Raw genomic sequence first — 70,470 nt, forward strand, 5'->3', positions numbered from 1 at the left:
TGGTGGCTCAACGGTAATATGGCAAGCACACACAAGAGCTATTTATGAACAACAGTATTTTCTTAATTTATGGCGTACCGCAACAACAACAAAGAAAGGCTCAAGAGTCTGCAGGATAAAAGTAATCCAAATGTTAAATAAGTAATGATTCTGTCATCACTAAAGACTTTTTTAGCACTACAACAGTTGAAAATGAAGCTCTGTTTTCCAAACTCTGTGGCTTGTGACGATTCAAAGTAAAGTAATGTTTTTTAACGACCCTTTGTCATCAGTCGTATGTGTCAACCCTAACCCTAACCCTTTCTCGGGCTTCATTTGAATGACGTTTGGAGGCCTGTAGGTGTAAAACTTTCCAATATTTCAGAAAACAAGACTAGAAGTCTACAGCTACGCTAATGCCTCTCCACGTCTGCATATAGCTTTCTGCTTTGAGCTAAATGCTAACATGCTGAGGTTTAGCAGGTAGAATGCGTAGACTGTGGAGAGTGGACGTCGTCATCGTGACCCATGGGCCCTAAAACATACCCTCCTTTATGGTTTAAAAGGACCATAACGTACTAAATGAACATCATGCTGTATTGAAGAAGACTTGAAACTAGAGATTGAGACCATAAACTCATGTTTACAATGTTTACTGAGGGAATAAATCAAGAGAGAAGTAGAGTCATTTTAAACTAGACTTCTATACAACCAGAGGAGTCGCCCCCTGATGGACACTAGAGAGAATGCAAGTTTATCAGACCTGGAGGTTGCTGCCTGGTACAATGTTTACCATGTTCACCATCTTAGTTCAGTGTGTTAACATGCTAACATTAGCACTAAAGGTATAGCTGGGGCTGATTAGTTTTGCGTGTATTTGGTCATAAAGCAAAAATAATGGACAAATTAAATCTATGTCCTGATGATGGCACTATGAGGAAAAACCCATTTCTCCTCATCCTGAGTACAACCAAAGTTCATGGTAATATACATCCAATAGTCGAAAGAAGATCAGGCGATGAGTCGTTCATCCTTTGGGGACCATGAATATCTGAACGTTTCATGAAGATCTAGCTGTTGAGATGTTTCAGGCTGGACCAAAGTGGTGAACGATCAACATTCCCAACCCACTCTTAACTCAGATCCACTAATTAGCTTCAGAGAAGACACAGGCACATGGTCTTTCATGTAGTTCCCATTTAAGACAATAGAAACCCATCAAAGACGGCTTAGATTAGCACACAGTCTCAGTGGCCTTGTTGCCTCGTCTTCCTGTTCAGAGCGGTGAGCAAGCAGTCACTCTGGAGGAAGGGCAGGAGATCGTGGGAACCCGGCGTGTCACCGCGGCCTCGGACAGGTCCAGAAAGAAAGCTCCTTCCAGAGAACATCATGAGAAACTAAGGGGGCGGGGGGGGGGACCGGACCAGAGAGGAAACTGTAGAACAATGAAGAAATGAATGTGACACCACTCACTCGGCTATTGGTCTGGGTGGGAACCCAAACGTCTGTTGTGCTGGAGTCTCAAACTCATTGACAAAAACACGAGGCCCAGTTCCCACGGTGACCTTTCCCACGCTGCTGCTCATATTGTATATTTATGCCTCTCTTGTCAAACTGTTTCCCCTCTGATTTTGTACGCCGCATGTTTACGTTTCCTTATCTTGGTGGACGTGCTCCGGCTCTTGTTATGTTGAACTTGATCCCGGCTCTTTTTTTTTTCGGGCCTTTCAACTGCGGAGGCTTCTGTTTTGTTGTCGGTCGTTGAGGTTCTGCTGGGCCCTCGCAGTCAAAGACGCTTTCATGTCCTTCCAAAGAAACCTGTTTGACCTGCTTACTGGTATTGAAATTTGTTTCTTACTCCTGGTTTTTCCCCATTATTTCAAACATCACATGTTTTTGGAAGTCATTGTCTCCAAAGGCCCAGGACAAAACGAACAATGAATTGATCCAATTATTGCTAACTCGTGAAAAAAAAAAAAAAAATTGCAAAAGCCCCAAGAAGCCCAGTGAGCTCCATCAGGAATATGAAAACACCAAGACTCTGGAGCTCGAAATCCTTCCAAGCACAGTAGCTGAGCAGGAGTGACAACGTCAGACTTCCTCTGCAGAGGTTGGAAGCTGCCAGAAGGACATTAATCTGTCTGCAGCACTCCACCACTCAGGTCTTTGCTTTAAAGAGAGAGAGCGAGAGAGAGAGAGAGAGAGAGAGAGAGAGAGAGAGAGAGAGAGAGAGAGAGAGAGGCTATGAGGAACAGGAGCTCACGTGATGAAGATTCAAATTCCAGCACAACAACGATGCAACACACAAAGTAAAACAACACTGGAGTCTCTGTGCACCCTGTGACCTAACATTTGTAGCAACATGGCAGTTCATACAATAGACGCTCCAAATTTTAGAAATGGGATGAAATATCCAAATCTACCAGCCCGTTGATTTGTACATGTCCTTATTTTAACTTTTATATATCTGCAAACATGAATAAAGATACTTTCTTTGGAGCAACTTAACTGACTGGAAGTCATACACACTTTTGACATATTATGGCCTCATAAAGTTGCTAGCAAACAGCTATTTGGCTGGTTACCCATCCAGCAGATATGAAGCAACATCAGCATCAATGTGGAGCGGTGTTTGTGTCCGATCGTCACTCTCATTTTAGCTCCGCAAAGTGTGATGTGCTGCCTCAAGTGATGTCACACCCAAATCTCAGACCGAACTGTCAGCTGTCGAGTTGCATTGTGGGTATTTACGGAGTCCAAATAGGAAGAAATGTGTGGAATAAGAGAGACGGTGTCTCTCTAGTGATCCTCTTTGAGTTTGACAGTGTCAGAAGAGTGCAATGCTAAATCAGTGGAGCATTGTTCTGAGAGCAACGACAAGGAGCTAAAAGATGCTACATCGCTCTGGAGACCCTGTGGGTTTTGTAGATGTTTGACCTTCTGTCAATACGAAGCTTTAAGTCAACAGAAGTGGTCTGACTGCTTTCTGAAGGCCTATTCTGCTGCACCTGCACCTGCTTCCGCATCGGCTGAATTGCAGAACTTTCAGAGCGCGGAACATCACGACGCGTTTCACCGGTCACCGACGGGAGCGTGACAGAAAACCTCCACGCTCCGTGTTGTGATCCTCTCCACTGTTCTTTTAAGCTCGTTGACAAAGCCTCTCGCAGGAAGCTATGCCAGATATGTCCGGCTTTTCCAGCGAAGCCAGTAAGTGAAGAATAACAAGTGTTTCACCGGACATTCCCCAATCGCCACAAACAAGGCCAAACCGAACAACAGAGGGTTTAACCAAGACCACGGTTGTGCCTACTCCGGGGAATTCTTGCCATATTTTCCTTCTGGTGAGTCACTCCACGCCGGAGTGAATCTGGGCAAAACAACGACCGCCGGACGCAAACAGGTTTTCTGCATCTCGTCAAAAAAGTAGTTTTGCTTGGCTGCATAGTTGATAAGCATATTTCCCCTCAATTAATTTAAAAAAAACAAAAAAAAAACATGCATTACAAATAATAATACAGACAAATGTAACGTTGTAAAACCCTTGAGGCACAAAAAAAAAATCCATTTTGGCAACTTGCATCAAAGCTCATAAAAAGCCAAAGTGGACGATATAGTTTCATACATCTGGTGCGATAATCTTTTCCAAATGATACTCTGATCACTCAGCAACGTCTACAGACTCCTCTGTAATTATGGGACTTCACGCAAACCCACGTCTGGAAATAAAGACGGACTTTCCCAGTGGTGAAGTGTTTTCAGTCGGGGTGTGTGCACCTGCAGGATTACAGGACCACAATGTGTCCAAAAAAAAAAAAAACATCACTTCATGTCTGAATCAGATGTGTACATTTGTGTTTTTGATGAATGAGGTTCATTTTAATGACCGTGTTCTAACTTCCAGAGCTGTTTTTGTAAAGGAACAGGAAGCCAGCAGCATGCATATATATATATATATATATATATATATATATATATATATATATATATATATATATATATATATATATATATATATACACACACACACACACACACACACACACATATGCTGCATACAAATATATCCTACTTTCCATAAACCTAAATGTTATATGGTAATTCTCATTTAATTCACCTTCAGTGTAATCCAGAATCAGTCCAAATAGAATGATGTTCTTATGGCTCCGTTTGATCCCTATTGTTTCATTCTGGGTGAGAGGAGAGCCTCGTCTCCCCACCATTACAGTTGGTCTGGGTCAATTCTGAGGCCCGACAGTCTGCTAAAGTTAGTGGGCCGCCTAATACAAAACAGCCTGGGAGTGAAATCCAGAATTACAGAGACGTCCGTGGATTTTTCCTCCGGTTATTACCAAAACATTTGCATTAAAAAACCCCTTCAGATCTCTAACAACCGGTATCGCCTCTGATCTCGAGTAGAAACACTTTGAACAGAGTCCAGTGAAAATCACTTTAAAGTGACTGAGGATTAAAAAAAAAATCCTCTATTTCTGTCTATTTACATCTCCGGAAAAAGAACCGGACAGACAACAAAACAAACAGATCCGTGATTAACGCCGCTTGAGTTTGAGACGTGAAAGAGGAAACACATTTCAGACTCCAGTCCGTCCTGAGGTCAGTGATGTTTAGGAATGCCGTTCCCTCACCCGGCGCTGTTCCCACGACCTCTCCATGTTTCCACACACTGCCTCTAAAAATGGCAGCAAATCACACGATATTACAATTCTATCAGTGCTCAGGGGCAGCCGAAGAATGTGGCTATAACATCATGTAAACATGATTTATATGACGTAAGAGCCCAAAATATGTGGCCGTCTAACGTTTTTTTTAAAAAAATTTTTATCATTTATTCCCATAGTATATGCTATCATAAAGGCATTTAATGCAATGCTTACACACAATAATAAACTCTGTATTTATGCACTCCTCTCTTGTCAGTCTCTAATATGTTGCTGTATGAATACAAACCAGGTGAATAGTCACTTTAATCCTTAATCTACAGCCAGTTATAACTCAGAAACTAGCAGGACGTTCTGTACAGACCGGACAGTGTTTTTGTTTGAAACATGCTTGAAGCTCCAGATGGGAGCGGTTTTGCCTCGTGAGCGTCAGGAAGATGAGACAATCGCAGGAAGGTTGCGTCTAACGTCTCCGTCTCTTTCCTGACCCACTGTTGTCCTGGTGCAGTGAGACACAGTGAGACGCAGTGAGACGCAGTGAGACGCGGTCGAAGAGAGAAAGAGAAGCGAACCCTGGAGATTCTGCTGTGAACGACTCCAGAGAGACTGTGTGGAACAAAGCGAGCGGAGAGCCACGATCGCACTGAGATCGCGCGTGAAGCATCAGAACACGGAGCTCCCGTGTCCTGATGCGTGGTGAGAGGGAGCCCTCTGCAGCTCAGACCGACTCTTTAACGCGGTCTAGTCCAGAGGAGTCACTCGGTGAGCGTCCTCTGCTCAGTAAAGGAGACGAAATAAACGAATGAAAATGATCGTGAGTTATAGAAGATAAATAAGAAATGAGTAGCAACTGTTGAGGAAAGTAACTACGTACATCAAGTACTGTACAATTTTGAGGTTCTTGTACTTTACCGGAGTACTTTTTACTTCACTGCATTTATCTGGCGGCTGAGGTTATTGATCACTTTACAGATTCAGATACAAAAAGCTAAATATTTAGATCACTTTATGGAATATATACAGAGCTATAGATCAAACTATCCACATACATTAGTTCAGAACATAAAGTAGTTTTAACGGTATATAAAGTAGCTCAAGTGTCCTTCACCTTATCCATATCAATCCATCCATAGATCCATATATATATATATATATATATACGTATATATATATATATATATATATATATATATATATACGTATATATATATATACGTATATATATATACGTATATATATATACGTATATATATATACGTATATATATATATATATATGTATATATACGTATATATATATATATATATATATATATATACGTATATATATATATATATACGTATATATATACGTATATATATATATATATACGTATATATATATATACGTATATATATATATATATATATATACGTATATATATATATATATATATACGTATATATATATATATACGTATATATATATATATACGTATATATATATACGTATATATATGTATATATGTATATATATATATATATATATATATATATATATACATATATATATATATATATATATATGTATATATATATACGTATATATATGTATATATGTATATATATATATACGTATATATATATATATATATATACGTATATATATATGTATGTATATATATATATATATATATATATATGTATGTATATATATATATACGTATATATATATATATATATATATATATATACACACACACACACACACACTATTTCTACAGACAACTGAGTAGTATTACTACAATATTCAAACAAATACTATAATGCTATTGGTAAAGGTCCTGCATTCAAAATGTAATTGTGCAAAAATGTATACTTAAAAGTACCAAAAGTAAAACAGTACATATTTAACAATAATGGCATTAATATTTGTATCACTTATGTGTCACAACGGTGAGGATAATATTAATCATTGTGTATTCTGCCAGGTCATGTATTTCACATTAATACATTAAAATGTATGTTTTGATTACATTTTGTAATGGTCTAAATGAAATAAGCTTTTAAATAATTGTATATTTGTCACTGAATTGTAGCCAAGAAATAGATGAAATACCTCAACGTTGTACTGGAGCACATTAGTTTCTGGTAAACGCACTTCGTTACTTTCCGCATCTGGTCATAGTAGTCAATAATAGCCTTTGAGTTCTACATGGCTTCCTACTTTTTGAAGAAATCTGTACAAAAATAGATTGTTTAACAAAATAGGAAGATATCTGAGCAAACAGCTCCCCCTAGTGGCCACAAGAAGAATTAAAGAGAGTGTGTGTGTGGATGAAGAGTCATTTGAGGGTTCTCAGTGCATTAACAGTAAACACCCACATAATGAATGAATCACTATATCTGCAACACTGGATTGACAGAAAGATCACTTTGATACTTTACTTACAAAACAATGAAGCGCAACTTCTCAGATTTAAATCTAGAGAATATGAAAATGTAATAAATGCTCTTCCTCGAGGAATCCTTCAGCCGACAATGACAGTCTAGAGGCAAGAGTTACAGAAACCTACCTTCATCTCGTTAACAGAATACATATTAAAAGTCACCAATAAAAAAATATTTTGTCTGCAAAACAAAAACAAATAGTATTTCTAGTATTGATTGGGAAACAACATGGATTCCTCCGTATAAATTAGTTATCCCAACAAATAGATATAAATATAAGAAATAGATTTCAAATGACAGTATAATACTTATCCCACCAACAAATTCATCTCAAGATTTGTGGTATTTTCTTCACTATATATTAGTCTTATGATGCCGTAATGTTTTGTCTTCATGTCACATGTAAGCGGTGACTTCTCCAATTCATTCATTCATCTTCGTCCGCTTCTCCGGGATCGGGTCGCAGGGCAACAGCTCCAGCAGGGGACCCCAAACTTCCCTTTCCCGGTGCCACATCAGCTCAGCTCTGACTGGGGGGGGATCCCGAGGCGCCCCCGGGACCAGTTTGGAGATATAGTCCCTCCACCTGGTCCTGGGCCTCCCTCGGGGTCTCCTCCCAGCTGGTCGTGCCTGGGACACCTCCCTAGGGAGGCGCCCAGGTGGCATCCTCACCAGATGCCCGAAAACCACCTCAACTGACTTCAACAATAAAGAGTAAAAACACTTTTTTTCTGTCTTAATACGTCAAACGTCTCTGTAGTGATGCTGACACTCGGTAGGTGTAATGAACTTCACTCCGCAGTTTAACAAAAAATTGAAACCTTTATTTCAGATCCCTTTCTTTTTTTTTTTTTTTTTTACAAAACCAACAAGGAACAGTTAAGTGCACCTCGGAATGCTCGTTGGAAATGGACCCATTGTGTCGTCATGATTTGCTCGTCTGGTGCTTTAAGATGGAAGCCACTGACGCAGAGTGACCCACAAGCCCTTTCTCCGGGATCACAGGGCTGTTAGTGATAAAACAAGGTGGCCTGCACGATTCTCCCCCCCTCTCCCCCAGTCCTGCCCCCCCCCCCCCCCAGTAGCACTTCACTACTCCTTGGCCACCGCGAACGGCTTGTCCACCTCGATCTTGCCGCAGTCGTGGATGACGACGTCTTTAAGAGGCTTATCGCGACCATCTGTCTTTGTGTTTTCGATCATCTGCACGACATCCTTGAAGATAAAAAGAAAAAAAAAGGGAAGTCATCAGACTGGTTGGTTGCGTTCAAAACCTCATTTGAAAAGTTGTGAATTGTAATAATTAAACCTCAGACAACCACACAGTATTCTATTTGGCTTATTCTAGCCTCTGTGTTCTTCAGTAAAAGCAGAAAAACAACGCAAGAATACTCAGCAGAATGGTTCCTTTTACTGTTGTATTATTATACATCATAGTGTTGGATTATTAATATTATTGCCGCATTAATAAACAGGCTTCATTGTATTGATGTAGCTGGTCAGAGTGGAGCTAATTTAAACCATTTTACTGTTGGGTAACAAAAAGCAGAATATGCAGACGCATTTACAAAAGTGGCAAAGTAGCAACATGTTAATTAAAGCTAACCGGTCTGCATCTCTAGAGGACGTTTACTAGAGGGTGCGTTTTAGTCTGAAAGTCAACCTGCCATTTAACCATTTCAACACAAACGCCGTAGGAACGTCTAAAAAAAATAATAAAAAAATAATAATAATTTTAAATTTTTTTTAATAAAAATTTATAAAAAAAAAATATCGGTAAAGACGCTCACCATCCCCTCCAGAATTTTCCCAAAGACGACGTGTTTGCCGTCCAGCCACGGAGTCTGAACCGTGGTGATGAAGAACTGGGAGCCGTTAGTGTCTTTGCCGGCGTTCGCCATGCTGAGCCAGCCAGGGGCGTAGTGCTTCAGCCTGAAGTTCTCATCGGCGAAGCGGTCTCCGTAGATGCTCTTGCCTTGGTTTAAAAAAAAAGAAAAAAAAGAAATCCGTTTCATTCAAGTCTGTGCAAGACAAGTAGTCGATCTTTTGGATTCTCTCCCTGTAGCGACCTTTGCTTCTCACTTGGATGACTCGGATTGCAGCCAAATGTCTATCTCTCACTTTATCCGATGACCTTTTTTCCCTTATTCAGAGTCATCCTGAACGAGGGCGTCTGCCAAATGTCACATGTACCCACGTGACTATTGTGAAATGCCTCTCGGCACAAAGTTATAGAGAACTTTCGGTGCTTATCAAAATACAGGAGGACGTCTCTGTCCTCGTGTCATAACGTCTCTAAACAATGGAATGAATCTTCAATTCATTAAAGCATTAAAACACAGGAGATCATAGCAAATCTGTTCCCCAAATTATAAGGAAACAAGGAAAAAGATGTCATCCTCCTGCCTGTTTGCACAGTTTAACTGCTGCGTGTAAAAACTAAAAAGAGACCGAAGTGTGAAACAACCCTGGAGTCAACAGAAGGCTCAGGACGGCATCGGTGCAGAACGCCGTGAACATCAAAGCCGCGCTGCAGGTGTCGGCGGTGGCCGGTCTTACCTCCGGTGCCGTCTCCGCTGGTGAAGTCTCCACCCTGAATCATGAACTCCTTGATGACGCGGTGGAACTTGCTGCCCTTGTAACCGAATCCTTTCTGTTTTCGTTAGAATAAAGAGAACAACTCTTCAGAAAAGGGGAAAATCAGCTGCCAGTATTTGAGACGAATGAGAGTGAAATGATTTATTTAAAGTGAGTTTCTAGGATATGGTTGTTTGTGGTTTGGGGAAAGCAAACAAGGTTGTCACCTCTCCCGTCGCCAGGGCGATAAAGTTGTCGGCCGTCTTGGGAACGGTTTTCCCAAACACCCCGATGACGATTCTCCCAACTTCTTCATCTCCAATTTTCATGTCAAAGAAAACCTGAGGAAGAGGATGATGGAAAAACCATTTATATTTACCATTCACAATAACAATAACTACAATTATTAGTAATAATAATGAATCTTATAGGCAGATAAACAGTTTTGTATAATTTCAGTGATACAATTAACGCTTTAAATGATGGTAGTACAAGATGTAAACAAGACTTCTCGCCATTGTTTTACCAATTGCTCACATCATAGTCTTAATGTTTAGGTTGATCACTCCGTACAATTTCATTTTTCAACCACTGCAATTACATCTCCCTTTGTTGAAGAGATTGCCTGCAGCCAGTCGTATTTTAAAGAAATATTCAGTCTGTGACAAATTACATTTATTGTGCACAGTCTTAGTTTCTCTTGGGTGCTCTATTTTCAAAAATTATAAAATTATAGGCACAACTTCAACATAACTTAGCTTCAAATCAAAGTTGCACACCTTCAATGTACACAACAGCCTCTTCCTACCTGACTCTCGTTTTGTGGCACAAGGCCGGTTTTTAATAGACATGCATCTATAGAAAGAGATATTTGGTTCGGGTTTATCGTCTTTCACAGTAATATTGAATGAATAACTGTGTGTTTTGCATTGAGGATTATTTGAGGAACAAAGAGCCCGTGGGGTCAGGCGTTGATAACTGTAGACGTGGACAAATCTGATGCCCCCAGACATAACGAGGCCAGACAAAATAACACCTCACTGAGCTGCGGCCGAGAGGGCCAGTCAGAGACGGAACTCATCCGTAACTCAAACCTGAAACTATGAGCGAAGCTTAAATGGATGTACGGCCATAAAAACGTTGAGTTAGCGACAGTTTAAGTCGAACTAACGTTAGCTAGCTCGAGCTAATGTTAGCTAGCTCGAGCTAACGTTAGCTAACTCGAGCTAACGTTAGCTAGCTCGAGCTAACGTTAGCTTGCTCGGCTGAGATTAGCCAGGAGTAAAGGAATGCACATTTCATAGCTGCATGCTAACCAGGTTTCATGCACCAACTAATACGCCTGTGAATGTCCTGAATTACTGCACTAACGTTAGCAATAATGCCCCACATTAGCCTCCGAGCTAAATACCATAAATCCCGGTTTGTAGCATAAATAAATTAACATTTACAGGCAAATCTTCGTGTGACGTGGCTCATCAGTCTGTAGCTAGCGATCTGCATTAGCGTCAGATTTGATTTTTCTGCACGATCCGCTAGCTAGCCAACTAGCGGGTCGAGTTAACACACAACCTACCTTCGCAGTCACTTTGGGGCCTTTCTTCTTCTCGTCAGCGGATGAGCCATTTGGGAAAGCGAGGAAAATCAGGGATCCCACAATGATCGTAACAGCCACAAGGAACTTCATCCTTCTCTCGCAGAGTCTAACCATCAACAAGAAAAATGAACAGCCGGGGATCGGCCTGTCGGTCCTGCTAGCTTTATATATACGAGCCGGGTAAGGAGCGTGGTATCCGGGGAGGAGACTGCCGCGGTGGCCGCTCGAGGCTGCGCTGCTGTCGCGGCCTCCTCAAACGCGGCGCACAGACGCACGGGCTTCTGATTGGTTCACGTAGCGGAACGGTTTTAGCCAATCAGGTACAGCCGCGTAACACCGCTCTGTCAGAGATCCAGCATTCCTCAGCAATGTAACGCTCATGACTAGGTACAATTCTGAGATGTTTTGTACTTTACTTAAGCCTTTTCTTTTCATGCCACTCCCTACTTCTACCTCACTACATCTCAGGAGGAAATGTTCGCACAAAAAACATATGAGGAGTTTGACTTTTTTTTGTGTGTGTAGTTTTACTTTGTACTTTTAAAAGTTTCTTCCTGATTATACTTTTTACTTAAGTAACAATTCCAATGCAGAACTATGCCACACATTTATAATAAAAGGTGGGGTTGTTCAGGAGCAGTTCATTGTCCATTAAAAGGTGTTTAATGAAACCCAGAACCTGACTCTGATCTGTTTATTAACTACGATGTATTTTGCATTTTAAATGACTATGTAGCATGAAACCTGCTTTGACACATGCATTGGGGGACATGCAGCATACTGAGGTCATAGAACCAACCAGTGCAATGTATCTGTGTAGCTTAGACTGAATCAATTAAATGTCCTTTAACAATGATTAGACTTAATAATAGATGACAAATGAGTTTGAAATAAAGTTTTAAGATGGAAAGGAGCTGATTTGCTGCCCTGAAATCCCTGTTACCATGCCAACGGGCAGCAGGCGCAGGTAGAAAACATCTGTAATTAAAAGTGAAGCAATTTGAAAAGTACTTTACTAAAAACTAAACTATTTTGAACTAAAACTATACTGAAAATATATCTTAAATATACTCTTTTAAATGCTTGTTAATAGATGTGATTTGGACACAAAGTGGCAATCTGCTCAAAATTATAGATATTTTATGTATGTTTATGCACTTGTCATTTATTAAATATTATTATTTTTAAAACCTACTTACCTTTCACCTGGTGTGTGTGTGTGTGTGTGTGTGTGTGTGTGTGTGTGTGTGTGTGTGTGTGTGTGTGTCTCATCATGGCAAGCTGTGGTCCTGGAGAACACTACTGTAGCAGGAACGACTAACGAGGTTGAAAAACATACTTTGCCAAGTGTTTATATTTAATCCCCGCTGTCGTGTCTCAACTGCACAAGATGCAGTCACGCAACTTTACAGGTGTGTAGCGGAGATCAAAATGAAGGTCCAGGTGGAGGCTGGGCGTGGCCATTGGCCCCTCCCACTTCATGCCTCTGTCCCGATTTAACATCGCAGCTGGTGTGATCCTATTGCAAGGGGCGTGGCCATTGGCCCCTCCCACTTCATGCCTCTGCCCCGATTTAACATCGCAGCCGGTGTGATCCTATTGCAAGATGGTCTCTTTCTTTTTCTTTTTTTTTATTACCAATTCATCTGTTTATCTTTCAATGAATTGCTTAAGAGAAAATAGTATTAAAAAAACCCCACTATTTCTCAAAGTACAAGAGGACATCTTCAGACGTCTTGATTTGTTGAACCCGCAGTCTAAAACCCAAACGTTTTCGCTTCACAATGATATAAAAACAGAGAAAGTAAAGTAAAGAAACTGGATCAGAGAACGATTAGAATTCATTCTTGACAAATACTTCTAAAATTGCTGCTGATGAATGTAAAGGTCGACCGACATTATCGAAAATTCAACTAATCATTTAAGCACTAATTTGAAATTCTTTCAGAATAATCTGCAGCGCCACAATAAAAAGCTTCTACTCTCCGTACATATATATTTTAATGACAAACTAAATGGGTCGACAGTTACAACTGTTAAAAAACATGAGACACAGACTATCAGATGAGTGAAGTGGAATAGATTGTACTTGCTAAAGATAAAGGGGGGGGGGGCGGGGCTTCGGAGGTTACATTCACCTGCCACTTTGTACTAGTGCAAAGAATTTATTCTGCTCAACAAAATGCCACACATCGCTTTTGTTGCACGTTTGCGTTAAGACTCCATTATTGCAGGCCTTCAGCGGCCGTGTGAGGTATACAAACACATTGTTCCGACAGCTACGTACCGTTGGCAGCGCTCCCAAGTAAGCTCAGAAAACAACAAAAACGCATAAATGTAGCCAAACACAAGAGCTAGGAAGCGTTCCCTGGAGTGCGTTACACCGGCCAGCTTCTTAAGAGGTTCCAGCCAATCAGGTCACACAGTCACATTTTACACTTTAACTGAAAAAAAGGAAGTACAACGGAAGAGTAAACAAAAGAAACTAGTACCGTAACCCAGAGAGCATAGGCGCATTAAGAAATTATATTTGACCTTGAGCTTACTTTAATGACAACAGAACTTGTACGTGAATCACCCGACCCGCTTGCAAACCCTGCTTAACTGCATAAAGAAGGATCCCCTTCAAAAGCCAGGTTTTGCATTTATAAGTGTATAATTTCATTATTTGACAAAAAAAAGAACTATTTTACGGACGCTGCATCGGCGATTTATATATATATATATATACGCAACAGAGATGACAAGTTTACAAACATCTTGAGAGCGGGAGTGCTTAGGTTCAAAAGCTGAGAAAACACAAAAAGAAAAAAAAACAACGTCGTCACACTTTTCATCCTCTCGGGACGAATAACGAAAAAATGTCAAGTATATCTAGTTAACAGTTTTTACTCGTAAAGAGCTCGAGCTTTCAAGTGACCTAGTGACTTTGACGTGAACGCCACCAAAAAAAAAAAAAAGGTTGAAGATACACAGAACATCAAAAAATACCACTTAAGATTCTACGATATAGAAAGACGCTCATCGGTTTCCAGTCGAACAGAATTGTTTCTACGTGTGTGAATTCATGTCTAGCTCAGAAACGTACGATGCAACGCTTAGTTTTAAGTTTGGTTGGCTCTGAAATATGAAATTCTCTTATTTTTTCCCCCAAGGCACAGCATACTTAAGATACGCAGGTCGAAGTAAATTAGGTGAGCCAACAAAACCCTTTGGAGCTTGTGAAGATGGCTTCGTCAGGCCGACCTCGCGGCCCGGTCACACGTCAGGTTCTGCCTCAGCTTCTGAGTCTGCTGGAGGACTCGAGGAGGGAGAACCGAGGAGACCGGAGCCGGCTGGAGGATCGCCTTCGATTCACATTCTTAAAACTCAAGTTTGGAGCTTCGGGAAGGAAGACACAAGAAACCGGTTCAGGGCACGGGAGGCCCGAACGGGCATAGAACTCCAAAACCCAACAACCGCGGCCTTCCACACAAACGGAGTGTCCCGATTGGAGCGAGCCCCTTTAGAAGGGCTGCTGGGCCGTGAGCTCGGAGTACACCAGTCCCTCTGCTGAGATGGCGTCCCCGAGCCCCACTGTCCGGAGAGGCTGCTTGCAGACCAGCACGACCGTCAGGTGGAAGGTGACGTTTCCTCGGCGCCACACGGCGACGGGCTCGGCGGGGTTCAGCCGCAGCGTCTCCCGCGGCTCGCCGTGCGAGCTGTGGAACTCCAGCGGGGCCTTGAGCTCCACTTTGCCGGCGTCGACCGCCTGGAGGCCGCAGGCCTGACTGCTGGCCACGCGCGCTCCGGCCATCACCGCCGCCGCCTGGTTCCCCCAGTATCCGTCCACCGTGGCCAGGATGTGGTAGGCCAGCGTGTGGAAGTGAATGCGAGTCAGGTCGGCTTCGGACGACGGCTCGCTGCGGCCGTGCTGCTCCAGGATCCAGAGGAGGATGTCGCTGACCCGGCCCACGTCCGGAACGTCTTTCCAGGCAGCCAGGTGCGAGTGAGGCCCCTCGCCGGCCTGAGAGAGGAAGAGCAGCTCCTGCTCGTTCAGCCCAATGGAGCTGACAATGGGCATAACCTGCTAACAGGGAAACAAGAGAAAGGAAAAAAGACTTCAATGAAATCCACAGAACCCTTTCGGGATTTGTGGGTTTTGAGCACACTCTCTTTGTGAGGTTCACCACATGAAAAAGACTCTCAAGACGCGACCCGTTTTTTTGCACACGTACCTCTTGCATGATGCTGTTCATGTAGTCTTTGTCCGTCATGCTCGCCAGCTCCAAGTGGATGGGAATGTCGTGACGGATGTCAGATATGGCTGACACAGCCTGCGGAGAGGAAGCAAGTGAAAGATGTGAGACGAGCTGCTGCACCGAAATGTTTTGATATGAATAACTAATACAATCTCTAGCTCTGTGCCTTAACTAATCCATGTGATGCGACATTAAATGTACTTCTTGTTTCAAGTTTATTTGATGGTTCTGGATCAAAGAATCGCCTAAAATAAAAAATAGGCACATTTAAAAAAAAAAAAAAAAGGAGCACAGAGTTTTTGCATGTTAACGGGCAAAAACACGCAAACAGCAGCTCTGCTGATTTAAAACTGCTTTCAGCCACTGACCTCCTTCAGTCGCTCCTCCCACAGCTCTCTGCCCTGACCCTCCATCATGTGGAGCCCCGACAGGACGACCAGGTCGGGCTCGAACTCGTCCAGGCTCGCCACGAACGTCTCCAGGGAGCTCATCTCCCCGTTGGACACGTCGTGAGAGAAGATGAAGCGGTTGGCCTGAGGTGCCTGAGTCGAACCCCACCGTTCACCTGGAAACGGAAGAAGAAGAAGAAGAAGAAGAAGAAGAAGAAGAAGAAGAAGAAGAAGAAGAAGAAGGAGCAAAACACAACTGCTGCGTCAACAGAATGAAGCGAGAGGTCCGGTAGAAGCTGCAGCTCGTTCGCCTCTTTACCCGCTTTGTACTCCAGGATGAGGTGAAATTCGTCCGTCTCCTGCAGAGAGTCTGGGGGAACGACGATCTGCTCATCCAGCATCTCGTGAAGTTTAGGACCAACCGGCCCGCATAACAAGACCTGTGGCGTAATACAGTCGTTTTTAGAGGCCGGGGGGGTTTCTGAATTACACGGCAATACCGTGTTTTTAACGGGCTGCCAAAACACTTTCCCTACTTTAAAAAAAAAACACGTGAAAATGTGAAGAACGTGTTTTTACATGTTTTTACTGTTTCTTTCGTCCAATTTTCTACAGATTTCTGCAAAGTGAAGCACCCAAAACACTACTGAACTAGATTTCACTGAGCAGCTTGAAGCTTCTGTGTTCAGAAGTTCTTTGAGTCTAAGAGTCTAGAACAGAAGTAGAAACGCGCTGTTGTACCGTTAGATCAGGGTAGGTGGCGAGCTTCTGACCAATGAGAGCAGCATTCCCTCCCACATACAGCTGGAAGAAAGAAGAACATTTATTTAAAAAAAAAAAACAGACTTAAAAAGAAGAAGAAGAAGAAGACGTTTGGGGAGTGAGGTCGCCTTGCCTTCGCACCGGGGTACTCTGCCGCCGCGCGGGCGATCCTCTGAAAGGCCTCGTGGTCGCTGAAGAAGCGCTCGGCGGCGGCGCCTCGCTCCATGTAGTGGATGAAGGCTTCCTTCAAGTCCTCTTTGGAGCGCAGCACCTCGTGATCCAGGCCGGCGCCCGGATCCACCGCCATAGCCTGCAGCAGTCCCACTCCTGAGACGACCACGTCCACACAGGCGTTCACCCTTAAAATGAGAGGAGAGAAAGAGTATTTGATTTAAGTTAATCATTTAATTGTCGTCTGGCTTTTACTGAAAAATAATCCAGAGGATATTAAGATATACCTTCAGGTGATCCCTCACCCCCCCCTCTCTACTTCTCTACTGGTAGAAACTATCTGTCCATCCCTCTAGTAGGCAGTCCTACAAGTCCAGCCAATCACCACCTTCCACCTTGATCCATCTGCTATGCTGTCGGGCTATTCTAAAGCATCCTAAAAGGCTTTAGGCTCGGCCATAGAACCAAGCCCTCTGAGTTGGGACTCCTGACAGCACATTCCTTCACACCAGCCGAGCCGATTACCGCCTCTAAACATGCCGCCGAGAGCAGCAGATCAACTTCAGGTGCCAGAAGGTGAGGCGTCTACGTCTCACGGTCCAACCCTCCAAAACTCACCCTACTGCCACTTTGCTCCACCGGCGCGTCGGCAGAACTATCAGAGTCTCCCAGGCGCTGGAGATCACCTGCTCCAGGCTGTTCTGACTCTGAGACGACGGGCGGAAGTCCGGCTGGCCGATGTACTGCAGGATCTGCTCCGGCAGGTCCGGGCTGCCGTGGTAGAAGTAGCCGACGGCTAACGCCAGCAGGGCCGCCGCTGAAGCCTTCCTCCACATGATGCTCCCACACAGTCCTGCAGCAGAAAGGAAAAACGCCGTCACTTTCTCTCATTTCAACCGTTCAAAGGGTGATTGTTGTGTGTTGAGCTGCATACCGACGCTCAGCGTTCAAAGACATGAGAAGAAATATGTAAATACTCGTCAAACTTGCATGTGAGAAAGAAAACCTTTTGTCTTGAATGACAGTTTGCTTCAAACAATTACATAACATATGATTGAGTGAAAAATTGACAAACAATAATACTGAAAAAAATAATACTGTGTTTGAATAAGAGCGGAAACAATAAGTTAATCAGCAGCTATTTTGATAATCAAATTTGTATTTTTTTTTTTTTTTTTAAATAAAAATGTCAAACATTTGATAGTTGCAGGTTCTCAAACGTGAGAATTTGCTACTTTTCTTAACATTACATTATTTAAAATTGAATATTTACTGTCAGTTTGAAAAAAAGTCAAGTCATCCAGTGTTTTTTTTTTTTTTTTTTTTTTTAAACTGTCCAAAACCTCCAAATAATAAATGTATTTCCACGAAGACAAAGAAAAGCAACAAATTCTCCCATCTGAGAATCTAAAACCATCAAATGTTTGACATTCGTGCTTGAAAAATAACTCACTGAGACAACTCTATAATATATTTATATGTATATTAGAGAATATAGATGTATAAAGACAATGGAAAGACAGTGCTTCTTATTCTTTAACTCAGTTGATGAGCTCCACATTTACACCTTGATGACAGCGCAGGTCCAACACTCGTGTTCCCAGATGTTACTGCTCAGTACTGGGACAACCACTGAGAAACATTCTACTTTAAGCTGCGACTATGCCAGTGTGTACTTTATGGTACATACCACAGGGGTTAAGTTACTGCCAACACACACGCACGCACGCACGCACGCACACACACACACACACACACACACACACACACACACACACACACACAGAGAATGTGTTAGCTAGCATGCTAGCCCCAGCACACAGGGTGAATCTTTATGCTTCAGTTAATCAAAGCTAATCTGACAGTAGCAATTAGCTTGTAGCACAGCTTAGCGGGCAATCTCATTTAGAGTCGGAGAGCAAAAAGACTTGTCCTGCTAACTTAACTGTCACACGCGTCGGCTTGATAACAGCTCTTTGTTTTGTTCAAAATCGAAGTAGCTCCGCAGCTTGTTAGCGTCACGTACCGACTGATGGTGTGCAGGCTCCACGTTCCGTGAGTCAGGAAGACGATCCTGTTTCCTGGTGAACTAGACAAACAGCATGCAGTGTGCTGAATAATGCCGCCGGTGGACTGAGAAGTGGCTGAAGAAGTCGATGCATTGAAGGCGGAATGATTGGAAGAGACAGCAACTTCCGGGTACCGCTCTGCGCATGCACCACTACAGGGTACATTCCATATAGGCTGTACGTTCGTGAGTACAGAGTGTGAGGAACACAACCGGGAGGGAAATGTGTGTGTGTGTGTGTGTGTGTGTAGGTCCTGAAGTCAAGTACAAACCTGAGGTACATTAGAAGACTGTGCGTAGTATTCATCTCACCAACACATGTGTCTCAAGATATGTGGTTATTGTATAAAACCCCTCATGGATCAGCTGGAAATTGAATTATCATATAGCTGAAAAGTTGACTTCTTCCACCTCAGCTAAGAGTTGCGTAGAAATCGGTACAAACACAGAGACAAAACCACGATTTTTGCAAATTAGTAGTCAATAAATAGATAAACAACATATGGATTTAGTTACATCAATTTTGTCATCAAAGTCAAATGTTCTAATATTTGAGGATTAGTAAGTGTGACAGCTACTGCCATGTTGACTGATTTTTTTAGGCTAAAGTTCTCTTGTTTAAAGGAACAGTGTGTGAGATTTAGTGGCATCTAGTGGTGAGTTTGCAGACTGCAAGCAGCAACATACCGTCCGTTCACCTCTCACTTTCTAGTGTGTTGGAGAACTACAGTGGCCCTCGAGTAGGGACAATGCTAAAGATACCTAATCCTTAGGATTTCATTACCACTAGGAGCCACTCTTATCAATATTAGGTTCTTTTAAATGACTAAATAATTGCTCTAAAAAACATATATCAGTTTTTTTAAACAAATAAATTCAGAACAGGATTAGATGTTATCTATAATTTAGATATAACTAAATATTGTTTCTAGACCAGCAACAGTAATGTTTTCAACAGCAAAGTCAGTATATAAAGTTATTAATATCTCACTAGAAACAAATCGAAAATGTCAATGAATAAATAACATTCCTGAGTGAAGTTTATAAATGATAATAAAGAGTGAAGAACACAGACATCAGATAAACAGACAGCTTCTGTTTAATCGCCAACGCAGCCTCACCACCTCTGCTCTGTATGAGGAATTAGTTGTGTGTGTGTGTGTGTGTGTGTGTGCATTTGTCTATGTGTGCGTGTAGTTGGAGGAGCTCAGCTCTGACAGAGAGTGCAGAGGAGATGCTCACTGCAGCGCCGTAATATAATACACTAACACATTGAAAATCTACATTGCCACCTATAGTTACCAAACATCATATCCATCATATATGGGAAGCCTTTAATCAATGCGTGTTTGGTTGACCCATATCTCCCTGACTGCATCTCTTTGGGTGATATTAGCTGTGGAGCTGAAGACCAGGAGTGAGGAGGAAGAGGTCCAAAGTTTCTGCAGGCATCAGGGTTAGTGATTGGGTAGGCCGGGGAAATGTTCTCCCTGGCGTTGGTCAGACGTTTCCTTGCTGTCTCTCTTACATCGACAACCATGCCATCAGTGTAGACCCCCAGACATGGGCTGCAGGAGGTACACTGAAAAAAACACTTCTTTTTTTTTTCCAGACACTCAGGAATGATCAGCCTCACGTGACTGAATGAAATGATGATAAATTATGTCAAAAGCTCTCTCTGACTTTAATTGTAAAAGTTATCGAGGGAAATATCAGATCATGAAAAGACAAAACTTTCTAATAAATGAAGAAAGTTGTTTCTGGTCCTTTTGTTGTTCAGTCTACAATGAACATATATTTAAACCAGATACTGAATCAGAAAACATATCAAATATAAAGCTTGAGTTTAATCTACACTCCGTCTTCGCTGTTTCATGTTGAAATCCACATCATTTTCGTTTTAAAGAAAATGTATCTGTATATTTTTCTTTTTTGATACAGAACAATAAAAAAGTCCTTTGAATTGGACCCAAATACTTAATCAGTGATATTTCTCTGAGTGATTCTCTTTCCTGTGTCTGCAGCGACACCGCGTGGCCGCTACTGAGACGACAGAAACATGGAATCAATGGGAATTACTACAAGGAATAAAAAAAACATCCGATAAGTTTTGTCATCACTAAAGTATAAGTTTGATGTAAAAAGACATATGTCTGTATTTGATCTTTTAGCATTGATGTTCGTCAAGGGCACCGTTATTTTGAACAGGCGCTTCGTAGGACAGCTACCGGCGGGGGTCCTTCCACCGTCAACACCGGAACAACACGTGAACAGTAAGCGACACAGTTTGTAAACGGTTCATATGTATGTAGAATATGATATGGCGCTATTGTTTTACATATATTGTTTTATATAAAGATGTATATATTCAACCTGCAGACATACATTAATCTAACCTTAGACAATAAGCGCTGGCAGCCGTGAAATATGCAGTTTCTTGTGCACTCTGCGCCAAACCCCGTTTTAAAAGTGGTTTAAATCAGGTTACCCGGTCTTCAGCACTATAACAATGTTTTCTAAACAATTATTAAATATATTTTGGATTCATTAAGATGCGCTGGTAAATTCGGCTGATATAGAATAAACCAAACGCAAGTTTTTAATGATACATCTTGACTTTCTTAGTTGGTTAAAACAAGCGGACTGATAGAGACCGTCACCTGGGTCCACTTAAGGTTTAAGGTCCAGTATTTAGTAATGTTGGAACTAATGTTTGCATTGGCCAATTTTAAAAGAAACAATAATAATTTACATTAACTAGAAAAACAAATGAATGGTAAAAAAACATATCATCATTATTATTGCAGTGAGAGAAGAGAAGAGAAACCAGTATGATGTTGCTGGTGTCTTACTGTGTGTGTGTGTGTGTGTGTTGTTGTTGTTGTTGTTGTTGTTGTTGTTGTTGTTTTCATCTCAGCGGTCAGGATGGGACGCTCCTCCAAAGACAAGCGGGACATTTATTACCGTCTGGCCAAAGAGGAGGGCTGGAGAGCGAGGAGTGCCTTCAAGCTGCTGCAGCTCGACCACGAGTTCAACCTGTTCACAGGTGAGACACCTGAGACGACCAGACACCCGACAGGTCCCGCCTACACTACAGCCCCCTGAAAAGGGTGTAACTGAGCCGGAGTCTGGGTCCTCTTTGGGCTCTTCAGGCTGTGTTCTTCTTCTGTCTTTTATTAAATGTCTGATTTGTATTCAGGTGTTATTTTCCCCTCTCTCAGGTGTGAACAGAGCCGTTGATCTGTGTGCAGCTCCTGGCAGCTGGAGTCAGGTCCTCAGTCGGAAACTCAGGTTTCACATCTTCTTCATATTCTTCATTAACCAGAAGCTCACCTGGACTGATATGAAATGGATTTTAATGAAGCCAAGAGGTAACTATGTCGTTGTTTTGTTTTTTCCTCTCAGAGCTCAGGAGGAGAAGGGCGACGCCGGTGAGGAGGTGAAGATCGTGGCGGTGGACCTGCAGGCCATGGCTCCTCTACCGGGAGTCACTCAGATCCAGGGAGACATCACCAAGGTGAGGACACCGTGGACGAGCGTGCAGCTCTGATCGTCCTTTTGTCCACTGCAAGGATCTTAACCAAACGTAGTGTGGACACGTCGTCGTTGGTTCTCCTTTTATTCAAATTTTGGGTTCACGTTCCTGGAATTAAATCTGGTTACTCCTTCAGGAGGGGATGCAAAATCCAAGTTCTAGTCACATTTGAGGCGGTCCCAATGGTCCTGGAGGAGGTTCTTTTTTAGTTTCTTTGGCACTAGAAGAAGTGCGGTGGTGCGTCACGTGACCCGTGTCGTCTTCTTCTTCTTCTTTCTCTCAGGTGTCGACGGCTCAGGAGATCATCCGTCACTTTGAGGGTCAGCCGGCCGACCTGGTGGTGTGTGACGGAGCTCCAGACGGTGAGACTTCCCATCTGTCCTCGCCTGTTCTTAAGCCTCTCCTTTTATTTAACTGTTCTTTCTCCATAGTGACCGGGCTCCACGACGTGGACGAGTACATCCAGGCTCAGCTCCTGTTGGCCGTGAGTACACAGAGGTGTGTGGTTTTTTGTTGTGTTCACCTGTCAGTCTGTGATGTCACACTGACCCCCCCCCCCCCTCGTTTGTCTCTCAGGCTCTGAACATCACAACTCACGTCCTGAAACCTGGAGGGACGTTTGTGGCCAAGGTGAGTCCAGCTCGTGTTCTGATGATTTATTAACTACAAAGGACTCCGTAGAGTTCAGATCTCCACCAGGTTCCATTTACCGTCAAACGTGAGGCTGAGGCCCGATAACATAACGGTCTGTGGATGCTGAACCGCGGCGATGCAGTCGGCGGTGTGTGTGGTAATGTAACGTGATTATGTATAAAGGTTTCGCTCTTCCGGCTCAGATCTTCAGAGGTAAAGACGTGACTCTGCTGTACTCTCAGCTGAAGATCTTCTTCAGTGGTGTGACCTGTGCCAAGCCTCGCAGCAGCAGGAACTCCAGCATAGGTGAGCCACACCCACCACCACCACCACCCACCACCACCCGCTGACCAATCACACGGCTCAAACAGGAGACAAACCCCGCCCACCTGCTCATATAGTCATCGTTTATACAACTGAGACTTTTGTGCACAGAGTGCTTGATAAAATCATCTTAAAAAGTATTATTAGTACCACATTCACTACTCACAGTATGTGTCTGTCTGTCTGTCTGTCTGTCTGTCTGTCTGTCTGTCTGTCTGTCTGTCTGTGTGCAGAGGCCTTCGTGGTGTGCCAGAATTACTCTCCTCCTGACGGTTACGTCCCCAACATGTCCAACCCTCTGCTGGATCATTCCTACGGTAACGACGAGCCCGTCTGGATACCTGATCTGGATCAGGAAAACCGCGATGCCTCTAGAAGATAGAAACCACTTCCCTTCACATGAGACGCACCGTGTTTGTTGACAAGCCGGCCGGCTCTGTTTACCTCATTTATCTATTTAAAAGACCCATAGAGAAGTGTAAAATAAAGTGGACCTTTTTGCACATACAATATGTTGATGCCAAAGAAAGTTGCTAAACAGTGACCCCATGTGGCCACATATGGTAATGAAGGATTAATGGTGAATCCTAAAACATGGTGCAACAGGAGCAGGAAGAGGAGAAGAATCATAAAGTCAGTAATTCAGTGTTGGCTTTTTATATCTTATGTCATTTTGAAAGAGGATGAATGCGTTGTTTGTTATTTTAAAGGTTGCATACCGGTAGTCTCTTGTTTCACTGCGTGTCCTGGTCCTGGTTTTCCTCAGTCCGGATTGTGGTCTCTGTCCTTCAGATGTGGACTTTAACCAGTTAGAGGGTCCCAACCGCGTCATTGTTCCCTTCCTGGCATGCGGTGACCTCAGCGCCTTCGACTCGGACAGGACCTACCCTCTGCAGGTGAGGAGACACGGTCTTTATGATTGAACAGAAACATGGTTCTCACATTAAAACGAGTCTGGTTCAGTCATTTCTATTGTTATTATAATAGTTGGGGTAGGCATGCTTTAGTTATTGTTCCATTGCAATTAATTCCAAGTTTTTAAAAATTAAAAATCACATTCATTATCCATTTAAAATCATATTTCTGGTATTTTACTGGAATCTTAAGGGGATCATTAATGGATAAATTAATTAATTGTAATATTAAAGAATTGTTAAGAGTAAGGAACCCCTTCAAATGTAACAAATAACATGAAAGACACATTTAAACAGCACCTTAGAAAAGCCTCCATTTTTCAGTTACTGATTTTCTGCGATTGATGAATTTAAGGGATTCTTTTTTAACCTTAACACCATTTAAATAGTGCAGATAATCCATTCATTTATCCGATGATTAACCCCAAATGCTGCAGATTTTTCTGTAAATGCCGTCTGTAAAATTCTTTCTTTCTTCAGCTGGATGCTGGTAAACAGTACCAGTACACCCCCCCCACCCAGCCGCCGATACGCCCCCCTTACCAGCAGGCCTGCCATCTGCGCAAGAACAACCTGCTGTCCAGAGAAGACGCTCCGTCCAACCAGGGTCAAGAGGAGGCGGAGCCAACGGCCAAATCCACCTGAGACCAGTTGTCATTAAAGGAACAGTCCGGCATTTTGGGGGATCGTCAGAGCAGCGATAGAACCGGAGTGTGTTTAGCTTAGCTTAGCACAAAGACTGGAAGCAGGGGGATACTGCTAGCCTTTTCCTTTATCCATCTTTGTGCTAAGCTAAGCTAAACATACTCTGAACCAATCACACTGTACCAGATATTTTTACTATTCTGATTTCATGTGTTTTATTATTTGTGGCAGATCCTTCTGTTCATTAGGCTGCAGGATTTGTAAACATTTTATATTTTAAAAATAAAAGTCATCTCTTGGAGGCAAACCGACATATGTGGTTTACGTGATTTGTATTTTAAGTAAAGTACAACATGTACTTCTGAGATATCGTGAAGTAAAAAGTACAATATTTACATATGAGATATAGTACATGGTAAGTATAAACTTAATTTAATTATATGGAAATACTTGGAAAGTACAAGTACCTCTGATTTGTACTTGAGTACAGTACTTGAGTACAGTACTTGAGTACTACCGGAACATACATACAAAACTGGAAAAGCCCAGCTTTAGTTTTACGACGTACTGCGTCTGTACGCGCTGTGACGTCATGACGCAAGGACGACTCGCACAACCGCATTGTTGTTGGGTGAAGAGAAGCTCCGGGCAGCCGCTGAGCTCTGCCGCTTGCAACCGCTTCGAAACGGCCGTGTTGAGCAGCTAAATTACCGCGATCAAAAGTAAGATCACGGCTCCTTCGCCCTGGATACCTGTCGGTTACTTCTCAAGTTTAACTCGGTTGAGCAGCGCGAGCCGCGGCCGTTGGACGAGTGGACTGAAAATGTGGATTTAACTGCCGCTTCGCTCCGCAGGGCCGCGCCGCCATTGCTGCTGTTTTTACAAGCTGAATTCGTGAAAATACCTTTGGTAAGTTCAGCCCCACTGTGTCCTCTTCTCGTTAATATCACCCCACTTATATTCCGGACTGGTTTACATCTTAAAACCACTCCGTGCTGGTCTGAGAGAAAGCCTCCCCTTTACAAATCGAGGCAGTTTCTTGTTGTGCTGGTCGCCATATTTCCTCCCCCCTTCAGTTAGGTGTATTAATGCTAGCAGGCTAACGTTAGCCCCGGTTTGTGGACGGAGTGTCCTAATGCGTTTAACCGGCCACCGGGAGGGCCAACCGCCTGAGAGGGGGGAGGACACCACCGGGGTCTTCCTTTCTTGTAACAGACCCGTGTTTGGTGTATCGCCTTTTAAAGCTGTGGCGCGATTAATAACAGAAGATTGACGTTGTGGGTTCAGTTAAAGAGGAGCTAACGTTAGCCGGTGGGTAGCGCGCGCACACACACACACACACACACACACACACACACACACACACACACACACACACACTCACCAGAGAAACTGAACGAGCTGCAGCTGCTGTTAGCCGATTATTTCCAACAGCGGCTTCAGCCGGGCTCGCTGTCATGAGTGGCCGTGGAGGTGTGGAGCTCTCGGTGCTTTTTTTCTTTCCTTCAGCCAGTGAACGTTATCGCAGTCGCAGCCCGTTTCCGCCCCCTTTGCGCCCAACTGAAAACATGATCTCGTAAATTAATGCAAGCTGCACAAACAGACGCACTCTGTGAAAGATGAAGCTCTGTTGTCTTTTTTTGTTTTGGGCAAAAAGTTTTGTCACAATTGTGTTGTGCTCGTAGGAGACGCTCTGTCAATCAGGACCGGTCTAATTATTTTTTTTTGAATGAAAAAAGATTTGTAATACATTTAGCAGTTTAGCATATTTTGTGACACGAGGAGAATGATTAAACACATTCATGTTCCCCAAACGTAGTAATTGGGAAACACGTGTATCATAGTGGAACGGATATCAAACGTGTTCAAACAATACCCAGGCCGTCTGTGGTTAGATGAGGTGTCAGCATCCTGTGACACCAGTAATACATGCATAGTTTGATAGACCTGCAGAACAAAAGGACTGTCAGAGTTGTGCATTTTGTCTTTACATATTTCTGCGGTCCTCTCTGATTGAAGAGGTAAAGACATCCTTGTGTAAACACATTAACTGCCCCTGAAGGCCTCATTGAGGGTCAAGGCCTGGTAATGATTACTGAGGATTCTGTTAGACGTAACACACGCTGCTCGTTGCTTCACAGACTTAATGACTTCAAGAAATTGTCAGTTGAGTCTCTGACGCTGTCGTGTCATTCGTCTGGTTCTCAGGGTCTTTTACGGCTTCGTCATGAAGAAGAAAAGTCGACATCACCGACCCGCGGCGCTGAAGAGGGATTCGTCGCCCATCAAGCCGTCGCCCAACCGGGAGACGCTGACGTACGCGCAGGCCCAGCGGATCGTGGAGCTGGAGGTGGACGGCCGCGTGCACCGGCTCAGCATCTACGACAAGCTGGACGTCATCGGCGACGACGACCCCACGGCGCAGGAGATCACGGAGTGCAACAGCAACAAGGAGAACAACGAGAAGCCCCAGCAGGTCCTGGTGCGCTCCGTGCGCCTCAAAAACAACCAGCAGAAGAAGAACGCCGCGCTCATGGCCACGCACGGCAGCACCGGCGGCCTGTTGGAGCCAAAGGTCAGAACGGTTGAGTACAACCTGCCGGTGGTGCCCAAGAGGCCGGCGGCGTACTACAAGTACACGGAGAGGACGGCGGAGGAGCTGGACGAGGAGGTGGAGTACGACATGGACGAGGAGGACTACGCCTGGCTGGAGCTCATCAACGAGAAGAGGAAGAGCGAGGGCGTCAGCCAGGTGTCGTTCAACCTGTTCGAGTTCCTCATGGACCGCTTCGAGAAGGAGTCGTACGCCGTCACGCAGGGCCAGAGCGACCAGCAGCAGCTGGTGGACGAGGACGCCGTGTGCTGCGTCTGCATGGACGGAGACGGGGCCGACAGCAACGTCATCCTCTTCTGCGACGCCTGCAACATCGCCGTGCACCAGGAGTGCTACGGCGTGCCGTACGTCCCCGAGGGCCAGTGGCTGTGCCGCCACTGCCTGCAGTGTCCGTCGCGGCCCGCCGAGTGCGTCTTCTGCCCCAACCGAGGCGGAGCCCTGAAGAAGACGGACGACGACCGCTGGGGCCACGTGGCGTGCGCCCTGTGGGTGCCCGAGGTCGGCTTCTCCGACACCGTCTTCATCGAACCCATCGACGGCGTGCGCAACATCCCGCCGGCGCGCTGGAAGCTCACCTGCTACCTGTGCAAGGAGAAGGGCGCCGGCGCGTGCATCCAGTGCGACAAGATCAACTGCTACACCGCCTTCCACGTCAGCTGCGCCCAGAGGGCCGGCCTTTACATGAAGATGGAGCCCGTGAAGGAGGTGACGCCGTCCGGCAGCTCCTCCTTCTCCGTGAAGAAGACCTCCTACTGCTGCAGCCACACGCCCGAGGGCTGCGACCGCCGGCCGCTCGGCATCTACGGCGACCCGCACGCGAAGAACGGAGCCTGTCACAAGAGGGCCGACAAGAGGGGGAAGTCCCGGGCCAAGGGCTGGGCCAAGAAGAAGAGCAAGAGGAGCGAGCCGGAGCCAGAACCGGAGCCCGAGACCCCCACCAACTCTGGGCCCAGTATCACCGCTTCAAGGTAGGCTGGCAAAACAGGACTCCCAGAATGCATCGCTCACATATATTATTAGTGTTTTCTCGCCCAGGTCCACCTAGTCATTGAGACCGGATTCCAAATCGAGAAAATCGAAGAAAAAAAAAAACTGTATATGTGATGTCCGGCTCAGTAAGGTCTCTTGTTTCTGTTCAGGTCCACAGATTTGGAAAAGAAACATTAGTAAAGGCCGGGCTAGTTTCGGTAAGAAAACCATGACAATTTAATAAGTTCAGTAACTGAAGCATAATTCTGGTTTATTATAACCTGGGTCTTGTTTCTGTAATAATTACGGTGTGCATCTGCAACACGGTGAATGAAGAAGTCGTACGGGTCAAGAAGGGTCGGACCAACAACAGAAGCTTGATCCTGCTCGGGTTCACCCCCCTCTGAAAAAAATGTAGCGTATTTATTGATTAATATCTCCCTCTGCCTCCTCCTCCTCCTCCTCCTCCGTGGCTCAGCTTCGACACCATCCTGAACCAGGTGGCGGTCCAGAGGAAGCGGGTGTTCGTGGAGCGGGTGCTGAGCTACTGGGTGCAGAAGAGGCAGTCGAGGAACAACGTGCCGCTGATCCGCCGGCTGCAGGCCAACCCTCAGCCGCCCAAAGTCAAGCCGATGGTCAGTGCTGCCGACACACAGCGCCGTCCTTTCTTGTCGTTCTTCCTACCGCAACGTTTGTGTGCATTTTCTTCCCCCCCCCCCCCCCCTTGCAGGACCGCGCGGAGACGAACCAGGCGCTGAAGGAGCAGCTGAAGGAGTGGCACCGCCTCCGCCACGACCTGGAGAGAGCCCGCCTGCTGCTGGAGCTCATCAGGAAGAGAGAGAAGCTGAAGAGGGAGGAGGTAGAGCCTCATTCACTACCTCACTGTTCCTATCGCGCAGAGCTCTATTTAATACTAAAAGAATCCATCGTTGTTCAGGTCAATGCGACCTCTGTTCACGTTAGCCGTTAGCCGTTAGCTCCGAGCCGTTCACCGAGATCACTCTGAGCAGCATGGTGGGAATGAATTATATTATAATTCAAAGTGTTGGACACAAATTTGTGTGTGTGTGTGTGTGTGTGTGTGTGTGTGTGTGTGTGTGTGTGTGTGTGTGTGTGTGTGTGTGTGTGTGTGTGTGTGTGTGTGTGTGTGTGTGTGTGTGTGTGCGTGTGTGTGTGTGCGTGTTCTTCATCCGTCAGATGAAGCTGCAGCAGTCGGCGCTGGAGGTCCAGCTGACCCCCTTCAACATCCTGCTGCGGGCCGTGCTCAGTCAGCTGCAGGAGAAGGACCAGTACAGCATCTTCGCTCAGCCCGTCAACAGCAACGAGGTCCGTCGCCATTTTTTGTCGTTTTAAATGAATTGTTTGACGGTTATAGAGGAGTCGAGTTTTGAACTAACTACTAACCCAGTGTGTCATTTCACCTTTTTATCAGTGTTTAGTTACCAACACATCACTTCCTGTCTGTGTTTTAATGCAAAGACACTGCTAGCGAGTTCAGCTAACGAACGTTTGACTCCTCTTTGTAAGTTTTAATTATAGCGAAGAAATAATGTGTTTTAATAACAGTGAACGCGTCCCCTCTGTCTCCCCGCAGGTTCCCGACTACCTGGACCACATCAAGAACCCGATGGACTTCTCCACCATGAGGAAGCGCATCGACGGCCACGACTACAGGAGCCTGGAGGAGTTTGAGGCCGACTTCGACCTCATCATCTTCAACTGCATGAAGTACAACGCCAAGGACACGTTCTTCTACCGGGCCGCCCAGCGGATGCAGGACCACGGGGGAGCCATCCTCCGCAGGGCCCGCAGAGAGGCCGAGAGGATCGGCTTCGACTTCCCCAGCGGGTTGCATCTGCCCGAGGTCCCGAAACAGGAGACGCCACCCGCCTTCTCCTGGGAGGACGGTAAGTCCATTGATTGAGTAAAAATGTCCCGAATCGGGTGCAAAAGGGCCGGAGATAATCCTGTGACGATGTGATCCTCTGTCTCTTCTAGTGGACCGGCTGCTGAGCCCCGCCTACCGTCAGCTGACCCCTCTGGAGGACCAGCTGAGGGAGCTGCTGGATAAGCTGGACCTGAGCACGGCCATGAAGCACAGCCCGTCGCGCAGCAAGAGGCTCAAACTGCTCAAGAAGACCATCACGGAGGTCCGCAGCGAGATGAGCCTGAAGAAGTCCCTCCGAAAGCCCCCCCCGCTCCCGGAGCCCAGCGGGACCCCAACGGAGGCAGAGGAGAAACCGCTACCCGAATCCCCGGCAGAGCCCCGCACACCGCAGGAGGAGAACCCTCTGCCCCCGGAAACGTTAGAGCTGGTGACCTCACTGTCGCGGATCGAGGCCTCGCCGGGCGACCCGGAGCCGCTTCCGCCGCCGCCCCCTTCCAAGGCCTCCAAACCCAGCGCGGATCGTTCTCCCTTGAAGCTCAACGACACGTCTACCTCAGCGCCCGCAGACGCACCCAACGGGCCCCCAACGGACCCGCCGCCGCTCCCCAACGGCGACGTCCCCTCCGGCGCGGGCAACCGGCGGAACAACGTCCTCTTCCGCAAGTCCAAGAGCGCCAGCCCCCAGAAACCGCTCAAGAGCCACGAGGCGTCCGCCGTGACGCCGCCTTCCCTGGGCGCCAAAACCTTCCTGTCGGTGGTGATCCCTCGACTGGAGACGCTCCTCCTGCCGAAGAAAAGACGACACAGCAGCAGCGCCGACGGCGAGGAGGAGGAGGAGGACGAGGAGTCGCCGATAAAACGCCTCGGCACAGGTAAGAAAAAAAAATGAATTTCTGTGACAAAACATGAACCGAGATGTGGAAGAAATCATTTTAACGTTCAGAGTACGAAGCCTAAACTGCATTGCGACACATTTTCGGTGTTTTTCTTTCCCTTCAGGAATAGCGAACGGTTTTGTGGTGGAGGAGGAGGAGATCTCACCGTCTCCCCGCCTGCTGGAGCCTCGCCGCCGCTGCGCCTCCGAGTCGAGCATCTCCTCCAGCGGGAGCGTCCTCTGCGGCACGAGGTGAGTGGAGGAGGAAACACCCGGGTCACTGATGACGCTAAAACAACAACAAAACCAGTTTATTCCAGTTATAACGATCTACTGACCCAGTTAATAGCTGAGAACTGGGAACACAGAGGCATGATGGGAATGAAATCTTCAACACGCTGCTACACTGGAAGGTTTGTTTTGGACACTTTCGTATTTATTCATCAAGTAAAACATAAGAAGACGTATGAACCTGTCGTCTTACTCGGAGCTCGTGCGTCGTCTGCGGAGACTCGTTCTACGGCGCCGAGCGAGAGCATAAACAAAGCTTAAGTCCCTCCCCCTGCGCTCATTGGTCGATTACCTTTTTCACGTCGTAGTTAAGATGTTCTGGTTGTTTGTGATGATGGCAGCGATGCACTGCAGGCTTCACAACAGCAGAGGCACGGGTCTAAACTTCGTCCTGTGATTTGTGTCTCTTTTTCAGCACCGTCATCGTTTCTAAAAGCGGTAAAGGACGCTCGCCGGCGGCTCGGCGGAGCACCGTGGACGACAAGAGCGCCCTGGGGACCTGCATCGAGAACGGGGAGTTCGCCAAAGCCGCCAAGATCTCGTCAGGTGAGCAGAGCGGCGGCGGCGGCGGCGGCGTCCGTCCGCTCGGTGACACCTGATGAATGTGCATGAAACCCGCATGGCACGCTTTGATCGGTCAGCTCTTCTCTCTGATTTACCAAACTTATTAAAAAGGTCTGTTCATGTGTGAGAAAGACATTGTTTATTGCTTCGCTGTATTTCCACCGGTGAGACACAAAGAACAGTGAAGTAAAGGTCGTTTTTAAAGTAAAATCTTAAAATGAGGTCTTACCAAACCAGCAGCTCCTCCCAGCTCACTGGGTTTTTTTTGGGGGGGGCTCAGAGGCTCAGAGGTCCTCGATAAAGTCAGCGGAGACTCGAAGCTGCAGGTTTCAGCTCTATAAAGGAAGCGGTTGAGAAACAGGAAGCCTGAGAGGGACAAAGTGGAAGTGAAGAGAAGTCCGTTATTTTCTGTGTGGGTTCAGCAGATTATTGACTCACACCGTCAGCACTCAACAAACCAGTGTGGTTTGGTTTAACGTGTAACATTGCGATTAACCTACTGAAGCTGACACACGAGCTAATGAATCCAACATACAGACGAGGAGCTGCTATCTGAATGCTTTGCACACTTCTCTTCTGCCAATAGGAAAGAGAGAGTAGAGCTGTGTGTTTCTACTCAACGCTCTGTTCGCCGCATTATTCTCTGAAAACACCAGAGGGCGAGCGAACAAAAGGAGCCGTGAGGAATCAAAGAGACGAGTGTAACAGTTACACACGGCCGCAGACTGAAGGTGTGACCTCCGCTGTGGAGAGGAGGGATTGTAATTGTCTGTAAACTCATACCTCATATTCATGGACGACTTTAGTGTCTTTATAGAAGCCTTGTAAAAGAAGTCAAGTATTAAAAGCATAAAGAAACAGAGGTTAAATATCCTGTAAAACGATCTGATTTGGCTGCAGACTCCATGTTTCTAAATGATCCAAAAACAAATTGACCTTCTTTGTATAATCCCTAGACGCGTTTAACTGCTTTTATCAGTGAACGTTTTTATCGCGTCTGAAAAGCTCTGATCGCGCTCGCAAAGTTACAAAAAAAAAAAAAAAAAAAAGAGTCAGAGGCGGAGCCTACGAGCGCCAGCATTTTCTGGTTCTCTCGCCGTCACTCCAGCGAGTATTAACTAAACTAAGCTTCAAAGTACGGATCAGCGTTTGATGTGCTTTATTCTATGACATACCTCAGGATTAGTCCCATTATGTTCCTGGCTCAAATATAAATATATATATATATATTTGATATATACATATATATCTCTATGTGACGCCTCAGGAGTCTTGTCAACTGTTTATTTTTTAAAGTCGATCTTTAAAAAGCGTGTCCTGTGTTTGTGTGTGTGTGTGTGTGTGTGTGTGCTTTATAAACCTCATAACCTGCTTATCGTTGTTCCTGTAGAGGTGTGGAAGCCCTCCGCCCCTCCTCCATTTGTTCTGGAGCCTCTTAAACTAGTTTGGGCTAAATGTAGTGGATATCCCTCCTACCCCGCCCTGGTGAGTGAGTAGTGCTAGCTAGCCCCACCCACCCCCACCCCTCACCGTGTCTCATTACCCATCAGCCCCCTCTCTGCCATCGTGCGGTGCCGTAGCTCGTGATTTGTGCTCGCAGGCCATGCGGGAGCTTCCAGCTGACTGCTTGGTGTGTTTGTGGAGTCGAGCCGCGTTCGCTCAGAGCGTCTGCGGCTCGACCGTGCATGCTTCTGAACACACACACACACACACACACACACACACACACACACACACACACACACACACACACACACACACACACACTTACTTACTTTTTTACTGTGAGACGGTGGCTTCACTCAAAGTCTCCATCCCGCTCTTCATTTGTTTTTGTTTTTTGTGGCCGTCACAGATCGTGGAACCCCGAGCGCGGAGGAAGGGGGGTCAGCACAAAGGGGCGGAGCTTCCCCAGCCGCTGCCGCCGCCGCCACCACCGTCGCCACCACCGGACGTTCTCAGAGCCGGAGAGCGGATGCAGTTCAGGTCCGCAGAGAAACTCTTCCTCGTCCACTTCTTCGACAGCAAGCGCAGCTGGTGAGGAACTCACCGACTCACTGAAAGAGCAAAGTAGAGGAAAATAAAACCAACTTCTCATCAAAACTCAAACACGTTACCTCGTCCCAGAACTACATACGTTTAGACCTAAGGCTGACACTGATTGCTTTAATAAAGAAAACACCCAAACATCTGGTCTGGCGCTCCGTTGTTAAAGATATCGTCAGCATAAGCACGCTGATAATTGTTGAAATATGCATTTTATCCAAAGCAAAAGCAAGTTTTCTTCTGAGTGTTGTGAGCTGCACATGTGATGCTGTTTGGTCCCACTGACCTCGTGTCCGCTCTCTCCTCAGGCAATGGCTTCCTAGATCCAAGATGGCTCCCTTCGGGGTCAACCGGGCGCTCGACAAAATCAAGCTGGCGGAGGCTCGCGCCTCCTGCATCCGAAAAGCTGTGCGGCTCGCCTTCGAGCGAGCCATGAACCACCGGAACCGCGTCGCCGGCGAGGCCGGCACCTCGGGCTGAACCCCACCCCCCTACACACACACACACACACACACACACACACACACACACACACACACACACACACACACACACACACACACACACACACACACACACACACACACACACACACACACACCTACAGCCTCTGAAATCCTCCCATCATCCCTCTCTTCCGTTTTGAACACAGTCACAAGCAGAGACGCTCATACGCACAAAGAAACCCACACATACATGTTTACCATTTCCTGTGAACTGGAACATCCCACCCCCCTCCACCCCCGTCGTCCAAAATACTGTAGCTGGTGACGTCCATCTTGTTTTTGTCAAAGAGCTATGCAACGACAACGACTCAGTTAGCGGGTGCAAAACGTCGAGAGAAAACAGAACCCCGGGCTGTGAGAACTGTAAAACCACAGGTCTGAACCTGTCGAATGTGTCGGGATTTGACTTCTGACCTCCTTAAAAATGTGCTGCAAGACTGCTGCAACAATCTCACTGCCATGAAAATGTCCATCAGAGTGTGTGTGTGTGTGTGTGAGAGTGTGTGTGAGACTGTGTGTGACTGTGTGACTGTGACTGCAGCAGCTCCTGTAAATATCCTGTACAAGGCCCGACACTAATTTATTCACTCCCTCAGTTTGTTCTGGTACTCGGTGTTCAGATATTTATACGGTCGGAGGTGCTGATCCACCGACGTGTTTCTGCTGGTGCTATCTCTACACAGAGACAATACAAACATGCATACTGTAACGAACATTTTTTATTTCAGCTCCTGTTTTTGTTTTTTTTAAACGGTTTTTGTAAGTTATTGAGTTCTCAAGCTTCAAGTTCTTTTCGTCTTTGGCATTAATTGTTTTATGTGTGTCTTTTTTTTTTTTTTTTTTTTTTCTTTGGTTTGTACATATTTATATAAAATCTATATAGATGCTGTCAAAGTTTAAAATGCCTAAAGTGCATCATTCACACCGAAACCAAAAAAAAAGAAATCTGCTGCCCACAAGTTTCCCACTACTGTTGTTGTTGGTTTTTTTACAGTTTTTTTTTTTTTTTTTTTTTTTTTTCCTCCAGGTTTTCTGTTTGTGTGCTGTGATGAGTTCACGTCTGTTTGTTCGTCACAGAATCATCTTTTCCACCTGAACTGAGCTACAGTCGGCTGTAGGAGAACAGAGAATGTGCCTGTACTAATTTATTGTAAAGCAGAAAATGTATATGCATTACTTTATAGAGAGAGAGTATTGTAAGAAAATACTACGGGCACACAGGGAGCCATATGTAGAGGCCCCTCCTCTTCTTCTGGGTTTTTTTATTTTTTATTTTTGGGAATTTTAGCATTAAATCTTGAGAGGTGAGGTGATAGTGTTTGATGTTTTATTTTGGCAGGGTAGCAATGGGTAGACTTCCTGTTTTGTTTGGCCCTTCTGGATGTGGATGTTGTGTGTAAATAGATTTGGTACTTTAGCTGATTCTCTGGGAAAAACCACAGTTATAGCCAACGGGAGCGGAAACCAGCCGACAGCAGGCCGGTGGGACTTTTATACTAAAACACTGAAAAATTAAAATATGTTATTGAATCACTGATTCCACGTGTCCTGGTTTTATTATTTTAAATTTTACTTATATGATTTTTTTTTTTTTTTTTTTTAAATTTTATTTGCATTATTTGTATTATGTTTTTTTTTACTTACAGTTTTAGGTACATTTTATTTTCATTAATTATTATTTTAAAATATGTAATTCTATTTATTTTATTATCTTTTTATCTATTGTTGAAATGTTTTGGTAATTTTTATTTAATTCTATATTTTTCAGTTACACCAATTTTAACGTACTTCTTTTGATGTATTCACAGGTGTACTATAACAACATTTAACATTTAGTATGACATTATGCACAAATACATCTAAAAAGAATCTGGTAAAATAAACCCAGAGAACACAATTGACGTCTGAGCTGCAGATGAGGATACATTAAAATAAACTTAAGAAAATACCTCCTTAGATAGACATTAAACCTTCCCTCGTATCTAAGTGACCACAAGATGGCGCTGTCGTTCTGCCCGTGAAACAGCTGATGATGCAGAAATGAGGAGGAAACACTGCAGTGACAGCTGCAGAGCTGCAACCAGCAGGACGCCCAGGAAAGAGTGTTTATGACGATGTGCTCCAGATCTGGTGACCTGCAGCCCAGATGGGGGTTTTTCTTTTACGGGGCGGGTTTCTCTCTGCTGCTCTTGACGAAAAAAAGACGCCTTCAGATCAAACTTTGAGGAGAACAAGTTGCTCCTTCCTGTTCAAGTTGAACCGGTTCAGCAGCTGATCAGAGCTCCTGATCGCCTCCCTTTAGAGATAAATCAACAGCTGTTGTTTCTCGTCTTTATAGACAAGAAGAGGAAGACGAGAGGAAGGGAACAGACCAGCAACCTGATCATCAACAAGGAGCCGACTGCAGACCATAATATAAGTGTTTCTGTCAAGCGGAAACTCTGCTGCTAAAAAAAAAATCAAGCCAACGCGGTAGTGCTAGAAAACTGCAGTTCCTCAAATGACCACTTGAGGCTCCTAAAGCGAGTCAATCCTCATAGACCTCCATGTTTAAATGCCCAACTTTATAGCAGAAAATAAACATGTATGATCATAGACTGTATATAAGAAGTGGACGTAGACATCGAGACGTCACCCGTTGGTTTGTTGACTGATGTTTTGAAGTTCGGCAAATTTGCCTTCCCCATATTGGAATACGACCGTCGCCATTTTGGTTTCTTTTGCAACCGATGAGCGGAAGTGACCATATTTGGAATGCGGATGAGTAACGTAGAGACGCCAAATATACGTCTCTGGTAGCTGCAGAGACCTGTCAATCACAGTAAGCCCCGCCCCTAAATCACCCCCTGCTTTATGGTCCGTTTGACTCTAAATGGAGCATAATGTACTAAATGAACATCATGCTGTATTGAAGAAGACTTGAAACTAGAGATTGAGACCATAAACTCATGTTTACAATGTTTACTGAGGGAATAAATCAAGAGAGAAGTAGAGTCATTTTAGACTAGACTTCTATACGACCAGAGGAGTCGCCCCCTGGTGGACACTAGAGAGAATGCAGCTTTAAGACACTTGGCTTCACTCAGGATTTATTCACGACACGTTTTCATGTTTTCCACCACTTGGTATTTTAGAGGCGCTTGTCGCACCTTCTGCTGTTTTAATGCCACCCAACTGGAGAATTTGCTCCACCAATTGTTTATCATGTTGAACAAATATAATAATATAAGATGCGCACAATGATTCGACTTTCATTTTGCATATTTTTTAAGGAATGTCGGATAAAATGTGCTGGCTTTAACACCTGGCTAATGTTTAAAAATTTGAGAGGCGTGTCCTGAATTTCACCCGCCAAGCGAGACGAGCATGTGTGTTTGAGGCAGAAAAATTTGCTGCGACCGCAGGTCGAAAACCCAGGATGAGCAGCAGAAAAAAGGACGGATGAGTGATTAAAATCTGGAGCTGCTGTTGGTGCTCCAGCATCCCTGCAGGTCCAGTTCTCTCAGCCTTGTATCTCGTGAGTGTCTGTGAATATTCCGCTGATGACTCAACATGTTCCTCTAATTAGTAGCAGATATTTCGAGCGTCCTGAGCTCGTCGTCCGGCTCCACCACACACACACACACACACACACACACACACACACACACACACACACACACACACACACACACACACACACTCTCTTGGGGTCTCTGGGGGTTGAAATGTCTTTGAAGTTGGAGATGATTATCCAAAGCGTGCAGAGGTAATTAACTGTGTCCTGCTCATAAATAAACACATTTCCTCTGCACACACACCATTAATGCAGCAGACGCCGCCGGAAAAGAGGTTGTTGCAACAAAACAAAAAAAAAGCTCAACAACCTGCAGTTGAAACCGTTTGGTTCAGATCGGCTCGCATCGCTCGTCTTCAGTTTGAACGCTGTGCAAAAGACGTGTTTCTATTGTTTTGTCCACCTATATCAATGAGGGTAGGACTAAATAACAGAAGCGCCTCGCTGTAGAGTGCAAAACAGCAGCACCGCATCCTCCTAAATCATCATAAACTGAACATCATATCCTTGGTGAAGGGAGGATTTATCACAGGTTGTATTACAGCGTATTGGTTTTGGCTCGTGGACCTACTGCACAGGTGTAAAGCATGTGAGCAGGCAGCAAGTCGATCAGGTGACTTGTGAAGGCGTGAAAAATCGCTGGGTGCAAGGTGGAGAATAACGAGCCGCGTGCCAATTCACAGTGTAGAAATACTTGTTTACAATTAAATAATGTATACGCTAATTAGATATTTTCTCATCATTAATCTGAATCTGAAATGTAACTCAGAATTAAAGGTATTACATCCACAAGTAGTAGTAAAAAGCATAATATGGCCCTCTGAATGTTGATTGGAGTATAAAGTAGCGGAAAATGGAAATACTCAAGTAAAGTACAAGGACCTCAAAATGTTACTTGAGTAAATGTTGCTTTCTACCACTGCCAATTCCATATTACATACTTGTAAGAAAGCAAAGAAAGGCGTATATGAATATATGTTTAAATACTTAAGTGAGAAATGTAGCCACTATTACTTTATGTTGACAGTAAAATGATCAAAGAAAATACTTTAAGGGTTCGGATTCAAATAATGAATGCAATTGTCTAATATAAAAAAAAATTAAGAGACTCGATTAGAATAAGTCAAGTATTCAGACCAAATTCCAGATTAAAAAGTCAAACTTGAGCCTACGCTGATCCGTCAGTCACATGATCCAAGAAACAGAAGTTCAGATGAGGAACTGGAAATCAATGAATGAATAATTAATAACTGGCTCACACTGGAGGAAAAGATGCAGCAACAGTCCTGAGAATATTCAAAAAGAGGTATGTCTGTACTTGTACTTTGTGGGGACATCAACTTTGGTCACACACTGACATTATGGGGACGCCCGGCAGCGCGGGGACCAACAACTGGTCCCCACGAGGCACAACGGATACGTTTCATGGTCAAGACCTGTGTCTGTGACAGAAATAATAAAAGCTGTAGTCAGACATCAAAACAAAACGTCCTCTTGCAGAAAACAAAACCAGTGGCCGCTGTTGTTTGTGTCGTTGTTTGCTTCCTCGTGAATATTAATGCGTGGTGGCAGCAGCTTCACACCTTTGAGGTTTTGATGCCATTAGCAGGAGAGCTCTCTGAGCTGAAAACACGACAATGGAGGAGCAATTACGCAGCAATTATGGCTTCATAAAGAAAATAAAAACCCGGCTTAATTTGGCTGCCGCTAATCAACAAAAAGGTTTTTCCCTTCAGAGTGGGAACGCCGGCGGTGGTAAATAGTTTAGTGATTGTACTGTTTAAGCCGGTCGGAGTGTTACAGCGTTCTTTCATCCTCCACTCGCACAGAGCTGGAGGTAGAGAGGAAGCAAGCAAAACACAGCGAGGAGCAACGACAATGAATAAATTAATTCTAATGTCTGTTTATTAATAGTGTAAGATAAGAGATTAACAAGAAGACACTGATACATGACAAGGCAAGAGAGAAAAACAACAACAACAACCAAAGGGCATAAAGGATAGAGATACAGATTCAGATACAGCTTAAGTACTTAGCAGGGGGTACCTCTAATTTATTTGCAATTTGTTTGATCCTAACTTGTATTATACAGTATTCATCTCTTCACCCCTTCCATGGGCTACAACTCCCCAGAAGGGGGCGACACCTCTGAGCGGGCCCTGGGGTCTGAGCATGGTGAAAGAAGGCCTGATCAAAAACCAAGGCCCCGCCTGCAAAACCATTGGTTTGCTATGGTATGGCCAGGCAGCAACCTCCGGTTCTGCCGAGTGAAGCCGATGCGGAAGTGTCTTAAAACTTGCATTCTCTCTAATGTCCATCAGGGGGCGACTCCTCTGGTTGTATAGAAGTCTAGTCTAAAATGACTCTACTTCTCTCTTGATTTATTCCCTCAGTAAACATTGTAAACATGAGTTTATGGTCTCAATCTCTAGTTTCAAGTCTTCTTCAATACAGCATGATGTTCATTTAGTACATTATGCTCCATTTAGAGTCAAACAGACCATAAAGCAGAGTATGCTTTAGGGCGGGGCTACACAGTGATTGACAGGTCTCTACCAGAGACGTATGCAGCATCTCTACATCACTCCTACGCATTCCAAATATGGTAACTTCCGTTCATTGGTTGCGAAAAAAACCAACATGGCGGCGAAATCACCGAACTCGAAAGCTTCAAAACTGCAGTCCACAAACCAACGGGTGACAAAAATGAATTCCTGCGTCTTTAAAAATATCCACTGGATCCGAGCTTCCTGTCACTTCACCATAGTTACTGCTGAAACCTGCGACCTGTGTGTTTGTGTGTTGCCCCTCTATTAAGTTTCCGTTATTTTTAATTGCAGCCATAACGAGCTGGAAAGGAGGAAGTTTCAGGCTTCATTAGAAACACTCTCTCACCTTTTAAGCTGCTGTGAGAGAGCGAGCTGCCGAAGGGGGGCTGATTGACAACACGCTAATTAACCAATCAAGGAGCGCGTGGCGAGCGGGCACCCGAGTGGTCACTCCCGAGTGCAATTACCTTCTGCCCGCTCCCCTGCTTCCTGTTCAGCCAATCTGTCGGCCTCCAAGAGCCTAACGACCCGCTAATAAGACAAGCGCTCCAGAGTCCATCTTAATGAAAATCAGCCGACCACCACCACCCCCACCTCCGTCCTCGCTCTCCTCTCGTCGCCGCCGTTGGATCGTGAAAGCCGGTCCTTCGACCTTTTCGTCACCCTCGGCGCGCTGAGAAGCCACGTGGCGTTGGAGATTATTAAAAAAAAAAAAAAAGAGGAGAGGATGATTTCCTGAAGAGGCTGTTCGACTTAATTCTCTCTTCTGAAAGAGGAATGAGCCGACGGAGGACGGCGACGGCATCTCAGCACAAAATGAAAAACCTGCTCTTTGATTCACCCCCCCCCTTTCATCTCTCGACCCCGAGGTTATTATCGGACGTGATTGGATGAAGCTGCCGGGGTCCACCTGTCTGTCCTGCTGCTGCCTGGAGATGTCTTCACAACCTCGTCGGTCCGTAACGTCCAAATCTGGACCGTTCGGTTGGAAATAAGAAAATAAGTTAATCAGTGAAGATCTGGACCGTTGTGGCGTTTTATTTAAGTCTGAATGTGTTATCGCTTCTGCTGGAGGATAAAAAGCTCTTAAACGTGTCGATTGAATTTAGGCTCCGACTTAATTCTGGTTTAAATCCTGGAGAGAAGAATCACAGCGAGGAGAAAACAATTTAAACATTTATGAAACAAATCATTACGTTGTTATCGAAATGTAGCCGACGGCGTATTAAGAGGTCACGAATGAGGTTAATTGAGAATTCTAAACACAGATGCAAGTAACAAGTATGACATCTCTTCTTCCTCTGCGCCACAGAGCTCCATTAAAAACACACGAATGAGCCTCACTGACATGTTCCTTCACCACCATCAACACACTGTGCTGTAGTTTATTCTGATTCTGCCACAAATACTCACTAGAGCACCAAATGTGTCTCCAACAAACGCACCATTTCCTCCCGTTTGTGTGATAAAAGTGACCAGCTGACACTGAGACTTAAAAACAAATGTAACGATACGTTTGTGGTTTTAAAGATTTACATCTTCAGGAGGAACCAATGGGCTTTGAGCTGAGAGACGCTGACAGGAAGTCGGAAAGAATCGAAAGATGTTTTTGATGACCGAGTTATCCTTGAAAGTTCATTCTTGACCTTAAAAACACAAGTTGACGAAACATAGAAGCTCCTTCAGTGGTGGAGGAAGTACTCTCTCTTTTACTTAAGTAGAAGTATCAATACTACAGAGTAGAAATACTCTGTTACAAGTAAAAGTCCTGCATTTCAAAGTGCTAGCATTAAAGTACCATAACGTAAAATGAGTCATGATGCAGAATGGGCGGTTTCAGAACAATATATACTATATTATTGGATTATAATTATTGATGCATTATCCTCATTTCTGTTGCAGCTGGTAAAGGTGGGGATTATTCTTTATTTAAATTTTTTTTTTTAAATAAATACGGACGAGTAGCTTGTGGATTTCACCAAGGGATCAACAAAGTCCCAGCTTCATCTTTAAAAATTCAATATATGTAAAGTTTTAAAATGAAAGCATAAAGTAGCATTAAATGGAAAACACTCAAATTAACAGTGAGACACTGAAGCCCTTAAAGTGTTTAGAAAAATGGAAGTTTTCAACATCTACTCTTCCATAACAACTAAGAAACTCCATCGGCTTAAGAAGACCGACGAAGAGCTCCACAACAGAAATAATGAACAATGTTTTGATTCTGAATTGAATTCATTATTATAAGGAAACATGAACCCATAAAACAGCTGTTCTGTTGAGACATTTCTTCCTGAAACAGAAGACAATAAGACACCTGGGGCATCATGGGTAACTAGCCACCTGACAGTGATCAACGGGAAGTTACGGTCGTACAACCCGCTATTATACCTAATGGGATATTGGACTATTTTGTGTGTGTGTGTGTGTGTGTGTGTGTGTGTGTGTGTGTGTGTGTGTGTGTGTGTGTGTGTTGGTGGGAAAGTGACAGTATATTTTGCAGAGGTATGAATATTTTATGGAGTGAACTCATTAGACGCTCAGCCTCTCGGGAGCTCAGAGGAGAGTTTGTTTTGTTCCAGATTATTTGCGTGATGAATTATACATCTCCGGGATTCAACAATATGAAAACAACACAGCTACAATTAGATGGAGGGCGGAGGGCTATATTTACACTCCACACTTCTAAACGCCGACCTGGCCCACTTTACCGTCCACCAGCTCACTTCCTGTCTGTGAAGGACACGTTAAATCTGCTTTTAAATAACAATAATAATAATTTGTATAATAAATATTATCTGGACTATTTGTACTAAGTGCTACATATTCAAGTCATAAAGAAATAGAAACATGTTTCTGATGGTTATTCACAGCAGATCCAATCTGTTAAATCCACACCGACCTATTTTTAAAGGAATTGTTCAACATTTTGGGAATGCTCATTTGTTTTTTGGGAGTGAGATGAGAAGCTGGATAACAATCTTTAGTCTTTTTGTTAAAGCACAATTCAATATTTTTGTTTATCTGCTACATCCTACGTATCTGCTCTGTGAATCAAATCTTCTCTTTTCAGAAAAAAAATCTTACAATTTATCCGTTTTAGTTTTCATATCATCTGTCCATTAAGAAATCAGACTGCTATTAGTTCTCCACCTACATAATTGGAGGACTTGTTTAACAGACAGCCAGTCAAATCATTTCATTTGAAACTATACTTTTCATAAAGCAACACAACACCAACAGACTTTGATCAACACCACACATTAGCTTTCCATCTTATCTAACTTATGAACATGAACACACGTCTTGTCCCGCTCATTAGTCAGTTTGCAGGCTGGTTGGCTAATTAGCTGTTCAGCTACATGTTTACTTACCTGCAAATGTCCCTCCGCTCCGGTTGGATGTTGGCCTTTGCTCTTTAAAAGCACCAACGACGCGCCGCCTGTCCACGACTTGTTTCTTTACGTTGCGCCACGTTCCCCTGCCGGAGCTCAGCCTGCCAGCTGCTGTCAATCAAACACAGACACGCCCACTCAGAGGACTTTTTGTCTTTCAATAAGAAATAATATCTACATTTAATTTAAACTTAATTCCAGTTGGATTTTTATCAGATAAACACATAAAGCTTGAACACTGTGGGCAACACACTCTGTTCACTTTCCACTAGTTTTTCTGTCATCATGGTTGACTGTACCTTTAACAATGGGTGGGGGGGGGGGGTTCGTCTCCAATCTCCGCCGGCTCCATTAGAGTGCTGACAGGGCTGTGAATGGGCTGGAGATCTCGTGGCCTCGGAGCAATCACCACGGTCATTTCACACCCTGCTGATCCCCTCATCTGCTGCAGAGACGAGAGAGGGGCTCCGAGGGCCCCGGAGGCCCCTGATGAAGTCCTGACCTCACTCTCCAGAACCCCCCCCCTCCCCCCCTCCCGGGATTAAAAAAAATACTCCTCCTGCTCACAGTGAAGATGGCCGCTCAAGTTGGTCGACGGACAAAATTGGAAAGTTTTATTGCAAGATGAGAAAAAGTGACTCTGGTGTCACAGAATGAGTAGAGACGTATAATACCTGCTTTTAAATACGACGCGTTTTAAGTCAATGTGTCAAATATTCAAAGAAAAGGAAATCTGTTTTTAATTTTTCTGTCAAATGTCACGTTTTGGAAAGTTTTCTTCTTTACATATAAAGCTGGCGAATCCACAGATTAACTTCCTAGATTTGATTCTTAAAGTTTACCAGCAAATTTATGAATGCACACTTTATATGTTCACCGGAAAAAGCTTTTAAAACATAGTTTAACGTGATATATTTCCAAACGTAGACTTCCACATTAGTGACATGTCTGGATTTCCAGTAACTCGTTTCCTTCTCTCGTCAGGTCTTGATGATCAATGCTTGTCCTCTTTAGTTATCCAGTGACGATTTAAAAACTCTGAAACGCCTGCATGTGTTCGCCTGATATAGAAAATCACTTTGTTGATTAACTAAAGAACTAAAATGAATCCTTAAACATACACTGATATGATTAGCCTCCAGAGTTGGGAGGTTTCTTTTAGCCGTAACCAGACTTTTACCACAGAGGGGATTATATTTTACGTCTTCTGGCTTGTTGACAGTAAATTTCATCCTTGTGAAATATTTGAGTCTACAAGCTCTCCGTTCTGTTAAAATGTCGGCGCTGTCAAGACGGTTTGCGATCGATCAACAGCTCGAATCGCCGTGTCAGAGTGAACCAAAGTTGAACTTGACGTGTGAAAAGATGTCTTTCGGCCCTGCAAGCGAGTCCACTGATCTCAGTGATTCCATGTCAGAACTATTCCTGTTTTAAACGCTGGTGTGACCGGCTGTTGTTGTGGAAAAAAAGAAGCCAAAATACAGATAAATATGACTTTAAACCTTAAGTTTTTCTTTCTATTTCCTTAGTTGTTACTAATGTAGCTCTGTTGGCTTTCTTTGGATTTGGACATCTTATTATATGATACTAATTAAGTTAATTAAAAGAAACAGATTTGGTATCTTTTGAAACTTTTCTGACGGATCCAGAAGGGTCCAGGTTTCTTCATGCTCTGCAGGTTCAGTATGTAAGCTGATGAACAGCATTAAGCGGCAGCCTGAACATCGGGATGCAGACTTTAATGAATCTCTTATATCTGCGCCGTGGGTCCCAGATAACCAGCAGGCGTCTTCCCTGTGAGCAGAAACAGGGAAACAGTGGAGGGGAAAAAACAACAACACACAATCAGAGCAGTAAATGACAATCTGCTGCCCGACAAAACCAGAAATGAGCTGGCTGAAGAAAAAAGAAAGAACAAGAAATGTCACGTTCAGGGGGGGGGGGGGGGGCGACGCAGTCCCACTCATGTAATGATCTCGAATCAGAGGCCACTAAAAGGACAATTTTCCTCCCCAGGCTTTAATGTGTGATACTCATCAGCTTCTCTGCCTCAAATAGAAACTGATGTGCCGGGTCTCTGCCTGTTTCTGGGGAAAGTGAGAATTTCAATTACCTCGCCTCAGCGGCGGCCAATCTTAATAACTTCTTTCTTAATTCGTGTTCACGCCGGCGTCGAGGCGTTGCATCCAGGCGTTCCCCACTCACAACGGGCTGCCGAATACGAGACTGGCACCACTTAGCTCCATCGGGACCCCCGCCCCCCCCCCCCCCCCCCCTCCCCCTCCCATCCATGCTAACCGCCCAGCTCCTGTTGGAATAAAGGTCAAGTAATCAGGCATCTGGAAGGACAGCTCATTTGTCATCCCTTGATAAATGCGTCAGCGGCTAATCTGCAGAGCAGGACCCCGCCGCGCCGCCCAGAACAGAAAGGTTAACCGATTCAAAACAGGAAGCGGTGGAGGACGATGGCACGGGGAACAGCAGCACGGGAGGAAAAAAAGAAGAAAGAATATAACTTCATTTTGATTCAATTGTTTGGTGGCTATTTCTGGACCAGTGGATTGTGGGAAGGCTCCGACAATAACCTCCACCCCGCCGCTAAATGACAGCAGACTGCAGCGAACATTAACTGTGACAAGACATTAGCAGCGATGAGGCGATACGATTCACCGCAGGAAAGAGAAGCTGCTGCCTCCATCTCCCCGTTCACATCCACTTCTTCTCCCGCCTCCAGACAGATTCTCCTCCCGGCTGCTGAAAGTCAACTTGACAACGCTGACAAAAAAGTGGTTTTCACTTTTTTCACTGACAAGGAATCCAGTAGAGATTTGATATAGATATACTGTATATATATATATATATATATATATATATGTGTGTAGAGGAAACAAAAAACAACCTCGTACCAAAGACTAACAAGGTTCTCAAAAAGTTAAAGTTGATATATTGTTCATATTGAAAACATGTCCAACACCATAGACTGTCCACTAAGAAGTGGACGAAGTCATCGTGACGTCACCCATTGGTTTGTGGACTGCGGTTTTGAAGCCTTAACTTTGGCGATTTGGCGTCGCCATCTTTGATTCTTACAACCAGTGAACGGAAGTTACCATATTTGGACAGTGGAGGAGTGACCTAGAGAATCTGTATACGACTCTGGTCGCGACCTGTCAATCACAGCTGACTCTAAATGGACCATAATGTACTAAATGAACATCATGCTGTATTGAAGAAGACTTGAAACTAGAGATTGAGACCATAAACTCATGTTTACAATGTTTACTGAGGGAATAAATCAAGAGAGAAGTAGAGTCATTCTAGACTAGACTTCTATACAACCAGAGGAGTCGCCCCCTGATGGACATTAGAGAGAATGCAGCTTTAAGACACTTCTCATTGGCTTCACTTTTCAGAACCGGAGGTTGCCGCCTGGTCCAGCCCACATATTGGATCTTCAGTATCCATGGGCCTATAGCGCAAGTGCACTAGTGTTTTCTTTGACCCCGATCCCTAAGCCACTTGCATGAACGGAGGGAGGAAATGAACTCTGGATTCAGCTGTTAGTGCATTTTATAACTTTTAGGGCCTAACGATTTAAATAAGGGCTATTAAAGTGTGAATACTGGGAAGTATCAGCCAGGACACCGCTGTTTGTTCTGCATGTTAAACCAGAAGTCAACGTTGATTTATTTGCACTTCTCTTGTTTGTTTAACCCAAATGATGATATTTTCCTAAAACTGAGTAGTTTCCTGTGAAGAGGGAATTTTATTGTGAAAAGACTGTATGCATGAAACGAGTGGAAATTGACACATGTTGCTGATCGGAAAACGGAAAACACACAAATAATGAGTGACTTTTCATCAGAACCGTTGTATGAAGATACGTTGGTCTAAGACAAGTACGAAGTGATGCATTCACTTACTGATGTACGTGATGAAGTTCAGCGATTGTAGAAAACTTGAACAAACACGTTGAGCAACGTCTTTGTTATTTACAACTCTTTACAGCACTTTGTGTTTCCAGACAAGCCGAGAGTCAACAAGGTTTTTTTTTAATCTCTAAACTGAATAACCTCGAAGCCCCTCACATCAATGATTTATGAGACAAATCATTGTCACACAAGATTAGTGGGCATGCAAGGACCTATTTTTTTTTTATTATCATGCCCATAACAATCATTTCTCGGCTCATTTATGAAGAAAAAAAACACAGCGGCATTATTTAATTAGTGTTGACAAAATTTAGATTGGATGGAGCTGTGAATCGCCTGGAAAGTTTTCTCACAGAGTGAATATATTATATATTATATGTGACAAATATTCTCACCTCAAAAGATTCACTTACTATATTTATCATTTCATCCACTACATCTTAGAGGTAAATATTGTAGCGGAGAAAGTTTAGCGTACATAGTGAATAAGAATGCACTTATAAAGAATGAATACAATGATGTTGTACTTCAGATTAAACAGCAGAGCCTGGGCTACAAGACTATGTAAGCCGTTTTTACATGCTCCAAACACAACTCAAAAGCTAACTAAAGTTATTACCAAATATCAAAATCCATATAGCGCCACCTAGGCAACCCACTCGCCACATTTCTGGCTATACCGCTGTGGTATTTTATGCAATACGCATACACCATACCTCAAAAGAAAGCAGACAACCTATGGATTCTGGACATGTGCACCAAATCCAGCTAGAACACAGCATCAGCGAGATATGAGCCAACGAACACCAGCAATACGCATCGCTTCATCAAACGATTGTTGTAAAACTTCTCTGACCGTAGTCGTTTATCCGTGATAAAAGCATTTCACCGGATACATTACAACTATGTCCGGTGTTACATTTAAATGAGTATGGGCGTCCCTAGGTGATTGGAGTAGAATGAGAGACGGGATGAAATTTTCGGGACACAGCCAGTACGCGTCACAGAACGACACTTTGCTGATTCTGATTGGCTAACAGTGCTGTCAATCATTTCCTCGTGTGTATAGCTCAATTCTATTGACTCTAATGCGTCAAAAGAGGTGTCAATCACTGAAATCAACCAATGGGTCGCTGAGACAGGGCTCTGCGTAAGGATTGTGCTATGATTTGGGAGAGGTTTAAACCTTCAGCTACATCATTCCAAAGAAATAATAATCCTGAAAGTGAGTGCTTTTTTTCCGGCAAAACTGAACATTTTCAATTTGTGCTGTGTGCCATCTTCATTTACTCTTAACCAGTAACATATATACTGATATTTACACATCCGAACAAATCTCACAAGTGTTCCCTTTATTATAACACCAACATTATTCAAATACACCTTGTGGTTGCAGAGATATACTCTTTTTAGTATGGGTGTGCAATTTTCGAGCAAAGGCCTAAAAATAGGGTTAGGGTTCAAGAGGTTTTAAGGATCTGAATACTTCCTCCACCCCTCCCTCACTGAAAGGAGGAACAACACTGAAAGAGGAGAGCTGCAGCTGCTGATTCACATTTCCTGAAGTGAAAGTAAAAGTTAGTCTGAGCGACAGCAGAGCTGCAGTCGAGACAAGTCTCTCTGTTTCTCTGTAAAGAAACATTCAACTGAATCCAGCAGATTTTTCTCAACAACACAACAGAGTCTCTGACAAACACTGGTGAGTACACTGTTCTACAAAGACTAAATACACTCACTAAATATTTAGTCCAAGTTTAGTTCAAACCAGAATCTGACTGTTTTACATCTTGTTTTATCATATAAAGAATATTAAGCCGTAGAAATGTGTCATTTTAGATAAAAATGTATAAAGTATGAAAACATAATCACCAATCACATAATAGACTAGCTTATTAATCAAGAATAAAACATTTATAACTGTTGTTATAAATTGCATACTAATGAGTGTTAATGTAGGAACAATGCTTTATAAATTATGAATTAAGTGTTAACTCATACTTAACTAATGCTTCATAGTATGTAGTTATTATAAAGTGTTACCAAAATAGTTTATCTCTGCAGCCACAAGGTGTATTTGAATAATTTTGGTGTTATAATAAAGGGAACACTTGTGAGATTTGTTCAGATGTATAAATATCAGTTTATATGTTACTGGTTAAGATGTCGCTTGAAGGTTTAAACCTCTCCCAAATCATTGCACAATATGTGAACAGTCTCTCTGCAACTGAGATTAAACAGATATTGCATATTGTTTTAGTTTAGTGCTATCTTATTGATATCGTACCGCGAGAGGAAATAATACAAAATATTACGGTATCAATTCAGCAAATCATATAATGAAATAACATAATTCAGGATGACTCTCTTTATATTCGACTAATCATAATTTGATTTTATTAAACAAATAATCAAAGGATATGTAATAACAGTTTAATTTTTTCCACACTTGTCCTCAGAGTGTAGATATGTCTGCTGCCAGCTGTCTGCTGACTGAAGATCAGTTTCTGTGCTCCATCTGTCAGGATGTGTTCACTGATCCAGTCACCATACCATGTGGACACAACTTCTGTAAAACCTGCATCACTCAACACTGGGACATTAATGTCCCCTATCAGTGTCCAAACTGTAAAAAGCTTTTCTACACCAGACCTGAGCTGCAGGTCAATACTTTCATCTCTGAGATGGCTGCTCAGTTCAGACAGTCAGCTCAACATAAAGCCAGCAGCAGCAGGATGTGTACGAAGCACGACAAACTGCTGGAGCTGTTCTGTAAGACCGACCAGATGTGTGTCTGCATTCTCTGCACTTATTCAGACCATAAGAACCATGATGTTGTTCCTCTGAAAGAAGAATATGAAGGAAAGAAGGCCGAGCTGGGGAAGACTGAGGCTGAAATTCAGCAGATGATCCAGAAGAGACGACTGAAGATTCAGGAGATCAAACACTCAGTGGAGCTCAGTGAGGAAGATGCAGGCAGAGAGATATCAGATGGTGTTCAAGTCTTCACTGAGCTGATGAAGTCCGTTGAGAGAAGAATGAACGAGCTCCTCGACACGATCAAAGAGAAGCAGAGAAAGACAGAGAAACAGGCTGAAGGCTTCATCAAAGAGCTGGAACAGGAAATCTCTGAGCTGAAGAAGAGAAGCACTGAGGTGATTCAGCTCTCACACTCTGAAGACCACCTCCACCTCCTCCAGAGCTTCAGGACCCTGAACACTGCTCCACCCACCAAGGACTGGACAGGAGTCAGATTCAGTCCACCTTCATATGAGGGGACTGTGGTGAGAGCTGTGAATCAGCTGGAGGAGACGCTCAGTAAACAGATGAAGAAGCTGTTTGAGGCCGAGCTGAAGAGGGTCCAGAAGTCTGCAGTGGATGTGACACTTGATCCTGATACAGCAAATCCTTATCTCATCCTGTCTGATGATGGAAAACAAGTTAAACTTGGTGATGTAAAGAAGAATCTACCAAACAATCCAGAGAGATTTGATACCTGTGCTAACGTCTTAGCAAGGCAGAGTTTCTCTTCAGGAAGATTTTACTACGAGGTTCAGGTTAAAGAGAAGACTAACTGGGATTTAGGAGTGGTCAGAGAGTCGATCAACAGGAAGGGAATCATCACACCGACTCCTCAGAATGGTTACTGGACGATATGGTTGAGGAATGAGAATGAGTACAAAGCTCTTGATGACCCTTCAGTCCTTCTCTCTCTGAAGTCTCAGCCTCAGAAGGTGGGGGTGTTTGTGGATTATGAGGAGGGTCTGGTCTCCTTTCATGACGTTGATGCTGCAGCTCTTATCTACTCCTTTACTGGCTGCTGCTTCACTGAGAAAATCTACCCATACTTTGGTCCATGTCTTAATGCTGGTGGTAAAAACTCTGCTCCTCTGATCATCTCTCCTGTCAATCACACTGAGTAGAACAAACACTTGATTTTCTACAGAGAGATTCACTAATAATAGATGGTACAAATACTATACAAATATAATATAAAAATGATTTGTGATGTACGGTGTATACATTATTCATTTTTCACATTCTGTTCAATGCGTTTTTTCATCTTTTTCTGAAGAGGTTTTTCTGTTGTGTCACATTGCTACTTACGTACTTCGCCAAGACAAATATTTTAAACCACCTATTGATATTATTTGATGTAGTCTAATTCATTCTGATGACTGTATTACCTGATTCAAAACTGCTGAATCATCTTAAACAATGTACTCAGAAATAAGAAGCATTTTAAATATCTGCTTGCCTAATCTAAATGTTTTATTGTCTAATCATTGTTCATAATATAATAAGTTTGCCATGCCGAGTTTTTTTTCTTGATGTTTTTAGTTTTTATATTTTCAAATTAACATACAAAATAAGGGATCTCTGTCTGGTGTGTTTTCAGGGGTAAATAAAAGATTAATTCTTAATTCATATTGGTAAAAAATTAATCAACAAACTCTGATCACAAAAAAATTAGCTGCTGTGATGATTCAACACAAAGTGATCAAATCTTCAATGGAATATAAACAGAAAGTTTTCACTGGATTTGTCTTTCTTCTTTTTTTCATACTCAAGTAGGTACTTTTACTTTACTTCAGTATTTCCATGTTCTGCTACTTTATTCTCCTCCACTACATCTAAACGGCAATTATTGTACTTTTTACTCCACTACATTTGCCTGACAGCTTTAGTTACTTTTTAGGTGACAGTTTTTCATCCTCTTCCTGTCCAGGTAAAACCACGTATCTCCAGATATATTGATGTTATTTGTTTGTGATGTTTGGGATAAACTGAAGGATGAAGTGTTCCTTTATGTGTTGATGTTGAATGTTTAAACTGAAGGATGAAGTGTTCCTTTATGTGTTGATGTTGAATGTTTAAACTGAAGGATGAAGTGTTCCTTTATGTGTTGATGTTGAATGTTTGTGATAAACTGAGAGATGAAGTGTTCCTTTATGTGTTGATGTTGAATGTTTAAACTGAAGGATGAAGTGTTCCTTTATGTGTTGATGTTGAGTGTTTATGATAAACTGAAGAATGAAGTGTTCCTTTATCTGTTGATGTTGAATGTTTGTGAAAAACTGAAGGATGAAGTGTTCCTTTATGTGTTGATGTTGAATGTTTGTGATAAACTGAAGGATGAAGTGTTCCTTTATGTATTAAGAAAATCCTCCTACTTCTTCAGCTAAATAAACTTTTTTTAAAACCTCTTGGATCAGCTGGAAAATGTATCGTCACAAAGCTGAAAACAGGCTGTTTGTTCTTTTTAGAGATACGTGGTTCTCACAGGACAGAGACTCTACAAACATATGATGATCTTATATAATATGATGCATTGATGTAGATTAAACTAACCAACAGGATATAAAGGAGTTAAAAACATGCAACATACACATTAATGCAGCAGATATAATCGTGAAACATTGTACTGCACAATCAATACTTTTACTTGTAGTGAAGTATTTTAACATTGTGGTATTAGTACTTTTACTTCAGTTAAGGATCTGAATACTTCCTCCACCACTCCCTCACTGAGAGGAGGAGCAACACTGAAAGAGGTGAGCTGCTGAGTCACTTTACCTGAAATGAAAGTGAAAGTTAGTCTGAGCGACAGCAGAGCTGCAGTCGAGACAAGTCTCTCTGTTTCTCTGTAAAGAAACATTCAACTGAATCCAGCAGATTTTTCTCAACAACACAACAGAGTCTCTGACAAACACTGGTGAGTACACTGTTCTACAAAGACTAAATACACTCACTAAGTATTTAGTCCAAGTTTAGTTCAAACCAGAATCTGACTGTTTTACATCTTGTTTTATCATATAAAGAATATTAAGCCGTAGAAATGTGTCATTTTAGATAAAACCATCAGAGGTAGAAACTAAACCACAGTGACTGAACTCTGACTAGTTAAAGGTTAGACAGAATACAGTCACAGCTAGCATTAGCTTAAGCTAATTCACTGACCTGTTTCCTGCTTAAACTCAAAACCAGGAGAAGTAAACATGAAGTGTAATTAGGAATAATGGTGTTAAATTAAGCTATGAAGAGTTTTCACTGTTAATTTACCATCTCAATTAAATGTTGACGTCTCAATGACCAAGTTAAGCAGATGAGCCTGAGGACAACTATGTACAAGAAAAGATGTTCACTTTGCCTAATATGGCTGCTTGACAGAGTTCTCCATGTGTGCCCTGGTGTTCTCATGTTTCCTTACTTCCTCATCCCTCACTCCCATAACTGTCCATGCTGGATCTGTCCCTGTGGTTTTAAAAAGCTAAATAAGTTGTTAGCATGACTGCATCCAGCTAGCCAGACTTGTCTGGTGTACAGCTACTAGAGAAGTTAATAAGAAGTATAATATAATAATAATATAATAAATAATAAGTAGATGGACTGCTTCCTTTTCCTGCTAGTCTGCTCTCTGATTGTGAGGTCAGGCTGATCTGGGATCAGCTCTTTCAGCTGTAGTTTCTCCGCCAAAAGTTCTCCTCTCAAACGGGTCTTGGGAGGAGCAGGGCTCGCGGTGGCGCTCGTCTGTAGAGACTAGTCCTGACGAGAAAACCAATTCTGCCCATGGCTGAATCTATTTGAGGACACTGATTGACTAAATTGTATGTCATACATTCATATAGACCCGCCTCCTGTGGACTATTTCTCCATGGCCCCAGAGCTGCTGAGACATGCAGACAGGCGAAGAGGACATACAGGAAAAGCATATATTTTGCGCAGATGTCATATTTTACACATATTACTGGGTGCATTCCATATTTCAAAAACACAAATATTGACAATTTGTATAATTTATTATTGTTATTATTATTTATTTTTTGTGGCTCTATTGACCAGCCGCCACTGGTTAAGTTCAATATTTAAAATATTTAGCCTGCTTTAAAAATATTTTCACTTTAATAACAGATTGAACAGCAGGTTAGCAATATTATTTTATTATTTAATGCGTAATGTGACAGTAATTGAGGGATCACATTGTGGCTTTCTTTGGGGTTTTAAAGTCAAATTCCATTGGGATTTTACAGATTTAAATCCTGATATTAACAATAACCAGAGAGCTTAGGATGTCATCACTGCAATGCTTAAGACGTCAAATTAGTTTATCATTGTGTTCTTATTTTTTCTTACTATTTTTTGAGTAACCAACAGGCATCTAATTCCCAAATGCAACAGTCATATAAGTGACTGGCAGCAGGCAGGGATCAGCCAGAGGCAGCCTTAAAATATGATGTTAAACAACAGAGAATAAAAGGCAGAGTGATCCACCTTCACTAGTTTAGTGTTAACAAATAAGTAAATCAGGAGACTATCACGATATGTTACCCACAATAAGGATGGTATCACGATACCATTCTGTGATACATTACAGGACAATCATCTACGATACATATTAATATCTGTGTAACTGAAGAAAAATACCCTTAAAAATGCCAAACAAATTGAATTATGTATGTATTCACTGCATTGACAACTGAGATAGTGCATATTGTTTTAGCTTTGTGCCTCTTAAACACACAAACAATAACAACCTGTCCATGTTCATGTGTCATCTCAAGAACATAAATCAAACAGCAGGCTGTTTAAAACCGGAGGACCATGGCTATGATGATACAAACAGCAGTTTTGTGGTTTTTAATGGTATCGAGAGTTGGACTCTCCTAGACCCATGAGGGGTTTGGAGCAGCCACTGGACCTCAGTGCTAAAGATGCTAGTGTAGCTAATTAGTTTCTTTTCAGCGTTCCCAATGCAGTTGTTTAGAGGGCCTGCATTTTTTCCCATATTATTTTGATAGTCGCCAGTGTACCGATATCGTATCGCAAGAGGAAATAATACAAAATATTATGATATTGATACTTCAAATTCATATAACATAACATAATTCCAGATGACTCCTTATATTCTACTAATCATAGTTTGGTTTTATTAAAACAAATAATCAAAAGATATGTATTAACAGTTTTGTTTTTCACACAGAGTGTAGATATGTCTGCTGCCAGCTGTCTGCTGACTGAAGATCAGTTTCTGTGCTCCATCTGTCAGGATGTGTTCACTGATCCTGTCACCACATCATGTGGACACAACTTCTGTAAAGCCTGCATCACTCAGCACTGGGACATTAATTATCCCCATCAGTGTCCAAACTGTAACAAGCTTTTCTACACAAGTCCTGAGCTGCAGGTCAATACTTTCATCTCTGAGATGGCTGCTCAGTTCAGACAGTCAGCTCAACAGAAAGCCAGCAGCAGCAGCTCAGAGCAACAAGCTGCCAAACCAGGAGAAGTTCCCTGTGACGTTTGCACTGGAACCAAACTGAAGGCTCTGAAGTCCTGCCTGGTGTGTCTGGTCTCCTACTGTGAGACTCACCTGGTGCCTCATCTGACAAAATCAGGTCTGAAAAAACATGAGCTGATTGACCCTGTGGAGAACCTGGAAGGCAGGATGTGTACGGAGCACGATAAACTGCTGGAGCTGTTCTGTAAGACCGACCAGATGTGTGTCTGTAGGCTCTGCCCTTATTCAGACCATAAGAACCATGATGTTGTTCCTCTGAAAGAAGAATATGAAGGAAAGAAGTCCAAGCTGGGGAAGACTGAGGCTGAAATTCAGCAGATGATCCAGAAGAGACAACTGAAGATTCAGGAGATCAAACATTCAGTGGAGCTCAGTGAGGAAGATGCAGGCAGAGAGATATCAGATGGTGTTCAGGTCTTCACCGCTCTGAAGGAGTCTGTTGAGAGAAGAATGAACGAGCTCCTCGACACGATCAACGAGAAGCAGAGAAAGACAGAGAAACAGGCTGAAGGCTTCATCAAAGAGCTGGAACAGGAAATCTCTGAGCTGAAGAAGAGAGGCACTGAGGTGGAGCAGCTCTCACGCTCTGAAGACCACCTCCACCTCCTCCAGAGCTTCAGGACCCTGAACACTGCTCCACCCACCAAGGATTGGACAGGAGTCAGATTCAGTCCACCTTCATATGAGGGGACTGTGGTGAGAGCTGTGAATCAGCTGGAGGAGACGCTCAGTAGACAGATGACGGTGTTTAAGGCCGAGCTGAAGAGGGTCCAGCACTTGACACTTGATCCTAATACAGCACATCCATATCTCATCCTGTCTGATGATGGAAAACAAGTTAAACTTGGTGATGTGAAGAAGAATCTACCAGACAATCCAGAGAGATTTGATATTTGTGCTGGTGTCTTAGCAAAGCAGAGTTTCTCTTCAGGAAGATTTTACTACGAGGTTCAGGTTAAAGGGAAGACTGAGTGGGATTTAGGAGTGGTCAGAGAGTCGATCACCAGGAAGGGATTCATCACATGGACTCCTCAGAAAGGTTACTGGACGATATGGTTAAGGAATGAGAATGAGTACAAAGCTTGGGCTGACCCTCCAGTCTGTCTCTCTCTGAAGTCTTGGCCTGAGAAGGTGGGGGTGTTTGTGGATTATGAGGAGGGTCTGGTCTCCTTTCATGATGTTGATGCTGCAGCTCTTATCTACTCCTTTACTGGCTGCTGCTTCACTGAGAAAATCTACCCATTCTTTGGTCCTGGTCTTGATTATGGTGGTAAAAACTCTACTCCTCTGATCATCTCTTCTGTCAATCATACTGGGTAGAACCACCACTACATTTTCCACAGTAACCTTCACTAATAATAAATATAACAAATCTATTTTATTGGTGATTTACGATGTATACATTATTGATTTTTCACACTCTGATCAATGTTTTTTTTCTATTTCTCTGTAAATGTTTTTCTTTAATTTTTCACGTTGCTACTACTCCAACACACATATTTTAAACCACTGATTGATGTCATCTAATGTAGATTAATTCTTTTTTATAGCTGTATTAATTGCCTTCAAGACTATTTAATCATCAAAAACAATGTACTTAAAGCATTTGCATGTTCTTTAAAAATCTGGGTGCCAAATCAAAATGTTTTATTGTCTGATCATTGTATAAATAATACGTTTTGCAAGTAGCATGCAGAGCAGGAAATGATGCAAACAATGAATAAAGGTCTCAAGAAGACAATCAGCAGTTTCCACATAACATATAATCACACTACTTTAAAAAAGACAAGATAAATATATGAAGGCCAAGGGACAAAATGAGGAAAAATGCTGTATTTAAAATAAAGGTCTTGTTCTAAATCACATCTGTCTTTTGCTCTGTTAAACTTCTGAGCGACTCGTGAACTTTCTGCTGGGACAAAACGTATCTCAGAAGAAAGTTCAGCCTCTCAGCTCAGATGCCCCAACCCCGTCCCGCCTCTAAAGTGCAGATGAATGACTCATCCAAACTTTTCATGCCCCATCCATCTTGCTCCGGCCAGTGGACGCGAGGGTCGATCAGTGCCGATATTGCCGAATCGCAAGAGCCGGACAGAACGTCTCAATAAGCACCAGCGGTGATGGAAACAGTTGCTGAGGCGTCAATACATGGATAAGGCTGTGGAGAGTGAGAGCTGGACAGAGTTACAGACTTCTCCTAACAGCGGAGGAATGTAACCAAGTACATTTAATCAAGTACTGATCTTAAGTACAAATTTGTGGTACACACTGTGAATGGATTTAGGTTCCAAGATGAAAACCTGGACAACTCCCAGACCGAACTCTGTGGTAGCGAACTGTCAATCACAAAGTAGCCCCGCCCTAAAGCACACCCTGCTTTATGGTCTATTTGACTCTAAATGGACCATAATTTGACTAAATGAACAGCATATGAGAAAATGACTCTACTTCTCTCTTGATTTATTCCCTCAGTAAACATTGTAAACATGAGTTTATGGTCTCAATCTCTAGTTTCAAGTCTTCTTCAATACAGCATGATGTTCATTTAGTACATTATGGTCCATTTAGAGTCAAATCGACCTTAAAGCAGGGCGAGCTTTGGGCGGGGCTACCTTGTGATTGACAGGTCTCTATGCCACTCAACAGTCGAAATATGGTTGCAAAAAAAACGGCCAAAATCTGAGGTTGGCAACGGCCAAAAGGCTTTGCCCGATTCTTCAAAAGCAGACAAATCACTTCTCATGTACAGACAACATCTTCAAGAGACCTCATCAAGGATTCCTCCTGGTGAAAGATCTTGTGGTGCGTGACCGAGCCGCCGGTCAGTCATGTAGTCTGGAAAACAACGACCTAAAGACTCACGATTTAAAGACAGCAAGTTGTGTAGTGTGAACAGTACAGCGATCTGATGACTTTGAAAGTCTTGTAGTGTGAACTTGGCTTCAGTTAACAGGCTGATGTTAGTCAGAGGTGAAATGTAACTAAGTGCATTTACTCAATTACTGTACTTAAGTAGAATTTAGAGCTACTTTTTACTTCTACTGATACCTTTCATTGCTTTTCATTAGTTACAGATTATTAACAAAAAGATATATGAACAAATAAATTAATACATTTTTGGTTCAGGCTGCGTGGGATTGATCTGTCCTTTCATGCAGATGAGATCCACACTTTCTTATCTTTGTATTCACTCTTTTATTATTAGTTTGCATATATTAAGGCAAAGGTCCACGGTAGAAGCTACAAAACCACAGAAGAAGACATGTTCAACAGAGTGGATGTGCCAAACCATGGAGCGACTTTGTCAACAGACGGGTTGTCCGTGTTCAGGTGGTGGGCGGGTTTAGAGACCCGTCAATCAATCTGTCATAACAACAGGATCAAATCAGGATTCAGTACATCTCTACAAGTACGGTAGGTCAGTTTATGTTAAAGCCAAAGTCATCCATTAACAGAGCTGTCAATCTCTCTCTCTCACACACACACACACACACACACACACACACACACACACACACACACACACACACACACACACACACACACACACACACACACACACACACACACACACACACACACACACACACACAAATGACTTATCGATCAGCTGATTCATAAACACAGCAGGAAATATTCAGCTGTTCCACATTTGCATGATGAAATGAACATTGAATATCTGCCAGCCTCCACACACACATTAGCATATTTTACGCCTTCAATTAGCTCTGACACAATTGGCTACTGAGCTTGCAAAAAAAAATCTTTGTACAAGGTTACCGTGTGTGTGTGTGTGTGTGTGTGTGTGTGTGTGTGTGTGTGTGTGTGTTAACAAACTGCAGTCTAAGCAGGTAACATGCAAAGCAGCTGATTCAATGAGAAAATGAATGAACAGTGAGTCAAAGCGAGTGGTGAAGGTGTATTTTAAACTTTTAATTAGATAAACTCTTCAGAGATGACAGGAAATGAGAGGAGAGAGAAAGATGAGGAATGACATGCAACAAAGGTCTCTAGTCGTTTGCAGTAATGCACAGGTCAGGTTGCACAATACAATTCAATATGCGCAAAGGCTTGAACTTCTATAAAGGTGCTGTAATACTGTTAGTGAGGTAGTTCCAAGCTGCACAACAAAGCGAAGACGGCAAGGATGAAAAAATAAACTAATCCAAATTGTATTAAATCAAAATAGACAAATAAATCGTTATAAAAAAAAGACAGAAGAGGTACCTCCTGTTAATTTCTGAAAGCTAGGGTTGGTAATCTTGAGAAACTAGCAACAGTACGCTAGATTTCATTAAATTATCCCACCGAAAAAACCCCAGCCCAGTGTTGCCAACTCTTTTTCAATGAAAGTAGCTCCAAAAGTCACTAAATCTAGCAAAAAAGTTGCAAAGACAACACTGACTGTCCCATCAGGCTTCCCTTTAAAGCCACTCCCCCAAATCTGAATGTAAACAATGAACATAGCTATTGCTAGTGCTCACAGCTGTAAGCTAGCTTTTTTTTTTAATGCATTTGATTCATTGATTGCTTTCGGGATATAATGAGAATTTCCCCAAAAGTATAAAAAAGTGTTTTTGAAGGAGATTAGCAGCCTTTAAAATCAACTGTGTTTCCATCCTTATTGTCCTTTGGTTGTTTATCTCTCTTGCCTTGTCATGTCTCATGTTCTTATCCTATTAGTAAACACCAAACTAATTATATTATAACGAGTATTATTAACCAACATTTCTTATATTATTATGAACTTATTTGCCCATAAAGATTGGTCATTAAACCTCCTCAAAATTATTTGCCAGCCAAAACATATCCTGATATAATAATAATAAAAAAAGAAATCTTATAGTTTCAGGTGATTTAACACAAATGAAAACATAGTTATGAATATCATCTCCCATCCAAGTGTTTACATCAATAACAACCAACGTACACAACACCAGACAGCCGTATCCATTTCCCGTGTGACGGGCGGCCGCGTTGTGATTTAAGAGCCGGAGCAGAGAAACTCATCCCAGCAGCCACAAATGGAGCCGTCGACAGCCTGATAACCACCCTTCGGTCCGATAATATGACTCGACACCTGCGGGTGACACATGACTGCAAAGCTGAGAGCGCGATAGCGTCTCCCCCTCGCCGGCTGAGGTGTTATGCTGTGAAGGCTGCTTGTTGTTGACAGGTGACATTCAGGATGCAAAGGAGGTGACAGACTGTTTCTCAGGTAGGCAGTCAATAAAAAAAATCACCAGTGGGAAGGATGCAGATTTAAACTTTACATAACAGAATCCAGGTATGCATCACGCACCAACAGCAGCATCAGGTCAAACGACATGTTACCAATGTACCGCTACTTTAAAAGCACAAATCTTCAACTCAAAATGATCTGCTATAGCTAAAATTATTGTTCATGCTAAACGGGCACAAACAGTCTCCTCTCGGAGCTGCAGATTGATGCAGTCTTAACGAGCTGCAGGTTTAAAGCACAATTAAGAGTAATGTCCAATCTGCTGTCGCCTCGAGCGGCAAGGTCACACTGCTTTGCCTTCTAGCCCCGTCTCCTAAAAATTACGTTCCTCCAAAACCAAAATGCATTTATAATTTTTAGGAGACAGGGTTGTGTCTTCCTAACACATGCAGGACATATTCTGAGCGGACTACACAGACTTGTGAGGACGCTCACTGACAAAACATATTCCCCAACTTAACTTAAACACTAAAACAGCCTGTTGAAGAATTAAGGACTGGACAAATTAAGCAAGAAATGCTTAATTCTTGCAAAAATATCTGACCATTACAAAAGTGTAAACACTTTCTAAAAAATGTCCAAAGCTTCCCAAAACATTTGGACTTTCCAAACACAGGTTCACTTTCCATAAATACCAACAATTCTTAAATAATTCTTAGCTTTTCTTAATTTTGTTTGTTATTACCTGCACACACCCTCAAACAGCCAACTTTATGCAATATTATTTATTCAACATTATCGTAGCAAAACAGTCAAGACTGAGGACTCAGAGAAGCACAGAGCCAAGTGGACTCCCTTGGGTTACAGTGTGTGTGTGTGTGTGTGTGTGTGTGTGTGTGTGTGTGTGTGTGTGTCTCCGCCCAAATCAGTGACATTTTTAGTAAGCTCAGCCCGAACCTGCCCGACTCGTGGGTCGCTAGCTGACACTTTTACAAATTAAAAAAAAATGAGTGATTTTCAAAAATGTCATTACTTTCCAAAAAGTCCAGACTTTCCCAAAACATGTTTCATTTCCAAAGATGTTCTCACGGTCCAAAAATGTGTGACCATTACAAAAATTAACAATTCCAAAAAAGTTAAAAACTTTTCATAAAATGTACTCGCCTATAAAGAAAAAATAAATAAATGAAATTTTTACCCAAATCTCCGATAATTCCGAAAACAGGTTCAAATATGTCAACATTAAAATAAAACCGTTTCTGCTGCGATGAATCCTCTAATTAAATCAATGCAATGTTGTCATAGAGAGACTGAACTGTGAATCTCTTCGTTCACCACTTCCTCTCCTTTCAGTTATCGACCTGCTGAAGCCGTGGAGACAAACTGGTGATGTGGGTGCAGACGGAGAATCTCACACCGCTGTTGGACTTCCTGCTGACGCCTGCAGAATCAGAGCGTGGATGTGTGCAGATGAAAAAAAACGCTCAACGCATCTCATCTACGGGGAAAAAAACTGAGGGTTTTTACATTTTTGTTCTGTGAATAAATTAAACAAGAGGCAAGTTTTATCAATTCTTCACCACCAGATGTCGTATCTAAAAACGTAGTGTTGTGGTGCTTCTTTGAAATGTAACGTTTCTGATTGTTCCTCTGTCAAAATGTCCGACTTCACTTTCTCTCTCTGACGTATTTGATGGAAAGAAAAAACAACGTCCCCCCCCCCCCCCCCCCCCCCGGACCTCGAGGTCACAGTCTTCCAGCGAGGACGCCGCCCGTCACTGAATCGAGCGCCATCCTCTGTCATCTTTCTCGATATTCAATCGGTGACCTGCTCACTTTATCTGCTTTCACCACCACCCCCCCTCCTCCGTAATGAAATGAAGAGCGGGCCGGCCGCCTGTCCTCAATGCGTCAATGAGGCCGCTGACGAGAGGATAATCAAATTGTTCATTTTCAATTTTTCATTTCTTTCATTATTTAAAAAGCCGCTGTCAGCTGCTCGGCCTCAGACTGACCTTCACCGGTTATTATTATTTGTGCAACTCTTTCTCCGTCAATTCTCCACCTTCTCACCTCCGCCTCCTCCCCCTCTCTTCGTCATCTCCTTTCAGCCGCCCGTCAAACCTTCATCTGGCCTCCTTTAACTGAAGAGTAAATGACCACCACCCCATGAATCTGTCCATTACTTTATATTTCTAGATATCATTTGGCATATCATTTCTCAGATGATGTCTTTTGCTTTTGTTTTCGTGGAAGCTTCACTGGCGGAAACCGACGACTCCACTTTGATTACAAGTTGTTTCGAGACTAAAAGTTTGAAACAACAAAAAGTCAGTTTATTAAAAGAGGAGATTCAAAAATACATGTCGGATAAATAGGGCTTTGAGATATTACATTACAGTCATTTAGCAGACGCTTTTATCCAAAGCGACTTACTGATATATTGAATTCATGCAATTCATTACAAATTTTAGAATAAAATGTATATATTTTTGTTAAACTGCCTTGCAGACACTGTTGACAGATGGGATACTGAAAGGAGAATGAATGTTTACATGAAGACTGTATGTATCGTACTGACTGTGAAAGCAAATCTCCCTCTGGGACAAATTAATCAAATAATTGCAGTGTGCACAGAAAGTATATTTTCTATTGAATCGTTGTAGGACTGTTGTTACTCCAGGTGTCTCTAAAACGTGGACGCCGTCAGCTTGACGTCACCCGTTGGTTTGTGGACGAGGGTTTTGAAGCCTTGAGTTCTGCATTTCGGCCGTTGCTTTCATTATTTTTTTTGCAGAGGTGACACGAGAGATAAGAACAACCAAATGCTGAATAAGACATTTTTAGGTGACAAAAATGTTACAATTAAATATCATGAAGTGAACCGTGAAAGGATTAAAGTTGTAAAATGAAAACACGGATAACTCCCAGACCACACAATGCTCTGGTAGTGGTAGCAACCTGTCAATCACAGTCAGCCCCGCCCTAAAGCATCCCCTGCTTTATGGTCTGTTTGACTCTAAATGGAGCATAATGCACTAAATGAACATCATGCTGTATTGAAGAAGACTGTAAACTAGAGATTGAGACCATAAACTCATGTTTACAATGTTTACTGAGGGAATAAATCAAGAGAGAAGTAGAGTCATTTTAGACTAGACTTCTATACAACCAGAGGAGTCGCCCCCTGATGGACATTAGAGAGAATGCAAGCTTAAGACACTTCCTCATTTGTCTCATTTTTTCAGGAGGTTGACGACTGATAATTTCAATTACAATCCCGACCAACATAGCATACCCCTCCCCCATGATGTCCTGCATGGTGTCACAAAGCTGCACTCTTTGCGTCTCGAGATTAGCGATGTAACCTGGAATTTAATATTGTTACTCCCGTTCCCTCATTAGCCTGAACACCTTCCACAGACACATTTTACCGTATTATCCTTGCATATAAATCTCGCTATCTTAACGATGCCTTTTTTTTTTTTTTTTTTTTACGAGCTTCTGGCACGAGTCCTGAGGATGAATGTGGCAAAAAGTTGGCAGTCAGACGAGGTTGTACAGCACAGCAGTCCTACAAAATGTTCCGTTACAATCGTGTTTTTAATTTTCCTGCATTTTTTGCAAGAGAATCAGTAAATAGACTTGAAGTTAGAAAAACCGTGAGGTGGCAAAAGTATTGATGACAATCAAATAAAAAAAAAATGATAGAGGTGAAGATAAATATGATGGCATCCAATCGCCATATTGCATGGAGAACAATTGAATACTTATCTTTGAAGCTTGATAACCGATTTACAGCCTTGGATTGTATTACTCTGACTTCCTGTCGTTGTGCTGTCAGTGACATTTCAGGAGGAATCATTCACATCTCATTCCAGACGTTAAAGCAGCAGCACCGTCTGCGTCTGCAGCCCCGAACACTGAACTGACGGATAAATGCTTTTATGGCCTCCACCCCGTGCACACCTCTACACCTCCACCCGGGGCTGGTGGTGATTGAGCGCGGCGGCTGCAGAGGTTGGAGGTCAGGTGATGGAGGGATACAGTCCATCAGCTCCAACAGTCTGAGCAGAGAGGATGAAACCAGACATCAGAGTCAAACTCCCAATGGAGACAAATCTATTAGAGGGAGAGAAGAAGAGGAGGAGGAGGAGGAGGAAGAGGAGATTCTTCTGCTCTCCATTCCTGGAAGCAAAGAAAGACCATAAGACTTTGAATTTGTATAATTAAAAACCTATAATTGTAATATTGAGTTGTTAAACTGTTCCACAACCCAACAAACCAAATGCATCCCGACAATCAAACAATTTCCACAGTCTGAATTCAGGACTTTTACTTACATTGGAGTATTTTTAGGTGTACTTTAGGGGCAGCTAAAAACTGCTTCAGCAGAATTTGTCTGGTGTTTCCTTTGGCTCAGTTGCAAGTGTGTGTGTGTGTGCTCTGATAGCACCCTGGCTTGTTATTAATAACTCCGTCTCTCTCACCTGAACACACCTGAGTTCGTCATGTGCTTCAGGATCAGCGATCCGGATCGGTGAAGCCAGACGACCCAAAGGGAGACGGACAAAGTTAAACTCCTCGATCCCTTCACGTCCTCGCTCCTCCACTTTTAAATTCTCCTCCATGTTTCCTCCTCTGCCGCCTAATAACTTGTCGCCCGTTCTAAATTTATGAATCAAAAGCTTATAAATTAATATCCAGCGGGCTTGTCTGAAACAGTTTGTGGTGTAATTCATCTGCCGAGCTCATGATCGGGTTATGTAAGTAAATATGGGAGCGATCCATAACCGGCAACCTTGTTAGACGCCCCCTCCGAGGTCAGCGCTAATTGGGGGGTGGAGGGGGGGGGGGGGGGGGGGGGGGGAGTGAGTATTGCGAGTGGCGTCAGACTGCAGGCGTCAATTAAACGATTTCCTGCTCCCACGCATTTACAAAAGGGAACCAATCACAGGTCAAGGGTCAAGAAAAGATCATGAGAATATTCACTGAGAATATTTTCTCTTTGCATTTTCTTTACTTTCACCACTTACTGCAATGAATGAATGAATGAATGAGTGACTGAATTAGTGCTTTTATTCAAGGGTCACACTCAGAAGAGTGGGACTATAGATAAAAGGGCCCCAACATGGGGAGGGCCCTTGAAAAATCTGGGATTTAATTGTTTTTTTAAATCTGGAGTCTGTGAATTAATTTGTATATATACTGAGAATGTTTCATATATATATATATATATATATATATATATATATATATATATGTCGTGTGGAGACAAGCTGAGAAAACCAGTCGAGAGAGCGGATGCTCATTAAAGGAAACCTTTTTAAGGATTTATATTTTCACTGATTTACAGGCATACAAAGACTTTAACTATAAAAGACAAAGAATAATATGAATAAAATCACTTTATATGTATTGTAGCTATATTTTTGTGTAATTGAATGAATAAATAGTACATGAATATTTCTTACAACTCTGAACTCTTCTAAACTAATATTTTGGATAAAGGGCGCCGGTGTTGTTTTTCCCATATTTTGGGTTTCCTTTAGCTTTAATTGTTCGTTAAATTGACAAAATGAAAAGTCAGACTTGTAACTGAGTTCCTGTTATTACTGTATGTTCTGTTTGCGCTGCATACCATGTGATCGTGCCTGAGCCATATAATGAAGAAAGAGAAAATGGACTCCATGCAATGTGGGTGAAAAACTGTGTTAAACAAAGAACAAAAAATGAACCAAAGTCAACCTAAATCTTCACCACTTTAAAATTAAAGTCTTAAACTGTAACTTTTATTAACAATTCCTGTAAGAAATCTGTTGGGTTGCTAGTGTCCTAAATAGAGAACCCTAAATGTTAACAAATGAAGACTGAGCTGAATTTAAAATATAAAAGACAGTGTTTGTCTTTTATTTTGAAATGCAGTGGAGCTTGATGCATTCAGACTGGTGACAGTTAATTTTCCTGCAGGTGTGACTCGCTGCTGCTATATTCAAAGACACACTTAGCATTCATGAGTTCCTCCCAACACACACCGCCACTGCAGGAGGGGAGCTAATGGTTTATTCAATCACTCCCACAGACCGTCTGCCATGTTATGACAACCTATTAAACACTAAATTAAATGCGTTGTTTGCCCCCCCCCCCCTCCTCCCCGGAGGACGGCAGACATTTCTGCTGAAAGTTGTCCGTTCCCATTCTGAGAAGCTGTTTGTTCACCTTCTCCTCCCGCTGTCAGAGCGCCTGAAGGGGGCTCTACGCCGCCGCTTCAAAACAGAGATAAATGACCCGTCAGCACGGATGTACACAGCGCGACTCGGACAACCCAGAATGCCGCGGTGTTGGCGTGTGAAGGGGCCGGCTGATTGGCTGTGAAAAATGAAATGTCACTTGACTGTAAGCGAGTGTTTGCTGGTGATGGAATCACGCTCCGGCTGTCAGCGCCAGTCGTTTTAACGCAACCAGCATGACAGACAAGAGTGAGAGCTGCTGCTCTGAATATCAATGCAGACATATGGACATTGTATTATTTTATTGTGATTAAAGCAACAGCCAGCCGACGTCAAAGACCTGCAGTCCTGCTAAACAACATAAACCGTTAGAACTTACTTTATCTCTACGGTGATTATCAAACTAACTCCAGCCTGCTGTTTGTCACAGAATACTAAATACTACTACCATAATATACTAACTGGTACTGAACACACGTATTGTACTGCAGCTACATGCTGAAAGTAGGAACACTTGTAAAATGGGGGACATTTTTGTAAACTCAAGACATTTTTGTTAAGCGAGGACAATTTAATTAAGTGAGGACATTTTTGTGAATTAAAAACATTTTTGTGAAGTAAAGAATTTTATAAAGTGAGGATATTTTTGAAAAATGAGGACATTTTTAGAAAGTGGGGACATTTTAGGAAAATTAGGACAATTTTGTAAAGTGAGGATATTTTTTTTTTAAGTGGGAACATTTATGTAGAGTGAAGTTGTTAAAGTGAATATATTTTTTGAAAGACATTTTTGTATAGCGAGGACATTTCTGTAATGTGGAGACATTAATGTAAAGTGTTGACCTTTGTTTTTAAAGTGGGGACGATTTTGGATCGTGAGGTCATTTTTGCAACGTACGGACGTTTATGTAAATTGAGTACGTCATCATAAAGTGAAGACATTTTTGCAGAGTGAGGACATTTTGATTAGTGAGGACATGTTGGCAAAGTGCAGGTTAGTGGCTAGGGAATGCATGATGTCAATGAGTGTCCTCAAAAGTACACAAAGTACAATTGTGTTTGTCAGTGTAGTGTCTGTCCTCAGCAGGCGTCCCTTTGCTCTTCCTTATTAATCACAGATTACTGACCTTTCGATACGATTGGGGACATTGTCTCGAGACTGTCCCGAGCGGAGGAGGGAAGGGGGACTTCTTGTCAGCGTACCTGGACAGAGTACCAACCAATGTCCACCATGACCTCGTCCCCCTCTCCACCCGCGGTCTGCTGCTCGCCGTGACACCAACATCCATCACCTCGGGATGCAGGTCGACATCAATCAGCGGTGGCGCTCCGGCGCCGTGTCGACAGGCTGGCCCCGCCCCCCTGGGTGTTAGGAAGGTGTGTGTGTGTCTTTGTGTTTGTGTGTGACATATTGACCTGTCGTCTGAATATCTAATGAGCACCCTGAGAGCGAACTTCCATGACAAGATTCTGTTGCACTTTGACATTTAAACTGGACGCAAATTGGGACCGAAGTTTTAGCGAGAATGGACAATTTTTACAAAAGTGGACGTTTTTGAAAGTGAGGACTGAGGCATTGATTTACTGCTTATGTTGTCATTGAAGATGAGAAAGAAGAGATAAGAAGCCAACTGGCAGAGTAATAATAATTGGATTTATAGCACTTTCTTTAAGTGTTTTTCACATTCAAAGATCGACAGAATAAAATGTTGGAAGAATCTGAAACCCATACCCCCACTATAGGACGTACACAAATTAGGAACATGAGAGCACAAATATAAGGCCGCACTGAACCCATACATAAAATAAGAAATAACTAAATAAACTACCAGACACTACTAATATACAAAAATAAAATACATGTTCTGTCAAATTCACACTCTCGCACGACTGTAATCTAAAATTGTTCAGAAATAAATGGTTCAAGAACAAACAGGACGAGTCTGATCGTTAAATTAAATTATATTTTTAAAAAGCAACAAGTGATGCCTCGTCATAATTCAGAACTTTAAAACTAAAAGTGCCGTCAGTTTGTTTTAATGTTTAAAAAAGGTGCTAACAGGAGTCCTTGGCTGACATTGTTACAGTGGACCTCCATATTTTAGAACGCTCAGACAGCTTCCCTCCCTCTGCTCCAGAACAAGTTTCCAGCGCTAAATCAAAGTGGAAAATTAATGACAGTGAACAAGCGTACCTGAGCTCCCCGTCCACTACCTGCTGGATGTTTAAAAAAAAGAAAAAAGAAAAAAAAAAAAAAAAAAAACTTTATTTAGGTCAGAGCGTCCCCTCTGGTAACAGAGGATCTTCTGGCTGCTGTTTCTGTAACAGATTGTGTGGGGATTTCAGCGGGATGCCTCCATGGCAATAGAGATTAGGCAATTAACCTCGATGTCACTGTAATTATTAAGACACTTTAGCAAAAAATGAATTAATTTCCCAAATGGTGCCAGAAGAAAAGGATGTAATGCTGCTCGGCCACAGAGAAACAGGGAGCGATACCAATGCCGACGGGTAATTAGAGGAAATAAAGAGTGAAAGATAAAACAGAGGATTCATCTTTTCAACACGGAGAGCGGAGTCACATGAAGCTGCAGTGGTTTTCTTCTGAGGCAAAATATCACTTTCATGTTGGCAA

The 70,470-nt window shown here is 43.0% G+C and overlaps 6 protein-coding genes across 8 annotated transcripts; 4 read left to right on the forward strand and 2 right to left on the reverse strand.

Annotated features, from left to right (window-relative positions):
- Positions 1-7,889: 7,889 nt before the first annotated feature.
- On the reverse strand, positions 7,890-11,495 carry ppib (peptidylprolyl isomerase B (cyclophilin B)). Its single transcript, XM_068728793.1, has 5 exons — positions 11,241-11,495; positions 9,892-10,005; positions 9,647-9,740; positions 8,878-9,062; positions 7,890-8,302 (listed from the first exon to the last, which is right to left on the reverse strand). The coding sequence occupies exons 1-5, from the start codon at positions 11,373-11,375 to the stop codon at positions 8,180-8,182; spliced, it is 651 nt and encodes a 216-aa protein (XP_068584894.1). The 5' UTR covers positions 11,376-11,495; the 3' UTR covers positions 7,890-8,179.
- Positions 11,496-13,243: 1,748 nt separating this feature from the next.
- adpgk (ADP-dependent glucokinase) lies at positions 13,244-19,017 on the reverse strand. 2 transcript variants are annotated; one of them, XM_068728782.1, is made up of 8 exons: positions 18,851-19,017; positions 17,443-17,677; positions 16,787-17,012; positions 16,633-16,695; positions 16,211-16,331; positions 15,871-16,067; positions 15,479-15,577; positions 13,244-15,327 (listed from the first exon to the last, which is right to left on the reverse strand). In XM_068728782.1, the coding sequence occupies exons 2-8, from the start codon at positions 17,658-17,660 to the stop codon at positions 14,767-14,769; spliced, it is 1,485 nt and encodes a 494-aa protein (XP_068584883.1). In that variant the 5' UTR covers positions 17,661-17,677; positions 18,851-19,017; the 3' UTR covers positions 13,244-14,766. The 2 variants fall into 2 exon arrangements, with proteins under 2 accessions (XP_068584883.1, XP_068584875.1); XM_068728774.1 differs by having other exon boundaries at positions 13,244-15,330.
- A 2,079-nt stretch (positions 19,018-21,096) lies between these two features.
- Positions 21,097-25,254, forward strand: ftsj1 (FtsJ RNA 2'-O-methyltransferase 1). The gene is made up of 11 exons (XM_068728807.1): positions 21,097-21,165; positions 21,810-21,938; positions 22,114-22,183; positions 22,298-22,409; positions 22,711-22,789; positions 22,859-22,911; positions 23,004-23,057; positions 23,264-23,366; positions 23,618-23,701; positions 24,177-24,280; positions 24,779-25,254. The coding sequence occupies exons 2-11, from the start codon at positions 21,818-21,820 to the stop codon at positions 24,941-24,943; spliced, it is 945 nt and encodes a 314-aa protein (XP_068584908.1). The 5' UTR covers positions 21,097-21,165; positions 21,810-21,817; the 3' UTR covers positions 24,944-25,254.
- Positions 25,255-25,581: 327 nt separating this feature from the next.
- LOC137886369 (bromodomain-containing protein 1-like) lies at positions 25,582-36,232 on the forward strand. 2 transcript variants are annotated; one of them, XM_068728831.1, is made up of 12 exons: positions 25,582-25,852; positions 27,152-28,525; positions 29,005-29,161; positions 29,257-29,385; positions 29,724-29,852; positions 30,121-30,433; positions 30,525-31,286; positions 31,414-31,540; positions 31,995-32,125; positions 33,534-33,628; positions 33,999-34,180; positions 34,498-36,232. In XM_068728831.1, exons 2-12 carry the CDS (start codon positions 27,171-27,173, stop codon positions 34,667-34,669), a joined length of 3,552 nt encoding a protein of 1,183 aa, XP_068584932.1. In that variant the 5' UTR covers positions 25,582-25,852; positions 27,152-27,170; the 3' UTR covers positions 34,670-36,232. The 2 variants fall into 2 exon arrangements, with proteins under 2 accessions (XP_068584932.1, XP_068584923.1); XM_068728822.1 differs by lacking the exon at positions 33,534-33,628 and having other exon boundaries at positions 34,498-34,607.
- A 13,472-nt stretch (positions 36,233-49,704) lies between these two features.
- On the forward strand, positions 49,705-53,286 carry LOC137886110 (E3 ubiquitin-protein ligase TRIM39-like). Its single transcript, XM_068728414.1, has 2 exons — positions 49,705-49,826; positions 50,586-53,286. Exon 2 carries the CDS (start codon positions 50,593-50,595, stop codon positions 52,045-52,047), a length of 1,455 nt encoding a protein of 484 aa, XP_068584515.1. The 5' UTR covers positions 49,705-49,826; positions 50,586-50,592; the 3' UTR covers positions 52,048-53,286.
- Positions 53,287-53,741: 455 nt separating this feature from the next.
- On the forward strand, positions 53,742-58,239 carry LOC137886126 (E3 ubiquitin-protein ligase TRIM21-like). Its single transcript, XM_068728415.1, has 2 exons — positions 53,742-53,840; positions 56,106-58,239. Exon 2 carries the CDS (start codon positions 56,115-56,117, stop codon positions 57,741-57,743), a length of 1,629 nt encoding a protein of 542 aa, XP_068584516.1. The 5' UTR covers positions 53,742-53,840; positions 56,106-56,114; the 3' UTR covers positions 57,744-58,239.
- Positions 58,240-70,470: the final 12,231 nt, after the last annotated feature.

Source organism: Cebidichthys violaceus, unplaced genomic scaffold (assembly GCF_023349555.1).
Source record: "Cebidichthys violaceus isolate CVI_PGR_0920_01 unplaced genomic scaffold, fCebVio1.0.p SCAF_100, whole genome shotgun sequence".
Classification (NCBI taxonomy): domain Eukaryota; kingdom Metazoa; phylum Chordata; class Actinopteri; order Perciformes; family Stichaeidae; genus Cebidichthys; species Cebidichthys violaceus.

Coding starts and splice junctions, on each gene's coding strand:
- LOC137886126 (XM_068728415.1), top strand. CDS start 56,115: ATGTCTGCTGCCAGCTGTCTGCTGACTGAAGATCAGTTTCTGTGCTCC.
- ppib (XM_068728793.1), bottom strand. CDS start 11,375: ATGGTTAGACTCTGCGAGAGAAGGATGAAGTTCCTTGTGGCTGTTACG. Junction 10,006..11,240: donor GCCCCAAAGTGACTGCGAAG/GTAGGTTGTGTG, acceptor CCTCTTCCTCAG/GTTTTCTTTGACATGAAAAT. Junction 9,741..9,891: donor TCGCCCTGGCGACGGGAGAG/GTGACAACCTTG, acceptor TAACGAAAACAG/AAAGGATTCGGTTACAAGGG.
- LOC137886369 (XM_068728831.1), top strand. CDS start 27,171: ATGAAGAAGAAAAGTCGACATCACCGACCCGCGGCGCTGAAGAGGGAT. Junction 31,287..31,413: donor GATAAAACGCCTCGGCACAG/GTAAGAAAAAAA, acceptor CTTTCCCTTCAG/GAATAGCGAACGGTTTTGTG. Junction 32,126..33,533: donor AGCCGCCAAGATCTCGTCAG/GTGAGCAGAGCG, acceptor TTGTTCCTGTAG/AGGTGTGGAAGCCCTCCGCC.
- ftsj1 (XM_068728807.1), top strand. CDS start 21,818: ATGGGACGCTCCTCCAAAGACAAGCGGGACATTTATTACCGTCTGGCC. Junction 22,184..22,297: donor GTCCTCAGTCGGAAACTCAG/GTTTCACATCTT, acceptor TTTTCCTCTCAG/AGCTCAGGAGGAGAAGGGCG. Junction 23,367..23,617: donor CAGCAGGAACTCCAGCATAG/GTGAGCCACACC, acceptor GTCTGTGTGCAG/AGGCCTTCGTGGTGTGCCAG.
- LOC137886110 (XM_068728414.1), top strand. CDS start 50,593: ATGTCTGCTGCCAGCTGTCTGCTGACTGAAGATCAGTTTCTGTGCTCC.
- adpgk (XM_068728774.1), bottom strand. CDS start 17,660: ATGTGGAGGAAGGCTTCAGCGGCGGCCCTGCTGGCGTTAGCCGTCGGC. Junction 17,013..17,442: donor TGGAGCAAAGTGGCAGTAGG/GTGAGTTTTGGA, acceptor TCTCATTTTAAG/GGTGAACGCCTGTGTGGACG. Junction 16,696..16,786: donor CAGAGTACCCCGGTGCGAAG/GCAAGGCGACCT, acceptor TCTTTCTTCCAG/CTGTATGTGGGAGGGAATGC.